Source organism: Pungitius pungitius, chromosome 16 (genome assembly GCF_949316345.1).
Source record: "Pungitius pungitius chromosome 16, fPunPun2.1, whole genome shotgun sequence".
Lineage (NCBI taxonomy): Eukaryota > Metazoa > Chordata > Actinopteri > Perciformes > Gasterosteidae > Pungitius > Pungitius pungitius.
Window position 1 is genome coordinate 7,770,157 of NC_084915.1, and position 67,924 is coordinate 7,838,080.

At 41.0% G+C, this 67,924-nt stretch overlaps 4 protein-coding genes across 7 annotated transcripts; 2 read left to right on the forward strand and 2 right to left on the reverse strand.

Moving 5' to 3' along the window:
- Positions 1–920: 920 nt before the first annotated feature.
- Positions 921–15,006, forward strand: kcnip1b (Kv channel interacting protein 1 b). Of its 4 annotated transcripts, none has more exons than XM_037468051.2 (9): positions 921–1,122; positions 1,519–1,730; positions 11,704–11,828; positions 12,309–12,378; positions 12,469–12,539; positions 12,631–12,738; positions 12,831–12,935; positions 13,092–13,154; positions 13,508–15,006. In XM_037468051.2, the coding sequence occupies exons 2-9, from the start codon at positions 1,643–1,645 to the stop codon at positions 13,553–13,555; spliced, it is 678 nt and encodes a 225-aa protein (XP_037323948.2). In that variant the 5' UTR covers positions 921–1,122; positions 1,519–1,642; the 3' UTR covers positions 13,556–15,006. The 4 variants fall into 4 exon arrangements, with proteins under 4 accessions (XP_037323948.2, XP_037323950.2, XP_037323949.2 ...); XM_037468053.2 differs by having other exon boundaries at positions 925–1,122; positions 1,519–1,704; XM_037468052.2 differs by lacking the exons at positions 921–1,122; positions 1,519–1,730 and adding an exon at positions 7,907–8,452.
- A 561-nt stretch (positions 15,007–15,567) lies between these two features.
- npm1a (nucleophosmin 1a) lies at positions 15,568–19,850 on the forward strand. Its single transcript, XM_037468041.2, has 11 exons — positions 15,568–15,748; positions 16,707–16,786; positions 17,248–17,367; positions 17,516–17,609; positions 17,728–17,861; positions 17,942–17,985; positions 18,796–18,844; positions 18,931–19,002; positions 19,156–19,257; positions 19,390–19,464; positions 19,653–19,850. Exons 1-11 carry the CDS (start codon positions 15,700–15,702, stop codon positions 19,701–19,703), a joined length of 870 nt encoding a protein of 289 aa, XP_037323938.1. The 5' UTR covers positions 15,568–15,699; the 3' UTR covers positions 19,704–19,850.
- Positions 19,851–21,593: 1,743 nt separating this feature from the next.
- Positions 21,594–25,312, reverse strand: LOC119215859 (claudin-7-B-like). Its single transcript, XM_037468345.2, has 4 exons — positions 24,896–25,312; positions 22,886–23,050; positions 22,720–22,804; positions 21,594–22,488 (listed from the first exon to the last, which is right to left on the reverse strand). Exons 1-4 carry the CDS (start codon positions 25,116–25,118, stop codon positions 22,332–22,334), a joined length of 630 nt encoding a protein of 209 aa, XP_037324242.2. The 5' UTR covers positions 25,119–25,312; the 3' UTR covers positions 21,594–22,331.
- Positions 25,313–31,696: 6,384 nt separating this feature from the next.
- On the reverse strand, positions 31,697–60,011 carry fgf11b (fibroblast growth factor 11b). The gene is made up of 5 exons (XM_037467834.2): positions 58,976–60,011; positions 47,056–47,166; positions 46,098–46,201; positions 38,286–38,484; positions 31,697–38,184 (listed from the first exon to the last, which is right to left on the reverse strand). The coding sequence occupies exons 1-5, from the start codon at positions 59,166–59,168 to the stop codon at positions 38,048–38,050; spliced, it is 744 nt and encodes a 247-aa protein (XP_037323731.2). The 5' UTR covers positions 59,169–60,011; the 3' UTR covers positions 31,697–38,047.
- Positions 60,012–67,924: the final 7,913 nt, after the last annotated feature.

Sequence of the window (67,924 nt, forward strand, 5' to 3'; positions counted from 1 at the left end):
CTCCACAAGGAAACTGCAGCCTTACGTAACGTGCTCAAGAGTCATTTCAGGAAAGACTAGACTGTCGTCATGGGCCATTGCTTGCATATATGTGAATTTGGCACAGACGCTTCTCTTCTGTTTTAGCAATGATACTTTCTCCGTGCTGGTGGGGGCACCTGGAACTAGGAATGTAGTGTAATGCTGTATCTGTACAGACAATACGGATGAAACGATGACAGTGATTAATAACATTGTTGTAGGCAGCGATTCTTCTGGGATAGCCTCTGTTCCCAATTATATTTTAAAAAGGCTTTATATTTTGGGTTAATCCCCTTTCTTCTTGTTATTTTTTCCCCCTCTTATTAATATCCACATGTAGATGCACAGCAGTTCACTTGATATATTCTGAGATGGTATTTTAAGAAAGCATTTCTATTTATTGAAACATTTTGATATCTAAAAGGTGCCATGTGTTTTTGAAAATGCTGAAAACACTTGCAGGTAAATAGAAACGCTTGGGGTGGTATTTTCTTCTCTTACGCGACTTTCAAGGTGAAAACTCAGTAATGCCATCGATGCCTTATTCATGAAGCAGGCATAAAAATATCTTGCAGCATGGACTTGTCTGAGGACATCGTGACATCCCAGTAAAATGGGGAGACGATGTTGTAAATGTTGATGAGACCTCGACTAAATGTATCTGCCGCCTGTATCTGATTCTAACTTTAAACCATGAAGCTCCAACCTCTAATCCCTTTTCTTTCTACATTTGTTTTTTTCAACATCTTACTCTTCAACTTCATTATGGATCATCCAGCTCTGTAGGCTGTGCAAACAAAAAGGAGGAAAAATGAGCATTAGCCAAACTAAAGAGTGAGGAAGCACACTTGCGAGACAAGAGTAGAGCAGAGAGGAGGCAGGACTACGGAGGGAGGGCGGGTACAGCGCTCTGCAGTACAGACCTGCTGAGAGCACCAGAGCAGAGCTTCTCCACAGACCACAGCCGCAGGGCTCCCACTGCACGTCTCACAGAAGAATACACCGGAGCAGAAACGGCTACGCCACAACAAAACAGGACAGAAGGAGACGGGACAAAGAGGACGGGAAGGAGAGAGTGGTCTGACGAATAAGGAGGAGGAGGTGAGAAGAATTGGACCAAGTTGTCTGCTTTTTTTTCTCACAGGATGAACAAAACTCCCAGGTCACACGAATCTTCACGTTCTTCTTTTGAAAGGCCAATTTGATATTTTTTGTCTGTGGAAGTCAGCTTTGCCTTTTAAAAGTTTGACACAAATGGCTGAATATCTATTTCCAATCAGCATTTCTTTTGGCAAACGTACTGCTAGCTTAATAACTCCTTTTAAACTTCTCCCTGTGTGTATCTCATCCTGAGAGGGAGTGTGTGTCCCCTTCTGACAAAATGAGTGGTTGAGTTAACAGGTACTCAGGTGTAACAGCCTGGTGGAGAATATACATTGTACATTATTTAAACATTTTGAAGGCTAAATAATATATATTTTTTTTTCTCTCCACAAGGGTCCCTTTAAAGAACCTTAAGATGTCACATCGTTAAAAAAGACTGAAGCAGTATATTGGAGGAAACAGCTTTCCCTGTTGGAGCCTTCACCCCGTCTGCCCCTGTGTTCACCTCAACCTCGGGATGGCTGGCTGTACCAGCCGCTGCAGACAGGGGCTGCTCAAACTAATCCAGTCTCTGCAGAGGTTAGTCTCAGGAAGCCTCGCCAAAGGTACTGTGACCCCCCGACCCCCCACCCCTCCCCAACACCACCCTCACACCCTCACACACACACACACACACACTTGACCCAAATCTGCTTTGTGTGCTTTAGACATTCAAATACAATATTGAAGTCAAAAGCCACCAAGTTAAATTATTTGAGTCATCGTCGCTCAAAGCCTACTGCAGCTTTCCAATTGTGTGGCACCATTTTTTTTTCTATTTCATGCAGAAACAAAATAAACGTCTTATTTGCTGCCCTGTCTCCTAAAAATCTCCAAAAAAACTCTGAAACAACAATACTGTAGTGAGGTCATAAGTAGACCGTGTTTTATTTAAGACAATAGGCTGGAAACCTCCGATTGATAGAAGTGCAGCAGATAATGATGCCTGCTACCAAAGAAGGTATTACATCAAGTTCAGATGTAAAGTGAGAAACATTGGCAATCTCAACTTTCCTATTTCTCAATTATTTGCATTTAGTGCTTTTAATAAAAACATTTAATTCCACCTAAAATCTCAACTAACACCAGTTCGCTTTTTTGCCTCCCCATTCATTTTAAAATTCACCATCAAATGTCATGACCTGCAGGTCCATCAGAGCTTGGTCTGTTAAACATGTTTTTGTTGTGTTTTGCCTATGGGGTACCGTTTACATGCAATGAATGATCCCCCCCTCCGCCCCCTTGTATGATCCGGGTCATGTTTGCGTGATCCGTACACACCCCTCAGGGCAGCGGCCGCAGTGCACTTTCGGCCTCTTGTCGTGTTCATCCTGTTTGCGTTAAAAGCCCCGGCTCTCTCTCCGCCTACGACCTCCCATCATCCTTAAGTTGAAAGTTACTTTTACAGCAAAAAGAAAAAAGAAGCTGAGTCACCAAGTTAGTCTGCAGCTGCATGTCAGTTTAATGCAATTCAAAGATTAAACCGACACAAATAAACATAAAATAATTTAGCGCGTGTAGGCGATGCTTCATTCTGGCATCATGAGCCGTGATGCAAATTCCATGTGTCTCCTTTGATACCAATAGACCTGAGAAGCGTATTCTCTCATGAGAAGCATTTGGAAAACACTCTAAATTGTTGGCAAACATGTTTTTTCCTAGGAATGAATGCTACAGTCTTGTTTTTCTGTTCATTTTCCAACCTGGCAGGCGTTTGTAAAAACACAGCATCTCACAGCGCCCCATCAATCCACCCAACGTATACTCTGTTCTATTTTCTCATCGATCAAACTCTCACGTATTACATATGCTCGGTAACCTGGGATTTGGTTGCCCAGTCCACTGGACGCTACTAGTCATTTTTTAAATAAAACTTACTTACTACTTATGGCAGCATGGGTTTCATTAAAAAAAAACTGAGAGACAGTGGACTATTCAGTCTGTATGTAACAGTGAACATTTCCAAAACAGATTTTACAATAATGGGTTTATCCTCAGTGGCTCAGACCAAAGTAAAGTAAGAAAGTGGGGTGTTGATGCCCACACATTGGCATGCTTTATCATATACAGCATATTTTGCATTAAGGAGTAGATTTTTTGTTTGGGGCAATGTAAGAGCAAGAGACGGAGCTTGTAAGTTCCACATTTTAAATCTATTGGACAAATTTCAGTTGAGAGCACAAACACTAATTGGAGAACATGTGGTCAGGGGTTTTTTTCTCAGTAAAACCTCCTGTGCTCCAGACATTATTTGTATTTTGCCCCTTAAATCTTTAAAAGATGAAGGATGATGGAGTCTGAATTCTGTAGATCATCTAATCCCCTGACATTGTACCTCTGCCCACGTTTGCTGCTTCTCCTCAACTCTTGCATTCTTTGCTGATTGCAACACAAGATCCGGACGGAAATACTTGGGTTAGTAATCATAATAAATGTGTTAACATTTGTTAAAATGTTCATTTCTTTTTTTCAATCAATAAATGTAATCTTTTAGCAGCTGTACATTGCATCTTGAAGTCTTCGTCAAGCTGCTCGTTTTAAAAGCTGTGGCTACTAAGAAAAGCCATGTTAATTATTGTGGAGGAGTGGCTTTAGCCAGAGCTGCAGCCAACTTTCATCACAAAAGATGAGTCATCACTGGGCTTCAACCAAATGTAATTCCACTCCAGCTTGGTTTACAGGAGCTATCCATTTTTACTCCATGATTTAAAATATCTGTCAGTCAATATGCCTGTTAGCAGTTTTCCAAAAAGGAATTTCAGATCTGTATTAACTCATACCAGGTTATAAATGTGATGGGCCCATTAAAACAGAGGTGTGCAGAATATTAAAAAAATACGTAATATTTGTGCATGATAACATAATAAGTAATATTCAAGCAGAAATAATTGATTGATCTAGATATTTAAAAATATGAGACATGAGTTATTTTGATTGAAACATTTTCTTTGCACTCTCTCCTCCCCAGAGGACCGGATTCTATTGTTGGAAATATACACACACATGCATGTTCAGCATCACACGCAGAAGCGTGTTAGGTCGCCAAAAGAATGTAAGCCCCTCATCTCCAGCACACGCATGTCTGCAGTAGTTTTAGGTAGTAATAGTAGGTTTGTTAAGCACATTTGCCCAAACACACATATACACATTGTGACATGAAGCGTAAAACTTCCTGCTCACCTTTAAATCGATCTACTTACTAATGCAGCAGCATGTTTATTCCTTTTCAGACGCTCTTAACATTGCAAGCTGGAGTGGTTTAGAGTTGGCCTTGGGTGGGGATATGCTTTGAGCTTTAAGGAAAGGGAAACTTATTGTAAGGTCATTACTAGTCTATGTATTAGAATACCGAACTTTGCTCTTGTAACTAATTCATCTGTAATACTGAGGATGATGAGGATTCTGAAATACGATGTGATAAATAAGTCAAACTTGGTTATTTTCTTTCCCAAAAAAGCTAGATTTATTTTTCAGATACCAGAATAACAAGACCGTGTGCATGATTTCAATGAGATGTGACCGTTAATGGGTTGATCTTATTAGTAAACAGGGCCATTTGAATTGTAGATGAGACAGCAGCATAATTCTTATTCAGCATAACTATGTGAACCCTTGGGGAACAAGCTTGTACTCACTGCAACACTGAGGTAGTTACAGTCAGCTCACTGACTCTATAACTCTCTGCCACTTGTGCCATGATGTATGTAGCTGGAATATTAGTTGAAAGTAGTTTAGCTATCAACATTATCCCAAATTCTGTCAAATACAAAGTCTTGATTTTTAAGAATCGTGTTGAGATAAAATTGAGATTTTTTTTGTGTTTGCCAGGACTGTTTTTAAACACGTTCTTCTGATTTTATATGAATTCAAGTCCTATTGTTAGCAGTAGGAATGTAGTTGAAGACAGAAACCTTCTTATCCGGCCACAGGCTGCACCTGTCTCTCGCTATTACAAGTCACAAGTGTCCTCTAAGTGCATAACCTTGCAGCAAGACTCCCATCATGCCTCACTGCAGAGAGACAGATTAATTGTACCTCAACCATAGCTCTGCAATGACCACATCAGAATGGTCAAATTACCCAGCATTACCCTGCACGTTTGACCTCTTCTCCCCCATAACTCGATCTCTTCCGTCTCCTCTTCTACCCTTTCATCTCCCGTGGCTGGAGAAAGCACAGGATGGGAGCTGACAGTGTGCGCCTATATGCTTTAATTTTTTACATCACCTCACAACACACCTTTACGTAACCGTCTTTTTCTAGACTCATTTTTATCTTATCATCCCACTGTTTCATGTTCCACATTAATGCTTTCTGCCCTCATGTTACACATACAAATACATTTTCATAGAAACATCTTTCGATGCATTCGGTGCAGTCAACTGTGTGGTGATGATAGAATAACGTTTAGGGTCATAGTAGGGATGCTTAAACATTGTTGTTCATTTTTCTTATAATATATGTACGTATTTTATCAGGAGCAAGGAGACCTTTTAATAGTGACTGAAGTTATTGATTGTATCAGGAAACACTGTACACTGCTGCCATCTGTTGTTCAAAGAGTAACGATGCTACACAAAGAAGCCGCACTGTCCCTGTGGCTTGAGTTGACCAATTTAAGCGCCCAGATACAACCACCATCCTATTCGTCGTTGGACCGATTGCCAATCTGCATTATGAAAGCTATTTGTTTTATATTTATTTTCTATTTGACAATGAAAAGTGCAGACCTTTCCCTTCATCCCTTGGTCTAATGTGTTATGAGCAGGAGAAAAAGCAACTCTGAGGTAAAGAAGGGGGGCAGTAGAATCAAAATTATTTGATGACAATTCCCACAAAATACACCTTTTTCTACCTTTAAATTGAATTGAATAATATTGCATCACATATAAATAGCCTTTTCAGAGAAGGGGACTCTGTGAACACGAAATCACATGAAAACTGAATGATTAAAAGAGTGGAGGAAATCCTGAAATAAAATCAAAGGTTTTAATGTATTGATTACTATGGATGTGAATTGGCATTTTGATATATAAAAAGGCTGAAGGGAGCAACAATCAATGAATCTTGATAAAAGATGTTGTATTGATCTGTCAACCGTGCCTGTAACACAGCTGTGACAGTGAGCTGACTCGTGTAGATCATGAGCTGGATATTGAGGGGATTATGAGGTCATGCTGCTGCAGTGCAGTGTCACTGTGCCAGATGACACAAGAAAAGGCCGTTCCAGATGGCGAACATCTGTCATGGGGATTACAGGGAGTTAGTTATACTTTTGTCAATACTTTGTTCTCCTTCTGTTTGCATGTGTGTTGGTGCATCAGTGTTGCATTGTTTAAACATCCGGGATGTCGCTTGTGATATTCATTCATGCTTCGCGGCCTCAACTGATCCATGCCGATTTTTTTACCAGCAAGTAATGAATATTTGATCTTAAAAATGCTGAAGAATAACGGCATGCAATGCATTAGAGCCAAATGACTGACAAAGGTGAAGAAATTTTTCATTTTGAAAAAAGTCTGTACGACACTTAGCGTGCGAGGTGTAAGTTCATTGGAATTATGCATGACTCTATGGTTAATTCATCCGTGCATGTAAAGTCCTTGCCTCAGCTCCGCCTGGGCAGTCACAGGACTTCCCTCAGCAAAAGTCACGCACGTACAGTAAAGGTTAACAGGTTTTGGCAGTAAAGTCAAAGGTTTAGACATACCTTCTCCTTGAATTGAATGGGAATGTGTGTCCAAACTTTTGACTTGTACTGGAACTGGATGCTCAGTTATGTGCGCTCCCCTTCAAACAGCGTGGACCAGCACATGAGGCAAGTCGTTGAGTTTTACACAACTATGAGAGAATGAATATTTGCATCTACGAAAGATTACAGAGACCATGCTGTAAAACTCATACACATACTCCTTTCACGTGGATTTTGCTATTTTTACAGCTCCAACAAGGGAGGTGAATTGTCTAAAACAAGGGAGGTCCCTTCCTTCCCTCCCTCCCCCGCACTCGCTCACACACATACACACAAACTCACAAGTGTGTACCAAAGAAAGCGTTTGCATCTCTGGTCTGCTGCCAGTGGAATAAATAAATAGGTGCCTTTCCCATACATGGACCACATGCTGAGCCAAAGCTTTTTAAATATCTTTCCTTTTGAATAAATAATTGCAAATTTCGATCTACAGCCGGGATGGTGAGTATCACTGCCCGTATATGGTAAATAATGTGTCCAATCCTAAAACACACAAAATTGATATCGTGTCCGCTGTTATTTTTTACTCAATAGCTTCTTTTAACACAGTTAAACATGTTGTTTACGTAGCAACAACACTAATTATATAATAGACCTTCACTTGTGCTCCTAACAACCCTATTAGATTTGGAATGCTCTGCACTGGTAGGGAAATAAACACGACTCACTCCTACTGCTTTCCTTCCTGATATCCACACAGTCTCATTTTCTTAAATCGGAGCCGCTTCTTAAATGATAATTGGCAACCATTTAACACACTTGTGTTCTTATTTGTAAGGCAGTAAATAGAAAAATGCCTGACTGTCTCTTACATTGTACATTAGTGTATTAGAAAGCGAGAGAGGGAAAGGTCTCTGTTACAATTGGGAATCAACACACCAGTAGGCAGTCTTGACAGCTACGTAAGACATCTCTACATGCTCATCATCATACAAGCCACGAGTCAGGAAGCAGGGGACACATTCATTGTATTTCTTTGTGTGCATATGTGCGTTTGTTAGGGAGATAAAGTACTGTAAGAAGATCAAATGCAAAGTGCATGTCAACGCCTGTAAAGGACGGGGATGTGTCACCCTGAAATGTCCTTCTCCCGCCACCATTCACTTGTCAGTAGAGTTATTACTGATCACTACATCGGTTGCCAGCACTCCACCACAGCACAAGGGCACAAGGACACAGGGAGCTAGAAATAGGGGGGAACGGCTGACAGATGAGTAGAATCAGGCACAGCAAGGAGGGAGTGGCGCAGGAAGGCAGGAGCAGCTCGAGTGTGCTTGTGTGTTTGGCGAGAGGAATCAGAAATCCAAGAGAAGAGCCTCGTCCCTCAGTGACAGATCTGAAAGCAGTTAGAGGAATCAACAGGGGCAAATCCCCTTTAGGACACAGAGCTGTGGAGGCAAACAACAGCGGCAGGCGGAGCAAATAGAGGACTATTATTCTCTGTGTTGTTTGACCAGCCCGGGTCCCACGGTGACAACATGGGTGCAGTAGTGGGCACTCTGACCATGCAAACCAAGCAGAGGAGACCATCCAGAGGTAGGTCAATACTAGTCTGAAAAAAAGATGGAGAGAAGACAAAAGAGCAACAGAAGCCGAGACTTAACTGCGAGTGAGCGAAGCGGAATAACGCACAGAAAAAAAAGCTTTCACATTGTAATTTTGACCAATTGTGAGTTGTTATTTTATTTCCTACGTGTTTCACACTTGTACATTTAATATAAAAATAGCATGTAGATGATTGCCATATTTATGTGGCGCTACCGTGAATTATTTAAGGCAGAAATCAGGAAACAGCAAAAATAGACCAGTTATGCATTTAACCAAAAAATAGAAAAGCAAAAAAATACCTATTTCTTTAATTAAATGTCAGAAATATTTCCTCATGGAAGTCATAGCGTAACTGTGAGGTATCAAGTAATAAGAAGCGACAGCCGTAATTGTCGTGATTGAGATATTATAGTGCATCGTAAAGTATGGGATGTGCTTGAGAAATAAAATAAGAGCCAAACCCCTGCCGCTGACTCCATGACTGTGTGTGTTTGGTGCGGACGAGTGTCAAACGTGTGGGTGACGGTTCAGGCGAGAGCCTGTGAATTAACAGGCAGCTCACATATCCTACATCTCCCTGGCTTATGCTTGAGCTCCTTGTTGTCATGGAGACTGGGTTGTAGGTGTGTAAGAGGGGAAAGAGAGCCAATGGAGGATGAATGAGGAGTTTATGGAATAGAAATCAAAAAGACAAACTGGCAAACAAAACGATTACTTTACACAAAGAGATGGATTTATTTGTGCTTTTGCAGATGAAAGCCTTTGAACAGAATGGGGATGGAGGTGCACAGAGGTCATCCTGTTTTTTTCAAAGCTCCATTAAAGTTAGTCTTGCACTGCGGCATGTAGAAGGAGGTGAGACAAGGAGACTTTATTGATCCCCAGCCGGGAACATAAGTATCTCAGTAGCACCAGAAACGGGTCAAATCAGGGTACAAATACAAATACGTCTGAGTCAGAGAGCTACGTACCACATCACAATATTGCAGTCCACACAGCATCAAATGTTTTGTGTAGAAAATGTCATCATCATTTTCAAAAACCAGAGGTGGATGTGTGCATCCACAAAATATTCCTCTTCCTATTTACAGTGTATGTATGTATATATATAATACACAATGAGGTGGATGCAACATATTGTCTGTTGAAGCATTGGATTTAGGGCCAACCCTTTTGCAAAGTAGACCAGAAAATCCAATTGAATCCAACTTGTTGTGTACAGCAACACTTGGACCATCATATTATTTGTGTGCAAAAGCACTACTGGCCTGAAGCTGCTGCAGCAGTTGGAATAAACAGTACGACATGCTATACATGTCGTCTCCATCACTTTATCATATAACACTGACCTATTTCATGCGGAAGGATGTTTACGTGCACATCAAATGTCGGACAATTTACTGCATGACTGCAGCCTTGCATTCAAGCATCAATCCTTGAAATGTTGGTTGTGTGTCTGCAGTGTTTCTGTGCCTTATGGATTACTTACTAAATGTCTCTGGTAACGTTGTCATTTGGTTAGATTTGTATTATTGTTGTGCAAGACTCAGTCATGAATCTTTACAGGTGTGTGGTTGTGGGATCAGTCGCTCATTGAATCACATTTGTCATCTTTATGTCCTCCAAACATATTGTGTGATCCTATTCTGCCACGTGTTCCCTCTCTCTCTTCCTTTTTCTCCATACCCCCCCACACCACCCTCTCCTTACCCTCTTGTGTATTTCCTTTTCTCACCCTCATTTCATTCCTTCTGTTTCTGATCATACTGTTTCCCAGCAGAGAGGACGCATGCCCACGAGTGCGGCAGAGCGACATCTTTGTTGTTTTGTTGTCATGTGACTACCGTTTTACTGACAGACAAGATAAATGCAGTTGAAGGCACCACTGTTGACATTCCTCATTTCATTCTATCTCCATGACAACCGGAGCAAGGGAGATTGCAACAGGAGCCGAGAGGAGGATGTGGATAAGATTGAGAGAAAGCTGCATGTTCAGCCGATAACTGACTATACATTAAATATTCTAAACCAGTTCAGCATTGACAAAAGCCTTGAGGATAACAGACTCAAATGAGGCCGAGTGAAGAGAGCGGAGAGGTGGAGTAGTGTGGGAGAATTTAGGAAGGTTAAAGACCAGTCGAGCTGGATGAGCTGCAGAGGTTGAATGGCGGGAGCAGGGAGACCTGCCAGGAGAGAGTTACAAATATACAGAATATTATTAGCTCATAGAGATGCTTCACAACTTGTGTATCATTGTACGTAAGCCTTGTTTGAGCTCAATAGACACAATTATGAAAACTAAAATGTAATAAATAACAGAATAAAAATGCAGCTAATTAGACATAAAGTTAAATCCTCTTGAAATTGCATAAGCACCAGATGACCAACAGAGTATTTGATATAAAATTAAGATTGCTTCTGGCATGACACTAGATACAGTTTCACATTGAGGATTAATCTTGACATTGCTGCTGGTTGGGTTGAACTGAATGAGTCACTGCTGTCATCCAAGAAGCAGGCCTTCTTTATTCATAATCATCTCCTTTTCACGGGCTGACGGATCCAATTGATGCTGCAGCCGCAAAGCTTTCTTGTAAATGCGATTCATTAATTCTGTCAGCTCTAATTGTGAGAGTTACCAAGGATATACTGTAGCTTTAATATCACTTGGTCTCAGTGTAAGCAGAATGCATTGCTTGTTGCACAGGGACCAGTTAGGATATAAATGTAACCAATTCCAGAGAGCATCATGTCCAAACATGCTGCCAGTGAATGCAATAAAGACTTTCAGAGAGAACTACAGGGGGAGCTGGCTCATGTTTGAGAACTTGTGGGTGTGTGCACTTTGTCCACTGCCCGATGCAGCCGTGTCAGTATTGTTTGTCGTAGTGACGTAAACTTACCCATAGCAGAACCAGAAGTCCTCAGATCATGAACCACCATCCATCTCCACACAACCTGATACTGAGCTCCCTGTCGCCATCCACAACATCAACATAACATCCCTCGAGGACATGTGGTTCTTCTCCCCACTCTGTCTATGTGATCTTGAGCAACTTGCTTCCCTTGTGCTGATCTTTCCTGTGGATTACAGTTTTCAAAATTATAATAACAATAGTGCATTTTATTTATAACACACGTTTCATCAACAGATACTTGTAATCGGTAAATCTTGGCACATGATTCTGAGAAATGAACACATTTCTTTACGTCTCTTGCTTACTTTCTCCCCCCACTAGATAAGATGGACGATGAGCTCGAGATTACGACGGTGTGCTACAGGCCAGAGGGTCTTGACCAATTGGAAGCCCAAACCAACTTCAGCAAACAGGAGCTGCAGATCCTCTATCGTGGATTCAAGAATGTAATCACACACTTGCTCAATTTATTGTTATATTAATTTGGTATATATTATAGATAGTGAGGATCACATGTCTACAGACATGCTTTAAAATGGTTGCAAATAGAAGTTTTAGAAGTCTATAGGAAAACAGGGTTTATTTTCTCTTTCAACTCAACTCAATTTTTTACTTTAATTATTACTTGAATCAACAATGTAGACATGGCCTTAAAGTTTCAATCTCTAATGTCACGTCTTGTTTTAAAACAGCATAATGTTCATTTAGTCAACTGTACTCCCATTTGGAGTTAACAACTTATATATATATACAGTATATAAATATAACACTTTTATTGTCTTTTTGATTAAGTTGATTGTAACCTTTTAGTCATGTTAAAATGCTGGATAAAATGCTAAAACATAGTACAAATATTATTATGGTGAAACGATTGCACAGTCCTGTTGAGTTCTTTCAATGAACAGTCTCTTGTTTTCTTTCCGTAGGAATGCCCTAGTGGTGTGGTAGATGAAGACACATTCAAACACATTTACGCACAGTTCTTCCCGCATGGAGGTAACGTGCAGAACTTGTCAATGTCTGAACCTGCTCTGTGAAACGTTTTGAGTAAAGGAGACCTTACACATGTATTGATTTTTGTTGCAGATGCAAGCATGTACGCACATTATCTTTTCAATGCATTTGACACTACAAACAATGGCTCCATTAAGTTTAAGGTCAGTCATTCTGCTTTGTCATTGCATTAGGACACATTTCTTTATTTCAATGTCAGAATCTAAATTTTTACCTCTGTCCCTTTGCTGTCAGGACTTTGTAGTAGGTTTGTCTACACTGCTGCGAGGAACAATGAGAGAAAAGCTTGAGTGGACATTTTACCTTTATGACATCAACAGAGATGGTTACATAAACAGAGAGGTGAGACCACGCTGGACTACGGCTGCTGCAGCGGTTTTCTGTGACATCTACAGACTCTGGCACATCACAATGTCAATCTTCTCCTTTCTCAGGAAATGACTGAGATTGTGAGGGCCATCTATGACATGATGGGCAAGTACACCTACCCCGCACTAAAAGGGGACGTCCCGCAGCAGCACGTGGACGCCTTTTTCCAGGTTATTTTCTTTGTCAAATAATTATTTATATAGTATTCCATTATGTGAACTGATTTTTATAGTCTCTGTGCACCACGTTTGAGACATGAGCTCAAAATAAATAACGTGCTTATCATATATATTCTATATTTGGTACTGATTTACATTGTGTTCCAGAAAATGGACAAAAACAAAGATGGAGTGGTGACTTTGGAGGAGTTTATCATTGCCTGCCAAGAGGTATGTGTTGTCTTTGATTTGAGTTTCCTATTTCCATATTTACTAATGGTAAAATGCATGTGTTTTTAATGTAGACTAGACAAATAAAATGCCTGTATTTACATACAATCACTACATCTTAAGATTAAAACTCATTAAAAAAACAAATGTGCATTGTTACATTGTTTTGGCAAGTTTAAATGAGGCCATGAACATGAAGAAAATAAAGACTTGCACGTCATAACGACGTCTGCATGTCCTCCAGAGTTCTGTAAATAATTATTATGTTATATCTGGATGCAGCCCATACAATAATATACACCAGGCTTGCATTGCATCATTCTGCTCTGATAACTTGTCTTCTCTCTCCGCAGGATGAGACCATGATGAGGTCCATGCAGCTGTTTGAAAACGTGATGTAGGACCAGAGAAGTAGATGGAGACGAAAAATGAGAGGGCTTGGTGTGAGTGCGTGTGTGTGGATGCATGCATGGCAAATACATCCAGTCTCTCCCCCACTCCCAATCTGATCCAGCTGTGGTCGGGATACATTCAGATTCCCCCACAATGACCAGAAAGAACGGGCTGGACTGGGATCCTGTGCGCCTTCCTGCAGAGTGACTGTCCCACTTGGACGTAGAAGACATTGCTGTCGGTCCCGTCCTTGACTATTGGCCTGTTAAAGATTAACATGCTCTTACATTGAAAAGCTGCTCCCTACCAGCAAAAAGCTATTGTTCAACCAGCAGAACTTTTTTTCTCTTTTCTCACTAAAGCCGTCCTTTGTTTTTGTAAAAAATATATTTGCATGCTTTTGCAAGAGGTTTTGATTTATCTCCAAACATTTGTTAAATTTGTTATGGCATCTGATCAGAACTTTTATATTTATCTCTATTGAAGTGACCCCTCTACTTTTGTATTGACCCGGCTGTCGCTTGCTTGCTGTCTGTCAAAGCGTACAGTAGAATGTTGATGAATTCGGTAACAATATATTTTAAGGGTCTTACATGGTGCGTAAGTGTCACTGTCTTTTCGTCTATGTTGGAACTGAGGTTATAGTGATAAGAAAATATTGTAAAAAATTTTCTACATTTTGGATTTTGTGTGGAAGTTCCCGCAAAAAAGAAATGATGGATATCAATCAGGAAGAGGGACCTGACTTGCACACTGATATCTTTATTTGCACACGATCAAGGTGTAACACAATGATGATGGTAATATATATATGAAACATCTTCTTGATCTTCTTTATAAGTATGTAATTATCTACAAGAAATGATATACCTCCTTACAAGCGTAGTCTGAGAAATGGTGTGCCGTTTTGATGAAATCCTGGTATGAGGAAGTTTCTGATAATCTTGCAAGAAAATAACCCTCAATTTCACCAGGACAACTCTGTCTGTATTAGTGAACATTTGGCACTGATTCCTTGCTCCAAAGCCTACCTGGATATATAAATATAGATAAATCCCTACTTGCACAATTCCCTAGAAATGATTATAACATGAGTATAAGTTGGACAATAAGAAACATTTTCCCTGTGTGACCTAACAGTGAAAGATACAGAGTGAACAGGGTGACTCCTGCAGATGTTTTTTTCTATGCGGCAGGGTGTGTTTAAAAGCACCGCTATAATAGCAAATTATATTTCATAATTTAAATGTAAATGTTTTTGGAGTTGCTTTTGTCTATGTACTTATTTCGCACTAAATAAGTAATAATTGCACAAAAAAAAACTAATCACAGTTTTTTTGTGGAGCAGCTCTTCGCTAAAGGTTACATCAGTGTGACATCACAGCCTCTGGAATTAAATCTCATAAACAGAACATTAATTGTAAGCCATAACAATAAAAAATGTAAATTCTTAAGTTAAGTGGTGTTTTGCTTGTGTGTTTGTGTGAATCAAATGTATGTGTGTGTGACACTGCATCTATCGAGACCCCTCCACTTCTCCTCAATGAGAGTGTGGAGGCTATGATTATGATTTTAACCTTTTTAGTTTTGGAAGGCCATGCGTCTCACTTGATATCACGGAACATAAGCCACACACCACTATGGCCTGGACATCATCCTGCACTGATCCACTTAACTGTACAAAGAGTTCAGAATAATTAATTAATTAATAATTTAATTTTACGTTGAAATAAAGAACATTGATAAATAACACGTCTGTCATTATACAGTATAGCACAGTCCAAAATGTGATGCTGTGCAATTAGGGAAGTATACGGTATATCTGTCTTTGGAAGAAAGTGGCCCTGACACAACATAGTCACTGAGTTGTTTATATACTATTCATTTGACATAAAATATTTTTTTCTGGTGGGGTTTCTATCTACCTGTTTATATTTCCATCCATCCATCTACATCTTTATCTGTGCTGTGTTCATTACGCTACAGCTGGTGGCGCTGTTCCTTTTCTCGGCTTGTCTTTCTATCCGAAACAGAGAAGAAGAGAGGAGGCGGCGCACCACGTTGGTAGCGAGTGCTTAGTAACTTTCAGAAGCGCGTTGATAGCAGCAGCGGCACCACCTTCAAGAAGCAAGTCCTTTTAAACAGACAGAAAATGAACGGCATCGAAGAGGAGTCAATGGCACCCCAGACGTTCCTTTACGGTAAGCGACAACGCATTCGTGGAGGTTGTGTGATGTCACGGTGTTAACACGTTTTCACGGATCTTCACGTTCGCCAGTCGGAGAAACCGATTCAGAATCCGATGTGGCGATGTCTTTCCTCTTAGAGTTTAAGTTAGTGTTACATTTCCATTAAAAAAAATGTGTGACGTTGTTAATCTTTCCGGTGCTCTAGACTTTGTCTCGTATGAAGCGCGGCCACCATCAGCCCGACCTGAGAGCAGCACACGTGTTTCTCAACATGGCGGCGCCCATGTGTTCGCAAAAAAATCCCTGTCTTATTTTAAAACTAAATATTTGAACACCCTTATCGGATGATATTTTAAAAGTAGCTGAAAAACGTGCGCACGGTTTCGTCATGACGTTGAATAAGAGAAAGAAGGCCCGACGTGGTTTGAAACGCACGCGGGCCATGCTGACTGCCTCCGCCGCATGGATAAATTAAACTGATGCCCCTTTAAGTGTTTTCTAGGAATAAACTACTTCTACAGCTCGTTTAACCGCCTCATCGTGGCACAAAAAATATAGCTGGCACAAAATATGTGTCCTAAAATATGATTTGATTGAGCGAAGAAGATGAATAAGAAGTTGTATAGATTTAGCTTGGTGTATGTGATACATGAAAATCATCACTTTTGCAGACAGGGGATAAGATGTTTTATATAACGACGCTTTTATAGATATCTGTGTTAATTTAAAAAAAGGTATATTCTTGCTGAGGAAGTATAGTAAAATGTTCCTCCATTGTGCTAACCATGTTTGTTATAAGGCACCATTAGTTCCGTTAATTTGATCAACTTTACATTCTGTAATGGTTTAATAACTGAGGGGTTCCTTTGTGGAAAAAGTCATAGTATTTAGGGCGCCCCCTTGTGTACATATGGCCCTTTGCACCCTTCCATGAAGTCATTCGTTTGAAGTGTTCGTTTTGTCTTTCCAGGGTGCGTGCTTGAAAGTGGAAAGGAGGTGGTCTTCAACCCTGAGGATGATGAATTTGAGCATCAGCTGGATCTAAGGATGGTGAGTACCCGGCCCCTTTGAGCCCACTATGAACGTTTGATTGAGCTGAATAGGACTAAAGCAACTATACAAATTCTTTAAATAGTATAGTAGCAACCTATAATGGTAATTTGGTTTGCTCAAGTTAGCACCCTGTCCTATAAGGTACTGACTTTGTGTTGCTTCTTACTCTGTTTAAAGTTTTGAACTCATATTCTGTTGCAAGAGATTAAGATATACCACAATTGCATGCATGAGACCCGGGCACATTTTGGGCTTGACCAAGGTCGCCTAATTTTTCTCACTATTAGATTTGGGGCTGAAACCTCAATCTAATAGTGGATTTACAATGATTATCAAAATATTGCGTGCGTAACCAAAGTTTGCCACGTTGCCTAGAATGTTATTTTGAACCTATTCAGGCGTGAAAGCACCCTGTATGTTGATGCAGAAATGCACTTACCTGCTGCCTTGCCCTCTAGGCCTGCGTGGACCCGAGTACTGCAGATGAACTTCACATGGTGGAGGTTGAAGGGCAAGACTCAGAGGGTCAGAAAATCAAAGCAGTGTTGGTCTCGCTTAAGCCCTCAACCCTGCCGAGTGTAAGTATACGTTAACTGCTGATTCAAGTTTCTTCCCAGTATTTTTCTAAAGTGGGTTTGTCCCTTCGGCCAACCCAACTCGACTGTATATCTATAATGCCCAATCATCACTGTTATTGGGCCACAAGTTGACTCTGATTTCTTGCAGGTATGTCTTGGTGGTTTCACCATCACACCCCCAGCCGTTTTTCGTCTGAAGACTGGTGCTGGTCCAATCCACATCAGTGGACAACACCTAGTCAGTGAGTATTCGTGTTTTATTTGTGGCTTCATGTATTCTTTGAGTTTGAATGAAGTGCTCTTTATTTTGGCACAGCAGATGCATTTCCAGTGTTAAACAATTTTAAATTGCTTTTGAAGTGATGGACGCAGATCAGTCCTTTGAAGTAGATGATGATGATGATGAGGAGGCAGAGGAAGAAGAAGAGGAAGAGGAGGAAGATGTCAAATTGTCAAAGAAAAGACCTGCTTCCTCTCCTGCCGCCAAGTCTCAGGTTGGTTTCACATCCTTAAATGTTGTCTCAAATTTGTCAAGAGGAAATGGTCTGTAACCCATTCTTCACCTCTTTGGCAGAAAAAGATTAAAATGGACGTGGATGACGACGACGAAGATGATGAGTGAGTGATTCTTTCTACATATTTACACTAATCAGCATTGTAGCTCAATAAAATGTTATATACCTTAAATATGATTTATAAACTCCTTTTACGTTGAGCAAATTTACTTTTAAAGGACAACTTAAAAAAAAAAATCCATGCAAGCGGTCTTGGCATAAATCTGCTGCTGATGCTTTTCACACAGTTGTGTCGATGGACTCGTTTTAATTCATGAATCTAAAAGGGTTGTGCAAAGCCATTCACGGACAGAACAATAGGTGGAGTAATGGTTTTTTGTCGAAGACCACCTAGAGAATGACGTGTGTGTGGAAGTCCTTGGTTTATTTACCCGGTCTTGTCCACATAGACCGTGAAGGATGGCAGAGAGTCCTAACCCAAGAGCAACTTCTTATGATGAATGATCAAGAACAGCAGCGGAGGTGGTCTGCACAGCCACTAAATCAATAATCTTCCCTTTAAAAATGGCGGTATTATGCTATGAAATGAAGTAGGTAGTGTGCCAAATAAGTCGACGTACACAAGGGGTAAAAAAGCACGCATGGGGCTCTTGTGTGTTTCTCTGAAACAACATAACCATAAACTAGGCTTTAGTTACAGCTTACACACTTGCATTAGTTAAGTTTTATCAAAGCACCTGAGAACACAGGACCTCTAAAGAATATTGACTAAGACAAAACCTTTAGTATTGGATATAAAACGTAGCTGGGTTTCTTTGGCATTTCCTTTAGTTTTTGGTGCAGGGAGAAATCTAATCACATTTTAAATCATCATGGCATACTTGTTTTTAAAGGAAACTTGTATTTTGTTTAGGGATGATGATGATGAGGAGGATGAGAGTGAAGAAGAGTCACCTGTTAAGGTAAGTGTAATGTTTGGAAAGTTCCAGCAGCACGAACGTGCCTTTTCTTCTTAGTTTCTTACCAGCATCATCTTGTCTTTTCACAGCCAAAGGCCACTCCTTCCAAAAAACCAGCTCAGAATGGCAAGAACTCTGCTCAGAACACTCCCGCCAAGCAGGTAACAATTTTCCCTGAATATCATGTGGGCACTCCTCATAAAAGGTGGAGTTAGTCTGTATATGCCAACATAATGAAAGCTTCCTCCTAGTCAATGTAATTTCTTCAAATGGAGAAAGTCCTCTCCCTGAAATCTGAGTTTTGGTCCTTACAGGAGAAGACCCCTAAAGGAAAGGGTGCCAAGTCGCCCAAGACCCCCCCCAAAGCTCTAACCATTCCTGAGATTAAAGCCAAGCTGATGGAGGCAGTGAGTAAGGTGGGTGTCCCTTCCAGTCTATTTTAATACGTTTTTAGGACTATCCTTTTCAATATTGCCCACAGATAGTATGTGGCACAATAAAATCATTGGTAAATGTTTATTTGCGCTCATACTTTTTCCATTTTACAGGGAGTAATATTACCCAAAATCCAGCCCAAGTTTGAGAACTTTGTGAAGAATGGTCATCATGTCACAGACCCCAAGGTACGTGACAGCTTTCATACACCCAGGGTGGGCCAAATTATGTTGGCTTTTTATTTGTGTGCGTTAATTTGGCTCATAAAATAAAGACCTGCGTATGCATTGATACTATGACAGTTTGCCTTTTTATAGGGTAGATTATTAATGAACCCTTTTGGAAATGTCTGCTAACAGTTTTTTGTTTTCTTTAGATGGTTTCAGAGCTGTGGAAGTGGAGACAAGCCATGAAGGATACTAAATAACTTGTCCATAGTGTTCTTTTATGACCTGTTTATACCGGCAGCACCTCTCAAACCCTCTGAAACTAAACTCACAACTCGAAGATTCTGAGCCTCATATCTGTCCTCACCAATTTGACAAATTTGCAAGCGTGTAAATACAATTCTCACTAGATTGTTGTGCAGCAGAGTTTGGAAGACATGCTCATGTTTTTTTAAATATAGAAATACAGTTACAGTTGATTCAGCCTTTCAGAATTTAGACCATACCACCCGGTCAGGTAAAAACCATGTGCAGGACTAGCAACAAAGCAGCTCAGGAAACGTTCAGGGGACATCGGCATTTAAAGCAGAATTCTTTGGCTGACATCATTAATGATAATCGTAATGGTGAAACTGATGGGGCTTTATTCATTTTGCTTGTATTTTTCACCATGACTATGAATAATTGCACTTTTTGAAATGTTTTGAATGTTAATGCTGTTGAGATTCCTGAGGTCAAGACCCCATAACATAAATGCATTTGTTTAACCGTCCGGAAGTAATGAAACATTTTGTATAGAGCTGCATTAACTTTTTTGGTGAAAAATGTCCCACACAAACACGTGTGATCATGTGGTTGGTCTGTTTCCATTCAGTGCGTTGCAGCGACTACAACCATCAGGCCAAAGCCCAGTTACCATGTCAGTTGTTGAATGCACGAGGGAATCTGCAACAGCTTTTCTGTTTCGAGTTGCCTACTCCGTCATGAATGAGGATTTGCAAATGTCCACTTGCAGTCAAGTTTGAGGCTTCGTCTTCTGTGCTCCTGTGACCAGTTGGAGTAATATTAATGTTGATGGATGATGCCCCTTAGAGCAGATTATCTTTCCATGTTCTTAAACTAGTGTAAGATGGTATGAGTTAAGATATGCTTTGAGTTTGAATATAGCAAGAATAGTGCATGGAATAAATACTGGTAAACTATTACTTTTGTTCTCGTTCTCTACCAAGGAGATCCGGATTTTACCTTTTTCTTTGAAGATGAATGCAGGTTTTTGATTGTTCAATGTACTATCCATTAAAATTTCAACCGAAAAATCCAATGTCTTTAGTTTGATTGTTTACAGAGCAGTCATAGTTTGAAGTTGACCCAACTGGCTTGAGGTCCTGGCATGTAAGCAGTGCTTCCTCAAGGTTTTGATTCTGCTTTGGGGCCACTACGGCATGCGGAACAGCGCACTTTTTGGTGTTTATTTCATTCAACAGTAATTATTTTCATTCAACAGTAATTATTGCGCCAACAACTGACAAATAATAGAAATCACAATATATGCGTTGGCGCAATAATCGCACAACAAAAATGTCATTGTGACAGCCCAAATTAGCCATATCATGAACCTACATTTCCTAAATGTATGTATGGATATTTGCTGCGGGGGAGGGCTTTAATTAGCTCCCTGTATTCAGATGCAAGTCACTTAAGACCCTTTTTTAAACAGACCTTCAATTGGGGGGGAGGTGAGTCAATTCAAATAACATTGCGTTTAACTAAGCGGAGTTTATAGGGCTGACGCACTTAGGCGGGGAAGGACTAGACTGCTGTCTAGTAAACCACAAGGATAACTTGAGGCTTAAAATGAATCCCAAATAAAGCAGATCTGAGCCAGTCAAGATTACTTTGGCTTAGTTTTGAAAATCTGCACTTTAATGCACCTACCCCAACAAAAATTACCAATACACGCCACAAGGTGGCAACATAGACAAAGCCACTCATTGTTGCCATTACAAGGCTGTATACTCATCGACCCGAAGTAAGATGGCTTCCAGCCACAATAAAGTGTGGTTGATTTCTAAATGTCAATACGCTGTTACGTGCCAGCTGGCTTTCATGAGTATCGGTGCACTGCTTCCTACATTTAAGGGACAAGAAACTAGATTTTTTAGTTTTATTTACAACAAACATTACAAAATCACAATTAAAAAAAAAGTAAAGCCACAGCTTTTATGACAAGAAATCCATTAACAATAAGCCAGGCTTGCACAAGTTGTACCAAATAGAGCCATCAGTCATGATTTATGTATGACAGAAACTAGTTGAATAAAATGATCAGCAGTGTGGATTTTATATCATTAGAATTTTACTCTAGCACTTTTTTAAATGCAAATGATTACAGCAGCATTGAGCGTTTTAGTTCACTTAAATAAAAAGTACAACAAATTTGAATCATGTCAGCAGATTGCTGGTTTTGGCCTACACATAAATGGTAGAGTTCACTATCACTACAGACATCCAGTCAAACCACTCAAGACATTCTAATGAACTGTACATTGTAGCATATGAAATCCATTTTCTCCATGCCAAGTTGTGCAATATCACACTCGTTTTGCCTTAGAGTAAAAAGATGTCAACCAAGTGGATATTATACAACATACAAATCAATAAGCACTAACTATTAGGGAGAGGCGAATTAAATTTTCCATTAACAATCATTTTTAAAAACTTTAATGCTTTAAAAATAATTTCTCAGTAACACAGGGAATTCCTGAACAAAAATATTAAACAGATTGAAAAAAAATAATAAAACTAGTCGCCTCCTGGGACACATCTTTCATAGAATGGGCTCTGCAGTTTGACTAACATGAATGTCAGTGTTCCTACAGCCCAACTGCTCAAACGTATTCTTTGCTGCTGGGAGGTCTGGAGATGGGATACTTTGGTGTGGACTTGGGGCTGCCTCTCGGGCAGGACGCTGCCAGCATGCAGCCTCCCACTATAGCCAGGAATGATCCAGCCCAGGCAATGAAGATGGCAGAACCAAACTCGTACCTTCAGAGAGAGAAGTTGGGGTAAGTCAAAAGTGGTTAACTGGTAGTAAAACAAACAAACCCATGCAAATGTCTGAGCATAGACAGGGCTGGAGAGAAGCCTGCATCTTTAATAAATCCGCAGGTCCAACATGTTTAAACTGAGACATTAAAAATTGAGAGGAAAAGGAATTCCTAACAAGGACCTCTGCAAAAGAGGAGCGCTGAACAAGTGGTCCTCAGGTGAACTTACTTGGTATTGACGGGGGTGAAAGGGTTGTAGAAGGCTTTGATGATGTCGTTCGCATACCAAGAGCAGGCGATAATGGCACACAAAGCTGTGGGAATGTAAAGAACATTATTAAAATGTTAAGTAAAAGGAAACGGACAAAAAAAGTAAAGCTTAAATGGCTTCTTACATCCAATCAGGATGATGATTCCAGCAGCCATGGCAATGCGGGATTTGCGTGTCTTGTCATCTCCTCCACAGTTGGTGCACTTCATTCCCATGCAGGCTGCGCCCAAGCCAACTACAATTACGATGATACTCACGATCATGAGGGCGCGGGTCGCCTGGAGGGCACCTGGAAAAGGACAGGAGAGAGTTAATGCATCAGTCATTGAGACGTATTCTACGCTCATTGATAGTCTACACAGGGTCGTGGGTGTAAAACAGGCAATTTCAACTTCCGCAGTGAGGTTTGTATTGTATCCATTTAGACATAAAAGCAGCGCATACAAGCACTGTTCATGCTCGACTGGGTGGCTTCTGTCTCACCGCCACTCCCTATATCAACGAACCATAGAACCAACCGGAAGCTCAGAGGGGGGGGGGGGGGGTGTGGGCTTCTCAGAAACTGGTATAACCAGGTTTCAGGTTTCATTATACAAAAGACACTCCCGAGTCCAGGAACTCCAACGTACTGTCAACTAAACATTTAGAGTTTTCAAACTACTCCCTTAAAAAGGGAATCTGAGGAATGCTCAAAGTAGCTTAAACTGGAGCCATCTAGTCACATTGTCCCCTACTTGATATTATTCTTTAGAATATAGCAGGAATTTTTTCCATTATTTGTTCACTTGTTCCATATCTGACCGCGACAGCTTTAATCACACAATGTGGAAAGTCTGTTTGTGTACTTGTTTGAAGAGGGCGATACGACACATTGTGCTGAAGATACTTTATCAAATGTTTTGATAGGCAAAATAAATAAGGCAAAAATTAAAACTATATGGCCAGATTGTGAACTTAAAATTAAAAAGTGCGCATACGTTTCCCGCATAAGTAGGGGTTGATATACCAACGGGGGGAGGGGTTAGTCAACGACTAATCGGTCAGGCCACCACTGAGACATCGACTGCTTTAACAACGAGTACGACTGCATAGATTTAGCCTTTAAGGAAATGAAACTATTTACGACTTCTCCTTTTGGCTATAGACAGGGTCTTTTCCTTTTTTTTTTTTTTTTTTACAGATGAATGCTAGGTTCCCCATCATTCATTTCTGTGAAACCGTACTGCCAGCCCAGAAGAAAGGCCCTTTTGTGTTCCCAACGCAAGCCTCGTGCTCAACCTGAAACTAAATGCTGCATGAAAACGCAGCCCGTCGTCATTATGTATGAATGTATAGAAGACTCAATTAGTCGGGGGAGGGAGGCCGACACATGGCAAACTAAATGACCGTCGATTGGTAAGACAAAGCAGTCGTGTGTGGGGGAAGGTATGCAGACCTGTTGACTAAACAGCAGCGCACACAGGTGTTGTTCAACCGGTAACACCGTGCTGCCTATTGCAGGTGCTACACTTAAGAAAAAAAGTTTTCTACACATGCTGGAGGAGGAGACAATGACCGGCAGGATAATCATTGCCTGACCTAATGAATAAAAAAAAGGCAATATGAACGAATAATCAGTTCAACAGTGTCGGTGAGCTTCTTAGGGAGGTTTCAACTTAACGACCGCATTTGGAGGGAATGAAAAGAGAGGTTAATAAGTGACAAAACCGGTTTCTCCTTGCCACAGGAAACTCACAGTTTGAGAGCTGTTCAAGACAGCCAAGTAACTGAAGGGGGAAAAAAAACGCAGGGAGGGGGGGAAAGGCGTTCATGTTCCAGCAGGTGCATGTCGGTTTTACATCAGGTTTAACGACATTATACACGGTTATTATGTTGCAAAAGGTCAGTAAATGTACTTTAGAAGCCAGTTCAAGTCTTCAAGAAAAGTTTATAGCGCCATGTATAAAGTGCTTATTATTTTTTTAAATGCCAGCAGATTACGTCATTGCCCTCATGGTAAGCTATAACAGATTTTTGGAGTTCAAGCGAACAGCCCGTAAATGTCAAATACTACAATAGTTACAAAAAAAAAAAAAAACGTTGATCCAAAAGTAGTGAAACGACATTTGAGTTGAATCCAGAGCGGGTTACTCACTGTTGAGCTGCAGGATGGAGTCGTACACCTTGCACTGGATCTGGCCTGTGCTCTGGAACGCGCAGGACATCCACAGCCCCTCGTACATGGCTATGGCCGTGATGATGTTGTCCCCGACGTAAGCGGACATCTTCCACTGGGGCAAAATTGTGCCAACTATCAATCCAATTAAGCCGACAAGGCTGAGGGCGAACCCCAACATCTGCAGACCCGAGTTGGCCATTTCGTTGGGCGGTTGTTGTTTTTACTTCTTCGACGGCGAACAAAGACGACGTCCACCTGTTGCAAATCCCCCACTCGAACCCACGAGGGCTACCGAAGTTAGATTTGTTGCTGATGAAGTTAATTCTTTCCGAAGTGTTTGTTTCGGGTATTCCTTCGCTTTTCTCGAACGATATCAGGAGAAGACGGCGTCGTTTAAATCTATAGCGTCTCGCGGAGAGTCGTTACGCACCTGTGCCTCTGCCGCACCTTGAATGGGGAGGGAGTCACGGGAGCGAGCGTTTAAGGCGGTTTCTGGCACAGGTGGGCGGGGACGCGCACGTAGTTTCGACTCATCAGCCGTGGCAGCAGACACCTGAGGTTTCATGACGTAGGATTTCTGTGGAAACAGCCCGCTGACTGACGGAGCCCGCGTAAGACTGTAAGACTGCTTCTATTTGGGTTAAGGTCCGCTGCTGTGTGCTGTTCATAGGAATGATGGCGCAGAAACATTGCGACTGAAGTTCTCATTATAATTCATAATAATCCATATTTTTAAATCCCAGTGATATTAGCAAAATACACGTGGAGACTAACAGTCAGGCATAAGAGTGTAAGTGTCACCATGTCTAGACTAGCCATGTTGTTGTTGTAAAAAAACGTAAGTAAGAAAATCTTGCAATGATATTTTACAATAATGGCTGTGACATCCATTTCTTAGCTTGTAGATTTATTCAGAATTACAAGATGGGAAAGTTTGTTTAAATATTTTAGGTTAAACAGTTAAGGCACCAAGTAGAGACCCATGCTTTTATTCGATAGATTGAGTTGAACAAACAACATTTAAAAAAAAATGTATTAATGGTATTTATTCATGTGAGATGAATTTGATCAAATGAGTTGGACTAACTCAATTTAATCCCATTTCATGGATGCGCTTAGATTGAGTTATAGGTTTACACATATGTATTGGATGGAAATCCTGCCAACAATTGAATTGTCACTTTTGGGTGATAGTTCCCCATTGGCTCAATCATATTGGTTTCATGGGTTCCCGATTATAATTATATTTATAAGTTGCTTTCAGTTAAGCCAAAGTTCAGCGGAAGTTAAGGGAAACATTTGAATCACACATGATTCAAATACGATTTTTTTTATTGTTTAAAATGGTAAGCCATTTCCCGACCTATTTTTCAAACCATTTGAATAATATACAACAGAATTTCACTGAATGAGGAAGTACACTTTGAACGCAATAAAAACTGATGGCAGCAGGTGTGGCTTTAAGGGCTCTTTGTGCATTGATGCATCCTGTTAACATATAACACATTTCAACTAGCACATAAGATGTACTGTATGCTTTGAATGAAATGATCTCAGGTTATACTCAGAGTGTGAGTCAGGTTGACTCAAGTGTTATGAAAAATAATGTTACCTGTCAAAGGGAAGGACAAAGACAGTCCTTGATCACAAAATGTAACATCACACCTTCTCACTAGTGTGTTTTCCCGACCAGTATTCTCCAATCAGATAGAATTTTTAATAATGCAAGGAGTAACCGGCACAACGACATTTCAGTGTTTTTCAGAAGGGACTTTTTTTTCCCTACAACACAAACCCTGTGGGAGAATTCATTGCAGATCACAGCATGTACTCACCGGGTCACTATGACAACATGAGAGGAAATCCCGGGACTTTGATTTAACTTGTCAGCCGGATGTAGATAAAGTGTTGTTCAACATGTCCTATTGTTTCGGTTTGTGGAGTTTTTTTTTTTCAGATTTAGATTTTGGTTGAACTGGATGTTCAACTAAAAGAAGAAGGAAATCATTTCCACCCAACAAGCACAAGGCGTGTTGGTTCATCACACACTTTTACTCAATTGCATCATAATATCTAATAATATACAGTGATAGTTCAGAAATAACTGATACTCGCCCAACATGGACACTTCTCTCCGATTGATACCAAAAGAAGCTGGCTTAGTCATCAGATACTGTGAGACAGAGGAAGTAAGGCACAAATATTATTTACTTGTCAAACGTTTCTAGACTGGGAAATGACTCATCTACAGAAACAGTTGACACAGAAGTTCACGTGTTTATTCTGCTTCAGAGGGCGTGTCAACTCACTGTGTCTCCTTAAAAATATATTGACAACACTTAAATCCTAACTCAAAGACACAAACAACAGTTTCATTGATTTTTATTACTACATTTTTTCTGACGTTGTTTTATGTACGTTTACTGCCAATATATTTTCATAATATGTTAGAGTTTTCCCATAGCAACAAATGAGATAAAGAATACAATTTAAATCATTACCTTCACTACTTTTAATGTAACTTTCTTTGGTGATTTGAGTCATACTTTTTTTACACTTTGATTCGATGTTTCATAATCAGAATTCAACCCACAGCATATTGATTAGTGTGCGTGTTGTATCAAGATTCCTAGAAGTAGGCTAAAGGGTCAAAGATGAATGGAGGCAAGATAGATAGATACCGTAACTGAAAAGCCTTGCTGCTATCTGGTGGATACTGTAATTATACACATACACAGTGGGTGAAATAAGTATTGAACATGTCACCATTTTTCTCAGTAAATATATTTCCAAAGAAGCTACATACATACAAAACAAAACAAAGAAGTTAAGAAATAAAGTTATGTGTAATAATATGAAATGACACAGGGAAAAGTATTGAACACATAAAGGGAGGTGCAAAAAGGTATGGAAAGCCAAGACAAAACCCAAAACAACAGCTGAAAACTCAGTAATTTAAAAGCAATCCAGACTCTTGTCAGTGCAAATTCATATCAGCTGGTTCAGTCCCAACTGATGGCCTACAAAAAGGTCTCATTGCCAAGGTGTCACACAAGACACATCCCATGATGGGAAAAAGCAAAGAGCCGTCTCAAGACCTTTGCAACCTAATTGTTGCAAAACCCAGTGATGGCATTGGTTATATGTGCATTTCTAAGCTTCTGAATGTTCCAGTGAGCTCTGTTGGGGCAATAATACGGAAGTGGAAAGACAATCATTTCACCATAAAATTGTTTCGACCAATATTTCTGACAGAGGAGTGAAAAGAGTAATCCGAAGAGTTGTTCAAGAGCCAAGGACCACTTGTGGAGAGCTTCAAAAAGACCTGCAATTAGCAGGTACTGTTGTCTCAAAGAAAACCGTAAGTAATGCACTCCATGGCCTGTATGCACGCTCACCACACCACACAAAACATGTTGAAGCTCGTTTAAAGTGTGCTGCACAACATTTGGAAAAGCCAGTGAAATAGTGGGAGAATGTAGTGTGGTCAGATGAGAGCACAATTGAACTGTTTGGATGCCATAATACACACCATGTTTGGCACTGCACATCACCCTAAAAACACCGTACCAACAGTGAAGGTTGGAGGTGGGAACATCGTGGTGTGGGGCTGCTTTTCAGTAACTGGTCCTGGCAAACTTCACATAGTTGAAGGATAATTTGGCAAATTACAGAGACATTCTTGACAGAAATCTACTGCCATCTACCAGGATGATGAAGATGAAACGAGGGTGGACATTTCAGCAAGACAATGATCCCATTATTACATATAACTATTTCTGCACTTCTTTGTTTTGGTTTCTTTGTATGTATGTTTTACTTGGGTTGTTACCAACATCTGGTCAAAATGTCATGTCAATAGCTCCTTTGGAAATATATTTACTGAGGGAAATGGTAATGTGTTCAATACTTATTTTACCGGCTGTATTAAGCTCTGAGGCCAATTCATCAAAATTAGAATTCAAAGTAAACCAATATGTAGTATATGCTGTTCATTCATTTTGTACGAATAGAGCATAGTACCACGTTCATGAACGTCTTCTGCCGGATTTCTTAAAACTATTTATTCAATTCTTAAATGCAACTTTTAAAGTACACACTTTGCAAAGTGCACATTATGGAATGTTAACGTATAAACAATATAATAATGTTTTATCTGGACAAAAAGAAGTTGGTCCTTTTTATGCTATTTTTAAAAATGTAAACTGCAGGCTATAGAACATGATCAACAATGATCAGTTTGAAGCATTTGAATTACTTCCTAATGTGCATGTATTTAACAGTGTTCCTTAACTAGAACTGCTTGTATTATGTTAAAGCTGCAGCTGTGCTTTACTGTAGCTAAGCAGAAAAGCAATTCTTCCCATCCAAAAAGTGCATGCAGATGCCTTCTATCTTTGCAGTAGCTACTCGTTGATTCTGCCTCAGAGCGATTATTGAAGCAAAATATATTTCCACCTTTTCAACCTTCACCTTCTGGTGACTCTGTTGCTCATGTAATTGTTTTGCATCCATTCCATGTGCTGTTGGTGGCATTCATATCAATGAGCGAGCAGTCGATTGTGTGCTGTCAGAAGACATTCGGTGCTGGGGAAAACGCAACGCGTGCCAAGGTTGTGATTTTCCCACGTCAGTTTCAAATATAGCGTGTAGATGCCTTCAACCGAAACACGGGCATGCTGAGGGTAATTGGCTCCTCCATCCATCGTGAGAACTATATTTGGTTTAATGCCGTAATCCTAATTTGCCGCATTAAGAAATATAATGCTCCATTCAGTCTGAGCGTAGACTGCTCCTCTCTGTGTGGGCTTACTGAGAATAATCTTATATAAATTCACGCGTCACGCTTGGAAGATTTGAGATGTCCCAGTAAAGCACAGGGAGGATCAGAGGAGGAAAGAGGACTGTCTGACCCGGGCTGAGGCCATGTCTCAAAGGGGGAGCTCGTTTTGAAAGTAAATGACAACCCGGTGCACACAATAATCTCACAGATCACATGCTGCTCTACTTCGGCTTCTCCTGCAGAATGACTGGTAGCCTAATTATCCCAGTCGGTGGGACACGAGCCATCATCCGTTTACCACGGTTATCACTGAGAGACCGTAATGTCTCATTGACTGCTGGGTTGTGAACCAGAAGTAATTGCCACTATTCATTCTTCTGATGTATTTTGATTAAATAATCTTGGGCCTTTTGAAAATAAATTCTTCGGACAAATGTGAGTTGGTTAATCTGAGACCAGATGAACACCGCTTAATGTCTGGGCAAATTGACGTCAACGTTTTTCTACGTCTCCATGCTTCACGTTACCGATGTCACGCTTAACGTGGAATAACCCGACGGAGCTGTTTGTGTTTGGTGATTTGTGATACTTTAAAGCTTCAATGTGATGGTTGGTGGATGCAAAGTGGGGTGAAAGGTCATGTCCCAGATTTTAACCCACTTTTTTTTTAAAGATGATTGCAAAATCTCTTTTTTTTTGGGGTCCAGATGTTTGCTGTCTCAAGTGCCCACAAGATCTGGTATCCTGAGAGGTGCCAGTTCTCCTCCTGGGTACTGCCAATGATCCTTTTGAGCAAGCAAACCCACTCCAACTGCTGCCCATCATGCAAGGCTCTGACATCTGATAATGATTGTGTGTTTTATGTGGGGTCCACAAGATTGAGTTTGCTACGTGCAGGAAGAGAAGCGGGAGATGTTTTTTGCGCGCTTGAGAGGGAAAAGTACGAGAGACAAAAAGAAGGAAGAAGAGAGGGAAAGTGTACCTGTAACGTGGCGCTGATGCGCACTTCTGTTCGTTGAGGAATGAAAGATTCTTCGAAACCAACGCAGGCCTGGATGTCACGTTTGCTACAATTTCCTGTTTCCATATATAGATAAAGACATACGAATACAGAAACCTGTTTGAATCCAACCGATGCAATTTAGAAGGGAGTTCTGCGCCACTGGGTGGCACTGCGAGACATATTTGTTTTAATCCTGAAAAGTCAGATTCCTGCGGGCCTATCAAATCCAAATTCGTGGAAAGAAAGTATAGAATTGGTAAAACACCCTCAATGTTCTCAACCTCTTCCAATCCAAAGTTCCAAAGGCATCCCACTCAAGGTTTCATTATTATATTTGCAAATGTTTGATTTTATGATTTAAAAAAAAAGGAATATCATTTGTTTATAACTTACATATGCCAGAGGCAATGTTTACATTTTAACAGATTTACTCTCTAAAAAGAGTGTCATTTAACTGCAACCCGAGCATTACCACGACCAGCGATGCCGTCATTCAGGGTCTACCTCGTGGAGTCAATGGAAGAGTGTGATGTAGGTTGAAGCACATGTAAACATAAAAAGAAAGTGATCGCTCTCATCTCTTCTACTGTCACGTCTTAGTATGGTCAAATCACAACAATCATACCGGTATTTCTACCAGTAAGATGTGTCAGAAGCTGTTGGGTTTTACATTTTCATTGATGATAATAATCATTGTCCTCTGGCTATTTGTGCACATTTTTGTATTCTATGACGGATGCTTTTAATACTACTGCAGAAATGGGGACTGTTACTAAATGCTCGCCATCTCCATCTGATGACACCAACACAGAATGAATTCAGTGCCATTGACAAAGCAGCCAGGAGTCCCTTTACCATAGTTGCATTGGTGACTGAGAGCTCCAGGAATGAGCTTATACTATCATATAGAAATTATTTGACACATGACCTGCAGGATGCTGTTGAAGACTGTTTCACGGGACCTTGCAATACAAAAGATGAAAACTTAATACACATAATACAAGGTTTCTTTATTTGTGTCATTGTTTGCACCTAATATTTATTCTTTGACTTAACTTAATAAAATCATGGAAAGGATTTCCATTTGATTGAATGGCTTTCTGTGAGGACTAAGAAGTTATGTTGAAACTGATTAAACCATTCACATCGATTTAAACTCTACAAAACTATATTAACCCATCTCAATGACATAGTGTTAGAGTAACGTAATTGTTTAACATAGAGAGAAACCAATAAAATAGTGTGGAAATCCTTTCCAAGATTTTTTAAAGTAATGCCAACAAGTCATTTTTTCATCATGACCTGCGCAAAAGAGGGCGGAAAACGATGAATTTCACCCTCCTGCTCCCCGCACATCCAAAGCCATTCTTTTCTCTCCCGGCTCTCTCTCTCTCCCTCTCTCACTCACTATCACACGCGCACACACACACACACACACACACACACTCACGACCCCGCCCCCCATGTCACTCACATGCATACCGCATTCACTGGACAGGCACACAGTAGGAAACCAGAACATCATAACATTGTCCCACACAGCAGCTAACAGCGGGGTTGCTACAATATAAAACTTGCGGGCCGCAGTAACATTAAACTTTCATATTAAAGTGGGGGCCACAAAATATCGTCCCGCGGGCCGCAATTGGCCGGCGGGCCGCGAGTTTGAGACCCCTGGTCTAGACAATTAGCAGTTATTTGTAGCCTGCAAATCCTGATTGTTTGTTAGCCTGTTGAATTTGTTTCTTTCCCTTGAGTGCAGGCTGGTTGTTCTCATTGCATATTGCTGGTCTTCCTTCCTCTTTCATGCCTCCCAAAGTGGTCCAACAGGCCAGCACGTTCCTAGCCTCTTGCTTTGTCTCTTATTGCAAGAAGTCCAACATGTGTCTAAACCCCTGGTGACACTCGGGAGGTGCCTGAGTTTTCTCTCAAGGCTCATTTTTATGTTTTTATTTTTTTGTTGATATTTTCTTTCTTCTTTTTTTATTGTTTTTTTTCTCTTTTTTGTATCGAAGACAATAAGATTGGAGTGAAAACAAAAGTTCATAAGAGTAGGAGAGAGAAGTTGGGGAAGTTTCCTGGAAGACTTGTGTGACTGTTACTCTGAGCAGGGTCATTGCTGTGTGTCACAAGACGCATGTTGAACACAACTCGGTTACACAGTGGAGTCAGTTTGGGTTCAGTTCACTTGGGGTGGGGGGGGCACCAGTGCCATCCATCCAAATAGGAAAGAACATTTGGACAGTAACAACAATTCTGAGAAGTTTGCATTAAGATGGAAACATGACAAGGTAGAACAACTCAACGACAATGAAATAAAATCATCTACACCGATTATTTAAAATACATTTCTGAAAAGAATAGACCTGACATACATTGGATATATACTAATGTATTATTGACTTAACATACATGTAAACTGGCAACATTCCATACATTTTGGCCCTCCGGACAGGTTTTGTTGTGTGAAAGCATGCTGTTATATTCTATAGAGATCACAATCTTATTTATTCAGGAAAGTGTTTCAATTTTTATCTAATTTGAGGACTGATTAACCTTTCTCTTAGGTTATTAGGCTTTTTTGTCATTCATTGGTAAAAAACAAATTGGTATTTGACATTGCCAGGCAGAGTTTGTTTCCAAATGTAGTGTTGTTTTTTTTTTTTCTGCGTACAATTGTTCGGCAAGAATACTAGTGTTTACAATCAGTAACTATCAGTGTCAGTTCAGTTTTAGTTGCTAAAACAAATTCATTAGGAGAGCACCAATCAAGTGTAAGGAGCTATCGTATTTGGAAGTGTTGCACATGAAGCATAAGGCTTTGTAACCACATTAGGAATCCGTTATGATAGTTATCATCCCATTACAGCATGGTGTAAACAACAGAACTTCATTATGACTCGCAGGAAAGTGAGAGTATTGTATCTCAGCACAGTAAAGCAAGACTGATTGTGATTAGATTTATGTTTAGAAAGTATGCCTACAAACCATACAGTTTCTCTGATAGGAGGATTACCTTTCAGCAACCAAGTTTCTCCATTAGAGGGAGACACTTATAACAAAATTCTCTCTATGGTAGGACAGTTTGCATGGTGAGCATGGCAGTGTGCAATATGGTTTGAGCTCGTTTGCAGCAGTATCTGGGACAATGTACCCGGCACCGGCTGCAAATAACGACAGTCTCAAGGTGTTAGAATATAATGTTGGCATGAACTGTGATTTTGGAGAGCTTCTGTGTGATCACAAGGGTCTGTTTTTAAGTTGCATCTTCACTAGCTGAGAAGACAAATCTTGTTATTAACTTTGTTATTGCCTCTAACCTTTTTCTCTAATCTCCTTACTTTTAAACATTTCAATTAAAGCCCAATGCTTATGGGGTGCAACGTTCCGCACGCTTTCCCAAAACTACTGACTTGACTGCTACTTTTAGCAGATACATTTCTCAAAGAATAGTATGGCTGCTGATTTTCCCACAATTTCCAACAACAAGACAACATCTCTCAGTGTAGGCACCTTGAGAAAAGAGTTGTTGAGTTTACTGTTAGAAATCAAACAGCGGCCCTCGGAGTTCATTATGAGCAAATGGATCTTGGTGTCTCAGACCTTGGGGAAATTTTATTTCACCCATCGCAGGGTGGCTCTTCTCTCGTTTGGGTTTTATTGAGTCTATCGATCATTGTTTCAATCTCCTGCCCTTTGCTTTACTCCTTGCTGCTCTGTCTTGTCTTATCAAACTCTTAATCATAGATGCGCACACACACACACACACACACACACACACTTTGCAGACACACAGTATATACACCTCCACAGATATGTAGTGTTGAAAGGAAAAGTGAATAACGGCTTTAAATCTCATGCGTGGGCATGCAAACCACATCTGTACTTTCATTTTCCATGTCAACGCCTCGCTGTTAGCTCTTAAAGGTAAAGGCATATTCACATTACACTTTCTGACGTCTTCAAACCACATAACATCGAGCGAGCACATCTTATTTACCTCACATGGGACAATTTCTCCCAGAACTGGTTTCGCTCAATGGGTTATTTCACTTCCTGTTGCCTCCAATACATCCTGAACTTTACAATCGGCGTAAAAACATTCTTTTCTCCTTTTAGATCTTCCTGTCTGACATTTCCCTTTTATTCTTCACTTAACAGTCTGCAACAATGTGCTGCTCAACATTCTTTGTTTCTTTCTGGTTGACTTTCAGTTTCACCATTGAAAAACTTTCTAAGGCCTTCTTCTGTGTTACGTTAGTAAGAACTGGTCGCTATTCAGGAAAGAAACCTATGGAGGATTTGTATCTCTCATGTCTGACGTGACAATTATATCAAGATTGATCATCAGGTCCATAGGTTTAAATACTTTATAATCTCTTATGTAAAGTAGTGCTGCAAAATTAGTTTATAAATCCAAAGATTAGGAGTCAATAAAGCAAATTAATGCACAACTCATTTTATATTGGAGTAATTGTTTTTCTAGCAAAAATATGGTTTAGAGAAATATAGATAGTAGAGATAAATTAATAAAGGAAATAACCATGAAGCGCAGAGTTACTTTAAACCAAGAGGGGAGGATCTTCTCTTTGACGTGAAATATTTCCTTGTCGCTCCCTGCTTTGCAACTCCAAATAGTTCCCTTTCATAGAGTGGACTTATGATCAATTTTGAAATGTAATCTGCCACGAGAAAGCTCCCAGATGGAATACGCAAACATTAGAAACTGTGTGAGTAGTGACTACTAAAAAAAGCCTCAAACATTGTATGCTACGTACTGTGCACTCACTTTGATGTCCTTAGTAATGCACAGTTAAAAAGCATTCAGCGCTGTACTGAAATTCACTGGAGCGCCGGCTTGTCGAAAATTGCGATTTGTAGGGTCCTGCAATGCAAAATCTGCTACAATGACAAAACATCTAAATTGGTACTGAATGATATTCCTCTTGGAAAAGCCCAGAAAATGGAAGACTTACTGAAAAAATGTAAAGCTCCAACTAATTTCCTCCATAGACCCCCTGTCATAAATAGCTCACAGTGCCTTGCATGCCTCTTTGTCTTACATTAATTATCATATCCAGATGCCGCATGAAACCCTGCCAAGAATTTTGCTTACTCTACCACAGAAATTCCTTATCAACATTCCTCAAGAATACACCTGCTAATCCTTCACTCTTTCTAAATATCTGCCTCCGTGCACCGACCTCTTTACGGTTCAACACACTGTTTCTCAGCTCATAAAACCTCTGTTTCACATTCTGTACCCTCTCTTCCCATTCAAGTCGGACCCCATGCCAATGCTGTGAACCTCTTCGAGATTACCCGTGACTTTTAGCGTTCATATAATTGAGTATTTTTTACAGTTCGCCTGCGTTGCTCTTCCAAGAGGCTCACTGATGTCTTTGTTTTGGTAATGGTATCCATGCAAATTCACATTTGACTGAACATTGTGGGGACATTTATTTATCCTCAGTGGGTGACCAGAGCAGACCGCACACAACAGCAGCCAGTGTCAACATTACAAGGCAAGACCCTGACTGCTCCCATTCAGTCAGTCTCAGGCCATTGCATGTTTTACAGGAAAATGTTCCCAAATTGAGAGACCCTTTGCAAACCAAATGATTAGTCCAAACTATTAGTTGATTGAAATGAATGAAAATACGACATCGACGAAGTACCTTGTGAGGGTTTCAACGTGTTTGAGTTGCTCGGAGATTCGCTTCCCTTCTCTTTTTAGAATTCTTACATTTCTCTAAAGTATACGCGAGGCGGATGTTCCTCCAGGTATCCCAGATTCACAGAAATCAAAGAGCGTGTTGTGCCCCGTCTCAAGGACAGGGTAGAGGATAGCCACATTATCTCCGGATCTCTCCTGCACCGGCTCTTATTTGCACACGGTGCATCCATTTAGTCGGACTCATGGGGTTCAAACGCAAACAAGACATTCACTCAGACAACTACATTTTTGAGGGGCGATTCTTCCAAGGTGATTTGATAGAGCAAGTGAGTGGATAAGCTGCCAGACATCCTCAGAATAACAAGTGCTCCAGCTCAGAGGCTCCTCTCCTCTTTGATGTTGGGCTTCAAACCTGGCTTCATGCTGACAGCAGATGCTGAGTGAAGTATACACTATGGCTTCTTTTTTTTTTTTTTTTACAGGTGATGCAGTTCAGATCTACCACGGATTTAAAACAAGTTGTTAAATGCAATTTCTATGTTATTATATTATTACTATTATTCTAAAACAATAAGCAGAAGAATGGCGGGTGGGAGGAGGGTGACGCTTACACAGTCATCCTCTGGCTTCTTGGTCCATTATTGCTCCGTTTTTTAAAACTATGGACTCGTGTTTATGGCTCATCTTCCCAGGAAGAATAGAATTTCCTTTAAATATCATATTTTTGATTTCATCCGACAATTAATGAGCAGCGCATCTGACCTTCGTACAGTTTTTTGTATGGCTTGTGGAATTCTTCAGTCACGTTTTGTATCATTATCATCACCGCCTTGCTAATGTGTTGATGTTAAGATTTGAGCATTGTTGAGCATCTTAATCATCTTTCCCCAAGGATTTTCCTTATCAATGTCCATTTCCGTCCAATCACTCAGGAATTTGAGTTTTATCACAGTATTTTTCTAATATACTCAAATGAAAAATAAAATGATACAACAAAAAAAATATATTTTATGTTTAAATATAGCTATGGCTTTCTCACACCCTAATTGTCTTCAGCTGACCTGACCTGACCCAGAAACCCCGTGGATAACTTTCTTCTGTGAACGGTTTTATCTTACTCTGCGGTTTAGTTGACCTCTGTGATTAACTTCGCTGTACGGCAGATGGTGGGCGGAAAGCTGCCGGAGCCACACTGTCACCAACTTTAGGGCTCAGGCGGGGGCCCAGGGGTGAGGATTATGATGCACAGTCAGCGCTGGGAATGCGTAAGTGGTGAATACACAGTACAATAGAGAGGTGGCACAGAAGATGGAATTGTCGGCGGGACAAAGAACCTTGAGCATGACAGAGAAACGCAGGGGACTCCGCATTAGGAAGTCACAGGGGGACGGAGAAAGTGACACAGTGGCGGGGCGAGGTGGTGGTAGTTCTGGCTTAGGCCGAGGGCTTCCTGACAGGTGGTGGGGGGGGGGGCGGGGGGACTCCTCTCTCAGGCCTCCGTGGTTGCTGATGGACCTCTGACCCCTTTACCTCTCAGCGTCTGCTAGTGCACTTCTGGAATGTGGTGGTCGGTGAGGGCCACTCCCTCAGCCACCCTCAGTGCATAATGGGCGACTGTATTCCCAGCGTCACTGCTGCCCTTTGTCCCTCCCTCAGTCTCCTGTGCTATGACGCATCAGCCTTGGGAGCTTCTTTCCGACCGTTCTTCAGGGTCGGCGAATCTGATGTCTTCACAGTCTTGCGAGGAGGACTCACTGGTTCGGCAGCAAGCTCGTGTAGCGATGGCTCCTTGTACATTGCGACTGTGAGATGAAGATAGAAGCTGTTGTTTAGTAACAAAGGAGGTAATTATTAAGTAAGAAGGTGGTTTAATTTGTTCTAATGTGAAACAAAGGACACAAACCCTCAATAACTTTAGGCAGGAAGTGTGCTGCCCCTTTGGTCTTCTTCACTCGGTTGCCCTTCATGACCTGGCCATCGCGGTTGATACCGATGTACCAGGAGCGGCCAGACTGGGTCTGGCGATACAGCATGGAGGAGTATGTAACGTAGTAGTTCTCAAATACACTCTCCTTAAACTTGCACTCCGGAGTGAAGTGCTCCTGAAATGAAATATGGAAAAAGGGGTTGAGAAGTGCATTCATACTAGTAAATAAAGACATACAAGGCAAAATTATGTTAACTATAAAACCTCTTTTATGTCTTTTTAAACATGGACTCCAATGCACAATATCACTGGGAAAAAACAACTTGGGTAAAAGATGTGAAATCCATTAACTAGGTGACATGGATAGAATTATATCTGGACTTCTTGTTTCTTTGAAAATACGACCATCGTGATCCTCTGGGAACAGCAAGTTGAGGATGCCTCATACATGCACATGTAGAAATACCACTAATATATCTCTAATAAACATAACATGTTCCCAATGGAGAGAGCAGAGAAGATCATAAGCACTGAAACACAGACATTATACACCAAAAGATTCAGTCTACACATTAACATTACATACTGCACAGTATTGAGTAATTCTGAAATCAACCTGTAGTTATGGTGTCAGAGGCATCCCAGGTTTAAAAGAGTAGCTTACCTAGCCTATAAGAACAAGATCCCAGTTAATGGGTTTGATTGTTAAGACATTTTTTGATTGTGTTATCAACAGAATCCTACCAAAAAATGTAGTTGAAATCTGTTTTTTGCATAATAATATAAAGCATAGAAGGGGGACAGAAAACAAAATCCGCTCAAGCTCTTAAAGTCAGGGTCATAGGGACATTGTCTGCCTAATTGGTTAAAAAAATAGGGTCTTCATTGGAATAAACTGGTCACAACTCATAGACTATCTGACTTAATCAGTTAGAGGTGATAAATAGACACTTTTAAATTTGAAGGACCCACAAACCAGTAAGTTTGAGAGCCGCTACTCTAGCAGGTTTTTCAGACTCTTGGTATGTAGAAACAATGGCAAGATTAATCCCCCTTCATTCGTCCAAGAAGAGAATGAACCATTTGAGCTGTCAATTGTACGAGACTGGCTCAATCTGAATGCACATTACAAAATCTAATTAGCCAAACTTGGATTTAATCCAACATCCAGTCATTGTAAATGATCATGTTCCAGCAGCAAGTGTCCTCCCTCTCCATCCTCAACATAACGACCACTGAACCCTGCTTAATGTAGTGAAATTGTGGTGAAATTAACCATAACAGACAGATATACATCTCTGTTAGTCTCCATCAGGGTCTTGACAGGGTCCTTTTCCTGTCCGAAAGCAAAGCCAATCTGTTGGATTGATTAAGTTAGAGCAGCATGGCACAAATGGCTGAGTGGAGAATTTCTGTGAGACTCGGAATGACAGAAAAGGGCCAACGGATCACAGCTTGGCATAAACTTCTTGTAGCAAAGAGCCATAGGTAGATTGACGGGACTTTCGGTTTCAGATGTATCACAGATCACTGCCTTTCTCCTTCACGGAGTCGGCATCCTTTCAGCTGATAAAGCAACTGGGGACTTTGTGCCCTTTGTCCGTCCACTCCTGATGTCCTCCCAGCATTAAAAAAACAAAACAAGCCCCTACCCTTAACTCAACAAACTCTCCCACATTACACAGCTATTTTAAGATTCTCTGACAGGTTTGATATCTTCTGCTGGGGTAACACAAAGAGGATGGGATCGATAGATGATCTGCTTCATTTATTATTAATCAGGCCAGAGAGCAAGAGGGCTGGGAAGTGCGCAAGACAGAAGGTGAAAGGCAGGCCAGAGAGCAGAAGTTTCGAGAGCACGGAGCTGGGTAACACAGGAGTTTAAGAAGAAAGGGAACTGCTTCTTTGCATCTCCCTCAGGACCAATGGTGGGCTCAGCGTTTCATGGTGTGACAATGAATGTCCCTCTGAAAAGAGAGCCCAAAACTTCAACAAAATACCCTTCAGCTCAACCTCTGGGATGGCACCAGTGATAACCCCTCTCCCAAGGGATCCTATAACTACCTCAATTATTAAATCAAGTTAAATTAGCCTAATGACATAACCCATGTCTTCTGTATTTCATTCAAGTCCTCTCCAAAGGTCTGGAGAGGAAAAAACTACATAGACATGAAGAATTGTGCGAAAAAATTCAAAGACAGACCTTTTCCATGAACATGGATGCCTTAAGGGGCAACATATCTGCCCCTAGCTGATACAAATATGTTGCTGTCATTTTCCACATCTCTGTAGCTCACCTTGAGGCACCACCGGAGCTCAGCAGAACTACCGAAACCACCCCGGGGGTTACTGACGGGAGATATCACCCAAACCAACAGATGTACCTGCGTAAATGAAGAATTGTTGGGGTGTATTGAGAGTTTCACATGTTTAAGTGTGATGGAGTATCTATATCTTGATGGGTCTCAGACTAAACCTCTAAATGAAAACCTCCTGCTCTAATGCGAATCATTGAGACTTTGGTAGCTTTCTTTAACTGCGTCTCAAGATGAATTTAAGTAGACGAGGAAGGTAATATGTGGCATCCGTGCTGAGAATCCCCAAGATGGGAAGAACCTTTTTATGATGCAGATCAGTGTCCCAACCCCCCCGCCCACACACAACACCTTCTTCTTCATCCCTTGTGTCTGATTACATCTATTCTACCTGCTTCAGGAGGCTTAACTCTCCGTGCCACCATACACTGGGATTGTACTCACCACCAAATAAGGGCATGACGGTACTAATCATATGGACTAAAAGGGGCAGATTGGCACCAATCCGACTAACATCTTTCCATGCATTTAGATAAGATTACAAAACAGGATAGTTAGGACTAAAAAGAATATAGAGGATGCATGAATACTCTTTAATGTGATGTTTACTTTCATTTCATTGTGCACGCCCAAGCATGAAATCAGAACTAATGCCTGTCCGTCTTGAATTAATAAACACTTCTTAGCATTTCGGATGTGCAGTGCCTTATTTAGACAGCAGGGGTCACAGTGTCATACAGGCGTCCTGCATCTGTTGACTGGCCCATCAGCTCCTTGGGGCACTGTGAAAACTACCCAGCTGCCCTAATCCTACAATGTTTCCATTGATATGTGTCACCGCCGCAGCACTCCCCTGATTCATCCACAACAATCCTCATGCACATGATGCAGCGTAATGTGTATGCAAGGAACAACAGCACCAGCAGGTTATGATGTCGATGTTTGTTGTCACACCAAACAGATGCACTCTGAAATGCCACATTACATAAGTCAATAGGGCTTATTAAGAGTGATTTAAGAGGATGAGACCAGCATTTAATACAGTCTGCAAAACACATGTATAGTCTGGCCGTAATGCTTTATGATCACCCTTTGAGGACCTCTTGGCAAGTCCAGATTAGATGATAATGTGCAGGGACTCCTGTCTCATGCATCGTTGACTGATGGATGAAAGCCCCCTGTCAATATAATGTAGCTGAGAGAGGAATTTTGGCTGACTCTCCCTCTTCGACCCAGAGTGACAGAGGTGACCGGCTGCTGCCTTTCATCACCCTGCTTTGAATGTTGTGGGTAAGATAGGACACAAACAACGGCGGTAGGTTTTGTGCCATCATCAAAACACAAGACGGCTTTGAGGTTCTGGAAGGAGAGCACCTTCACGAGGAACTCCTATTTTAAGAGCTAATCCGAAAAAGAGTAGTTTTCACCTTCACAAAGCTCACGATTGGCTGCCTGGCAAACTGTACGCCCCTTTCCTTGCTTTTCTTACTTCATCGGATTTCTCTCGCTCCGGCCAATTATCCTCTGCACTACTTTTTTATCACATCCTGTGATAAAAGCGATGATATCTCTTTGCTCGTGTTGTCCTGCATCTCAATGTAATCCTTTCATGAAAAGAATGGAAAGGACACAAGGCTTAACTTTTTCGTCAGAGGGTCTCGCGCTCGCTCTTTTCTCATTCCTCTCCCGTGTCTAACTGCCCGTCTTTCTATCACACGCTATAAAAGGCCTGTGTGCATCACACACCATAGTGTTTATCATGCAGTGGTCTTTTAAGGGTCTCTTTTATGCTTCAAAGGACCAAATTAGGTGTAGGATTGTGTGGTCTCCCAGGTGAGAGCTGACAACAGGGAGAAAATGCGGTGAAATCCTTAATCAAAACAAAACGCCCACAAAACGCCCACAACGATGGATTCAGAGCCTTTTGTCTTTGTGTGACCACAGCTAAAACCTTATAAAAACACCTAAAGCAAAGCATGCACTTCTATTTCCACATATCCTTGGTAGGCATGTAGTGATAAAAAGGTTTTGTCCCTGATCCTTATTAGCCTGTGCTCTGATAGTTATGTTGATTAAAAATATGCATCTGACTCACTGGAATAACAGCTGGAGCCCACTTAAATCTGACATGTGCAAGCTATATGATTCATACACTGAAAGTTCAAAGCTGTTGTATGTTTTAAATTGGCGATTTGACGCAGGTGAGTTTAACTGCAGGAAAATTTGATACAAAGTGATCAGAGAAGACTTTTTCTGATCTGGCAGAGATGTAACGGAGTTGGCAGTCCTTCCTTCCAAACAAGAGGCAGAGCACAGACACCAGCCGTGGAGACGTTTGCGCTGCCATCAAATGACTTACAGAATAAACTTAAATTCGTTAACAAGCTGGCATTTTAACCCGGACCAGGAAGAAGAGGAAGAGGGAGGAGACGTTAAAGATTCTTTGGTGTTAAGCAAACCCGTGTATTTTATTATTTAAAGTTTTATTTTACATCTCACACACACACAAATTGGCTTTTGTATAATAATAGAGGGCAGCATCGGAACACTAAGCGAGTGAGGTAAACAAAAGCAAAATACAATTGAGTAGAAAAATAAAGGGTTAATTTTTGTTCATCCTTTAAAATGTGTCTGGATGAGGGATATCTCCTAATTCTTGGCGGTTATCGTCAAATCTGATTTTCCTTCAAGTTGACATTGTACAGTCTGATACAGATTGCGAGATAAATGCTGTTTTTATTTAGTTTAGGTTAGTGCATTGGTCAAAGACAAAAAGCAATCTATCACAAGGGAATTAGATGTATTGGAGCAACTAGCTAAATTCCATTTCATTTTAAAGCAAAAATATGCACAAAAACCTGCATGAAGGAAAACAAATATTTACAACAAGCAAAGCCCGTGTCTAAATCCTGATTGGCACAAAAACGACTTCTGCAAAGACAGCCTCCTGCAACACAAGCCTCTCTCTCTCTCTCTCTCTCTCTCTCTCTCTCTCTCTCTCTCTCTCTCTCTCTCTCTCTCTCGGTCTATGAGGAGTTTTCCAGAACACATAGATTATAAAATGGGGCACGAATGAGCCAAGCTCTATTTTTATATCAGGATCAGCCATTTCCTGTAGTCACCTAGATGTAGTGAGCCTGAGATGTATGTGTAAAACAAGGCAGCAGTGGACTTTGGCTTCTTTTTAATGAGCCAGGCTCCACGACCTGACCACTGCGCTGTGTGTGTGTGTGTGTGTGTGTGTGTGTGTGTGTGTGTGTGTGTGTGTGTGTGTGTGTGTGTGTGTGTGTGTGTGTGTGTGTGTGTGTGTGTGTGTGTGTGTGTGTGTGTGTGTGTGTGTGTGTGTGTGTGTGTGTGTGTGTGTGTGTGTGTGTGTGTGTGTGTGTGTGTGTGTGTGTGTGTGTGTGTGTGTGTGTGTGTGTGTGTGTGTGTGTGTGTGTGTGTGTGTGTGTGTGTGTGTGTGTGTGTGTGTGTGTGTGTGTGTGTTTGTTTATGCAGAGTGATTCAAGAAAAAGTTCTGAGTTTTTTTTGGAAGGAAAGAAACATAATTGCATCCATTAAGCAGCAGGAGTGGCAGTCTATGCGAGAAAATATCTGTAGAAGCAATGAGTCATACAATCAGTCACCTCTCGAGTGACTTATTTATTGTAAATGAAAACATTACACGTCTGTGTCACGCACTGTCTTTGCGTGCTTTTAAAATGTAAAAGCCCATGTGAACATGCATCTGCAGCACACAGATATGTATGAATGGCCGTATTGAGCCACCGGCACTCCCTCCTGCAGCAGCAAATTGGCACATCTGACTATATAGAACAATATCTGGTCGTAAAATACAGCACGCATGATGTTACACAAGCAGAAAGCTACTGTGCGGCCTCGATACTAAATGTGTGTGTTTGGGAGAGAGGAAATTCTCTGGGAGATGTCAGTGTGGGATGCAGTGCAGCTTATTGACTGGTGCTGAGGAAATCCCTTCTCCTTTCTGCACACACAGGCAGGCCAGTGAAATCTCATGCATGCCTAATCATTGGCTCTGCCTGAACCAACACACAGATGACCTCTCCGCAGAACATATTTATACAAGGGTTCTGACATTTACTTTTTTATGTTATCTTTTAAAATGTTAAGTATGTATGAGGCATGCTTGTGTGTATTATCCATTGTGTCCACAAGAGTCAAATTGTATTAATATTATACACAATCCAAGTTATCTTACTGTAGGAATTCTGGCCCCTGGCAACAGTCTTTTCGAGGTGTAAATCACTGTCACATTCATAGCAGCATGTATGTTACTTTATTGCTTTTGTGCCGTTAGCTTTTGCAGACATGAATATACCATATGGATATATGGTATACAGTATATAACAAGTAAATAGTATATTGTTGTTTAATTGTTTTCTATCATGAACTGTGTTTGTCATGGCAACATAAGCAGTGTTATAGGTGCTGTCCAGGGTACTGATCAGAGTGAACAGCCCCATTAGCTGCCAAAGGGAACTTCAACAGTTCCATGAGACGATATTTAATGGTTGTGCAGGATCTTAATTTGAAGCATTTTGTCTATCTAAACTTAAAGCAATGTTGCAATATCCAAGGTTCTTATCAGATTGTATGAAATATAAAACAGTCTCTAGGCTGTCCAAAGTACTGATCAGAGAGCATGCTAGGATTAGCAGTCCATTGAGTGCAAAAGGTTTTCATCAGCATCACAGCTTGCAGAAAATGCAGACAGTGCTTTCTGCAAATATCAGCCAATTCCTTAATTGCAAGATTTTGTCTATTGTTAACCGAATACACCAATTTGCAGATAATATTTTAAGAAGCTAATTGACTGATAACCCTCTGACACATAAAATGATACTTAAGATATGCAGCTAAATAGATTTCTGTCCCCTGGGATTTGTCTGCAAACTCACAGACTGATTTGCTTGTTTTAAAAGTCACAGGAAAAAAAGGAGGTAAACATTTTTTTGATGTAATAGGTGCAAAAGTACTGTTTCAAACAATAAGGACACAGAATGAACTTATCTTGCATACTTGCCACCTTTCCAACTGCCATGCATCCTATATTTGTCAAAATAATAGGCATGTAGTCTAAAGGCGTATCTACCAGGCTTCCACTCCTCGCCTGTCCATGGCCAGATTTCTATCCAAATGTATTGTAAATGATAACCACATTTTGATAACCCTAACCCCAGAAGCTTGTGTATGTATTCAATGTGTATCATTTTGTTATTTTTTCTTTATACACCAACTTTTTGTACTGAGGATACAACTGGATAAACAGGACTTGGATTATAGTGCAAAAGTTGTGAGAGTTTGTCAACAGTTGTTTTTGGTATTGTGTTTTTTACTGTTAGCCCCCATTTACATCGATTCATCATACATCTCTTGTCCATTAATTTGTCTCTTAGCTACTATTATTAGTAGGTAAAAGCACAGAAATCCTAATCCATAGAGGCATACTTACCGAGGTATAAAGGTATCCCTCACCATTCATGGCGAGGTATAATCCTGTCTTTGCCCCCTGTATTGCAACGATCCGCAGTCCTACTGGAATTAAGTTGAACTGTGCTGAATTGGGGAATAAAATGGGAGAGATATGGCAAGACAAAGGTAGAGGAGAAAAAGAGAACGGATGTGAAAATCAAACTGTAGTATTGTATTGCCACAGAGTTTGCTTTTATCTCTTTTAAACCCAAATATTGTGACTTATTAGCATTTATGTTTATGCAAACCTCACCAAATAGAGCTTATAGCAGAGGATTGGTAGATAAAGTATATGAGTTCATCAATAAATTATTACGGTTGTTGAAGTCTAACTTTAAATATGTTCCCTTTTTCAAATTACAGTCTGAAACACAGCTCATATCTGACTCTGCAAGGTCAAATAGGCAAATAAACAGATCTGATTCTAGGAAGACAAGACCACATAGTTTCTGATATAAAAAGTTTTGGATTGCAAAAGGTCAGGATGAACATTCACATCTCAGTATGTCACTAGGAACATTTCGGGTAGCAACTATTCAACGATGTATAAACTTAATATCCAATCGCTATCTCACATTTTAAACCCAGTATAGATGGCCTTCAAGGACCAGCGCATGTGTAAAGCCTTTCAGCAGACGACCAATGGCCCTTTAAATGACCAAAGTTTGGCAGTTTAAAGGGACATTCCTTCCTTCTATCAAGAGACTAAAATAAGAAATTGGAAGAAATTCAGACACAAGCACAAGACAAAATCCTAACTTTTTCAGTCACAGGGACCTATAGCGCAGCGTGACACCTGCAGATGTTGTGTTTAGCTTTCATTTTTTCAGTACTGCATTACAATTTGAGACTTGGCTCCTAATGCGCTCATGAGCTATTCCATGGATGAACCATATGGATGCAGGTGTTACAAACATTCCATCCAGTGACATACTCACAAAATGAGCTGCTTTCATCCCTTGTGCTGTCCATGGTGCCGTCAGGCTGCATCTGCAGGTAGTATCCGTGTTGGCTGTATAGCCGAGTAACTATGCCTTTCAGCTGTGGCTCTACAAGCAGAAAACGTGGTATTACAATGGCGCCACCGCCCGAGGTTAAGAGCACAAATTACAATCACTCAATTACTGAACCTGGAAAAAGAAATGGTTTGTCAAATATTTCACCAACTGCCAAGATTCACTTTGTGGAATGTCTGAGGTTAGGATATGGTAATGTTTATTATATAAAATGTTGATTCCTTGAATGAAGTGCATTGTAAGTTAGAACAGACCTTCGTAGTTTCCAGAAGATTAATCCGTATCAATTTGTGCGACTTTGTGCGTGCGTCGACACGGATGGTACGGTCGACGTGGGGGATGCGCGGTCGCAAATAATCCCCCTGGTCTAACGCCCCCAGTGGACATTTTAGGAATAGCAGCTACTTTTATAGAAATGCAATTGATGTCTTTCTGTCATTTTTAAGTCATTGTCATTTTTAAGTCATCCAGCTTTAACATTCTGAGCATGTTGGCATGCTGGCGCTAGCGGGTGCATGGCGTTATACCCGTATCATACAATCAACTAGGGCTGAACTAATTTAGAAATATAACAAGACGTGTGAACTCGTACAGTATTGGTTTATGGAATACCATCTTTTGCTTCTGTTTGAGGCCTCTTGGGCATCAATGTAACGTCTTCGGGGAGTTTTACCAGAAGGGAAGATGCAGGGCAGAAGAGATTCTGATTGATCGCTGTTGTCATTAATATATAGAGGAATACTTGTCCAACCTTAAAACACTTCACAGTCCTGCAATAAAAATAATAAGTATGTTTATATATCGTTCTTGTTAGAGATTTTCTCTCAAAGATATTTTTTTTCAGCATTCGACAACAACGTCTTGGATAATAAGAAAATTGCAGAGAACACCGGGAATGCATAACATATAATACATCTTCATTTTGTATGTAGCAGCTTGTATTTCAACGATGAAAATTAAGAAAAGAAAATGCATTTATGGCATATGTTATAAGGCATTCATCCATTTGCCACCAGTGGTATTTTAAGGAAGAGCTGGGGTCATCAGATGATGAAGTCAAGTGAGAAAGTTTGTTGGTTTCCGACTGAAAAAAATATATGTAATGAATGGGGCGAGGAAGGAGGGTGAATAGAGCGATCAAATGTTTCTTCAATGGAGTCCCCGCAGCCTACTTTGCCTTCGTTTAAGAAACGGACAGAATCTTCGCTGCAGCTCTCCGACATCACCAGAGCAACCCTCAATACAGAAGCACCGTCTCTGTGCTGAGGAAATCTAAGTTGTCTCCTGACTCCTCTCCGCCTCGGCCCGGGCTGCTGCAACAGCAAGGAGAACCCTGCGGGTGCCCTTGACTCACAGTGGATGAAACCTTAGTCAGTGAGCTGACCAGTCTCCTTCAATGAGGCCTTAAAAATGGGGATGATTCAAGACAGAGCCTGTGGAGGATTTAGGGCCATCTGGGAGCTTCTCCTACAGCTAAACCTCGTCCATGTCCTCACACACACACACTCTCCCCAGGGAGGGGCCTAGGGCACTGCGCAATCTGGCAATCTTTTCACGCTGGCACAGGAAGAGAGAGTGGCAGAGGATGCAGGGAGGAGATCTGTAAGACTATGTCCCAAAGGAAGTGTGCCAGGGTTGAGACATCAGTAAGAGTGTGACCTACTCCCATTGTTACAAGCAAGCATCTGCAGCACTCCCCACCCTCTTTGTCTCTTTCAAAGCCGCTTGTCAAAACATTTCAGTATCTCCTACTCCTGCACTTTCTTCTTCCCCTTTATTGCATTGTCCTTTGAGCTATGTATGCTTTTGTCCCATCTAATAACATCACACGTCTTCCAATCAGAGCAGGGGACGCAGTTTGTTACTTGTCCCCACAGATGCAAAACAGAGAGATGAGAGGGCGAGGGGGAGAGAAGGCATTGGCAGGATCAGGGAGGAGAGAAGTGAGCAGAGGGATGGCAGGGAAACAGAGTTCCCCTGCCCAGAGAATGTGAGGGGGAAAAAAACATTTAGGCACGACTTCAATAGAAGGCTTGTGAAAGACGGCTGCAATCAAAACTCCATTGCTTGGTGTCGGTGGCACTCAAACTAATGTTTCACTTAGCCGAGCTGGCTCTAGCTTCAAAATGCTCACCCCGACGCACAAGAAATTCTGATCCACGGTGTAATGAAAGCTGCCCAACCAATGCCTGTGTTTACTGCAGCTGCCTTTAAGGTTTGGACATAATAAAGCACCCCTTGCTCCTTATTAACAAACAAATATCGCAACATTGGACTATCGTGGCCTTGAATTAATTTTCCGTCATTATATCATTGTGGTAATTTGGACATGAATGAAAGTTAACTCATCTTTTTCTTCCGAAAACGAAATGATCCTTTGTTTGTGGACATTTGGAGCTGCACAGAGTTCAATAACCTTTAGCGTTGCATGTTACTGCAGATGAACAGAACAGTTGGAGTGACAGAAGTTTTCTGTTATGTATTCTATGATCAAAATACATTACCATGATCAAAATACATTACCAATAGAATATATAATATGTCCATTTTTTACTGTAACTACTTATTTGCTACAGAATATTAATGATGGCATCTCAGTTACTTAGTAAAAAATACTACACGTGTTGCTTTAAAAAGCAAGTACTTTACAATGTCAATTACAATTATCTGCGGCCCAGGGTGCATCATAGAGACAAAATTAGTGGAAACCGTTGCAATGAACATGATAAAAAAGGCTCGGGGATTAAAGTCACTACAGGTTATTTGCTCAACAAAAAAAAATGTGATTGTTTCCATATTTATTTTTGCTTTTCTTTCCACATAGGATTGCATCAAGTAGGAAATTGTAAAGCTCTCATTTGGCTTCAATAGTTAAATGCGGCAACAGGGCTTTTAACAGCATGCAAATGAACCAAACTGTGCATAATCGTAACCGCGACTGATTCTGTGTCGCCAAATAGCAACGAAGCGCTACATCCTCATGCGTATTCTGCCCTGACAGCATTTGAGTTTGCATAATGTTCACACACAAAGACACACACACACACAGATAAAACCACTTGTTCTGCCATAAATGTTGCAGTGCGTTGGCATAAGGATTGAATACATCAAGGCCCTCAAAGTATGTCCCAATGTCACAAAGCAAGACACTACTTTCAGTAAATCAGAGGAAATGACACCGACCACACACACCTGCTATGGACGGATTAGTTGAATAAGTTCTATGAACTAGAGATCTGGTATAGAAAGTCTGTGTGTATTTGGATATTCTCTTTGTTTTTACAGGTGGAATATTTTATACCGAATATTTGAGTTGTAGTTTGATGATGTCTTCAAGAACTGTAATGAGCTGGAACAGTTATTTTAAGTTTTATTTTATCTGCTGCATATGGTACATTAGAGAGGAACTCGATAGAACTGGTCAAAACCAAAAGGAGTTTTTTACCTTTAATCTTTCTCAAGCCATACATTTTATGCTACATTTATTGTTATAGCATTTTTTCACCTTCCCTACCCCTTAAATGTGCACTTCCTTCCAACCCAATAACTTCAGTTTGCAGTATCAAGTCCAAACAAAATCTCCCTGAAAAGCCACAGAAGACATTATACAGATGCGAACGACCAAAAACAAGTTTGCACATAAAATCAATGAAGTTTACCTTTAAACTGGAGAAGTATTGTGTTACTGTGAAGCATTTTCGTGCCGAAGCAAATTTTTGAATGTTTTGGTTTTGAATTATTATCAATACTTTTAATACCATGTCAAACCATTCAAATGAGTCCTGGCAATTTAGCAGCCGTGTGAGAGAACAACGTGAGAACAGAGTTGTTTTTTGTTTGGGGAAAAAATGAATCTCAGAGGTCCTACTCAGAAAAGGAGTGGGTTGACTTTGTACAGTAAATATTGTGGGATACCAAATCCAGGTTTTTAGGCTGGAGGATGGATGTTTATCTTCAGCAGAGATACATTGACCTGGATTTCAAACTCGTGCTACGTTTACTCTGTGAATCGTGGCTATACCGTAAATGTACCTTGAAACTGCTCATAATTATTCCTTTTACCACGTTTCTTGTATGTCATCCTCTTTGAGGGGCATCCCTGTTCGGTAGTTCAGAAAAAAAAGCAGCATGCGCATAATCTTTTTAGATTAGGACACACAGAGACCTCTGCTTTGCAGAACTTTGCAAGGAACACAATCTACAGCCTCGACTGTCCTGGGTATTCCCCGCAGAGCAGGTGTGCGCTGACATGCACCACTCCTGGGACACGTGTGGACGGGAAAAAGCTTCAATGATCCAGGTCAGTGGAGTCTGGGTCAACGAGAGCTCCCTGTCTGTTTATGTACATCAACACGCAGATGTTGTCAGCGCATCCGACAACATGTTGACTCATCAGCAGGCCCATTTCCAAGCCACCTCCCTGCACAAAATATGACATGCTGTTGACAAGCGGAAGAGCGAGTGTGTACAGAGCGGGCCTCTAGGGACAAGTCTTTCAAAGATACTGTATGAGCGCTGTCAAAGTCTGAGGGGTCGTGAGTGTCTGCGCCGGCAAAGTGAAATCATATCATGACAAACGGCACTCTGGGCGCGCTCTGTGCAGCAGGTTCTTACCTCTTATTCCACAACCAGCGCTTTTTTAACTTCACCGGCGCCACTGGGCTGAGATAATGGACGTCTTTGGGGAGCTGTTAGAATGTGACCATAGGAGAGTAAAGAAGTGTCCCTGTCACAATTCAGCGTTGACTAATGCTTAATCCAGGCTTCAATGGGAATTTAATTCTATGTAGAGGTTAACGTGACAAGCATTTGCTCATTTTGGCGTTTTGTTTTCATTTGTTATCGAAGATGTTACTGTACGTACACCGTTAAATGAACTTCACATAGTTATAAACTATATATGATGTGATTCGCAGTTGACACATTTTTGTTTGTTGTTTTGTTATGTTTGAAAGAAACTCTCAGGCAGGAGTTTAAAAGATGATCAAGTCCGAGTTTAGAAGAAGCAAAAGAGATTATAGCCATGAGAGCATTAAGTTTATTAAATTTTGGTTTTCCTCCTATCCCAGCAGTAACCGATATACCCAGGGATGCCCTCTCATCAATTTACATTCAGCACTGATAATCGTTTTGAAAATCACCTGCGGGACACCGGCGCCTGGCGTTACAGTGCAACCATTCGCACAGCAATTATGTGTGTGTCTGTGTAAATGAGGTCAATGCACATAATAACCCAAGGTAATCACTTCATGCATCAAACCGCCATCAAGGACACTTAAAGCCTTCGCCCGCAATGTGATTGCGCCGAGAAAGAAGCAGTGGTTGAGGTTTATCGCTCATCAGCCCAGTGTATGGCTCGGTGTTGGTTATTGTTACACTGATGTATTTATCCGCTTTGATTTGACCTCAGTATGTTGCGCTCTGATCTCCCCTGTAGCCGAGCTCCTCTTGATAAGGTCGGAGGTAATTACTGGGGGCCCCTGCATGACTTAACAGCCAAGGACATTTCTTCTTCTGTTCTGAACAACAGGGGTTTTCCTTGCCTGGCTTGTATTTTCAGGACTCCGTGACTCCTTTCTCACCGAGCCCTCTCACTTTGAGCTGTTCTCGATACACAAGTCTTTGTGTAATACATGTGCGTCTGCCTGCACGCATCGGTCTCTTAGTGTAGTGTTTGATTCTTCCTCTAATAAAACGAACAAAACAACATTCCTCCTTTTTCCCCCCCCCCGATTTTTCTAAACTGGGTCACGATTTACAGTTCTGCTAGTACTGTAATTATCAACCTTGTGGGAAGGGAGGCGAGGGGGGGGGGCGAGGGGGGTGCATGGGAAGGAAGGAAGTCACGTAAGCTAGTTAACAATATATGAGGATGCTCCACGTTTTCCCCCGAAATGAAGGAGGGAAGAAAGGCAGCAAGAGCCAGAGAAAAGGGCAGAGATGGATGCGAAGCGCGAGGAGCAGACGTGAGGAGCAGGGAGAGTAGATCGGGGACGACAGGTTGAGAAAGGAGGCTGTAAGAGGAGGAAGAAGGGGGACAGTTGGACGAGGTGGAAGAAGGACTAGTAATGAATGAGCAGTATCACCTGCAGCTGCAACAATGGCCTCCGAATATAAATTCAAGATTCCATAAATCATTTCTAGTGTCAACGGCAGTCGCTCAAATAAGTGAGACGGGGTTATCGCCGCTTATTAATGGCGGGGACAGGAGCGTGCCACACAAGAGCAGAGGCAAGTAGGACTTGCACTGCTTCCCTGACCCATTCAACATTCCCATGTGTGCTTCATTAGCCTTATGACAGGTACATATCAGTGCCACAGGCTGCACACTCTATAGCCTCACAGCTTCCTCCATAACATCACGACCCCAAATTGTGATTTATTCAGGTTCAAAACTCCCACGCACTCGCCTCGCAAGACCACCAAGCCCAACAGCTCCCCAAAGCACCCCACCTGTCCTTTTCCCCACGGGACCGCCGGCAAGGACACAAATAACACTTTAATATATGCACAACAAACACAAACATTCCCCTGCTCTCCCACAGGGGTCCAGACCTCTGTCAGATCGTGTCATGATAACGCAACTCTACAAACCACAGAGCTGAACAGCATAGTGAATGATAAAAAAAAAAATAAAGCTTTCGGATTTGAACTGGCATCGATTCGCTTGCTGACATTAGTGAAATTGTCCTTACAAGGTGTGCCGTTCCCTGGTAGAAGAAGGTGAAATGAAATCCATGACTAGAGGCTCTTCATGGGAGTAAGGGATTTCCGCAAAACGGCCTCTGAGTTTAGCTGACACAGTTTCCTTTCTCCCACCATGGCAGCTGAACCTTCAGATGTACAAAGATAATGGCACGAAAGTAGGCTTGAATGAATTCAAGTACAATGCGCACACAAACACGCATGCCACGGAGAACCGCACCAACTACACACCCCTTCAGACCCAGTGGGTTTGCAGGTGTAGTGATGTATTTATTTACACGGAGCAGTGGGGCAGCAACACCAAATGGTGCTATATAGGTGTACATTTTAGAAATGAATGTGTTTGTGCTTCACCAGATTACTCAGGATTTATTTTAGTAGCTGGATGTTTTGATGGTCTGGAGTATGGAGAGCAAATGACCGCCATCTGCAGGTGCTTCATTCGGAGCACCTGAGGGATGCACCAGGCCCTGGTCAGTGCTGTTGAAGCTCGTCTAATGTCTAAAGTACCAGCGGCGTTCCACCTTTTCGTTTAACGATTCCTACCGCTAAAGGTCATCAGCAGTAAATGCAAAAGAAAATCTATGATGGATTTGCAAACACAACTGAGCTGCACTTCCCACACACTCCCCTACGATGTATACAAAGAGGATGTTTGTCCCTGTGGTGCCATACATTGTTGTCCTTTCAATGACAAATGTCAAAGTTCCACATTTTGCCAAAAATGTCCAATTGGAAACTAGACCTTACAGGTATGTTCGAGGTCTGTATGAACTTTATCCCACATCGATCCACGAAAAAAATGTTTCTTTTCTTTCAATGAGTTCCTGATGACGCATCGTTTGGATGGTTGAATGGGATTGGTTAATACTGTGTTGTGTAAACACAGACGCATCTTTTTGGTATTTGCCAGAGGACTCTGCTCTTGCAGTAAATCATCTGAGCCCCTCCTCCTCCACTCCCATCCGGTCTACTTCCCCTTGTCTTCTCATCATTACCTCTATAGCTGTCCTCCATCCTCTCTGTGTTTCTCTTGTTAGAGGTAAATTCAATCTGTCCTTGTCAGCTTTAATCAAAGCACCCACAGATTGACTTTAGCAGGTACGTGTGGGAGGTTAAGGTGGTATTCTCAGGGTGGGGAAACAAAAGAGGGTGTTCTTTGTACACTTATCTGTCCGCCTCCTCGCTTTGAATAAGACTTGAGGCCATTGTAAACAGCCTCTCTGCAGCTCAATGTCTATTTGCAACCCGGAGATATAAAGTTAGATGAACCTTCAACATTAAGAGAAGCACCTCAATAAATCCCTTACTCTCTAATGGGTTGTGCTACATAGGACAAGCTGAAAGATTAGAGCTCAAAAGTTTGTTGTTTCACTGTGGTTTAATCTGATGTGGGCGTCTTGGAGAAAATTTAAGGGATTAATCAGCTCACCTACTTTAACGCAACAGCTGCCTCTCCATTCCCTTCATTAGACGCCATTACTACAACATACTGTATTTACGTTCCCTCTGATGAAACCAGTTCATTCAAAGCTGAAAATCCCCAGAAATTGGATGACCTCATCAGCAATCCCCCACTAATCTGTATTTGTCTAGTCTAAATACAGACAGACAGTCAGACAGAAAGCTGCTGTTTCTTGTGCCACTCAGTTTGGTTGGTGAATTCAGAACATATTCAGTACGTGTCAGTACACAGGTTTTTACTACATTATATACAGTGGGGAAACGTTCTAGTTGATGGAAGTCAGCAGCGTTTTACAAACCCACTTGAAGAGGTATATTTCCATTCTTTCCCAGCTGTGAACACCCAAAAGACATTCGGATATGAAGATGAATGCTTTCATGTGCTTGAGATTAGATACAGTAACATTACACCACTATTGCGTGGTTTTATTTAAAGCTTGAAGAGAGAACAATGACAATGCAGCTTTCCTGAAGTAAAATACACAGGTTGGTGGTTCTAAAGTTTACGACGGATGAATAGAAATAACTATCTGGTATTACAAATAAACAATTAAAAAAGTCAATTCTCGGTTCTCCACCAGTTACCGACCCAACCACCCAAATTTAACCAACCGAAGCTGTGCAACATTTAACAAATAGAAGAATGCCCCCACTTTATAGACAGATTATTAAACAAGTATTTCATGTATGAGGGGAGCTGTTTCACAGAGACAGTTCATATCCTTCCCCGTGGCTTCCCATCATCTGTTTCCTACACGCTGCATCAACGGGAGCCTGATTCACAGCACTTCTCTTCCACTTAATCTCCACTTCTCTCTCTCTCTCTCTCTCTCTCTCTCCACTTCTCTTCCTCTATTTTTGATTAGCTCTTTATTTGCGTCCACCCCCATCATTGCCTGCCACCTCCACCTTTTAGAAGCAGTTTCTCTCTCACATCAGTAACCTCTCTGTCTAAGACCCCCCCCCCCTCCCTGTCTCTCTCTCTCTCTCTCTCTCCGACCCCTGTCATAGTCAGTAAAGTTCTGATGAGAAGCTACCTAACACTGCATTGTCTGATCAGGTGTTGTTGAGTAAGCGAGTTTGGTCTCTTGGGGTCGGCTTAATGGTATCCTGTGCTGGATCGCTCCTTGTAACCCAGCCTGTCGCTCACTGGGGGGGGGCCTGCTTTTGCTCCAACCGTCGACTGGCCCCTATGACGATTACACCTACAACATACTACAGTGCCCCTCCAAACCAATACACTCTATGCTACAAGATTGCAAGGTCGGAAATATATTAACATGCATTCGTTTAGGCTTAGCTGATAGCTGATATTTTTGTTTCTGTGGTAAAATTGATAATTGATAATTGACACATCCCTTTTACCAAAGTCTACAGATTCTTTCTTTGGGGCAAATTTCTAAACCGATTTCAATTAGAGTTGCACCGACCAATAGAGGGGCAATTTTCCACTCTTTGTTGCTATAGTTGCATATATATATATTTGCATATATGGCCAAGAAAAGCACTGAATCTCCAATTGAAATGTTTGCATATTGTATCCATGCACACATGTGTGTTGATCCAACTTAAAGGAAATGACTATAGGTGATACACAGGTCAAGCAGATCCATATACCTACACTTTCCAACTTAAATTTCACCTTGAACAAACTTAGTGGGTGATTATTGATTAAATTGCTGTATAATAATGAACTGGAGTTATCTGAAAGAGGGCAAAAGAGGGAAAAGAGTTTTTTCAATAGTCAGGCCAGACCTTGAAAGGGTTACTTGTATAGTAGGGGAAAGTACAGGACACCTTTTAGGAGAGGAAGAATAAGAGGAGAGAAGTAGGTGGCTTGTCATGGATCTCATTCATTGTGTGTAACGTATAAAGTCCCAATGTCTTTCAGGCGGCACTGTAAAAGAGTCACGGTTGATTTTATTTCCTCTATCAGGTTGGTGAAAATGGAGACTGACCTCCACTGACCAAAACCAATTACGTGCATTCGTGTTACCCAGAGGATGAATCCTAATGACTTTTGTTACAGCGTGTAACCTTGATTAGAATTTTTTTTAAGGCTAACAGGCAAGAGTGAGATGATGAACGTTGTAAACAAATAACCCCCTTTAAACATGAGCATATTAACATTTTCTCTATGAGCACATGCTAGCGGGTAGCATTTTGTACAGCCATTAAAAAGAAGATAGCAACAACAAAAAAAAGCTTTTTTTATTTATATCCTCAATTTCTCTCTAAATTGTGGGTTTCTTCCTCAAGTATGTGGCATCTTTATGAAGGGTTTTCGCTCAACAACATTTCTCTGATATGCATAATTCAGCATACTACACTTACTAATTGTGCATGAAATAAGCCTAATATTACTCAAACGTGAATTAAATAATTAAGTAGTCACACTAAAGGTCTAAAAAACACATTTAAATAATGAAACCCCATAACTTTCTCATGAATTAATGCAACAGTACATTTAGGGTGGAAGACTTATAATGGAAAGGAATGCTCAGGAAGTAACAGATTAAGGAACAAATCAAGAATATTTACTTTACTTCTGTTAAATGTTAACGTAGAAAGACATTCAATCGTGTAGTAATTTGTAACAAGAATATAACAACACACTGCACCCGAGAGCGCAATATCAAGGGGATTTTTTATTTTTAATTGTGCTAATCTGGGACGTGACACATTTTTCTTTTCCGTTGACAAGAGAAAACAGCAAGTTGGCAACACATCACACAATTTGCTGTTGAAGTTTTGCTTTCAAAGATAAAATACATCAGAGAACCGGACAGTCACCTACTACTGTAGATTTAACTGTGAAAGGTTTGCATACATGAAGGTGATGTGAGACATTACAGTCGCCCTAACCCTAACGCTGGTAGGGCTACTGCACAAATACTAAAAGTAATAAATGTAGTCATGAAAATAACCAGACAACACTCATCAATTGATTCATCGAAACAACATGCATTGATTTGTGTCACATGTTCTTGATCAATTTTTAAATCTACATCTCAATCAACCAATGGATTTTCCTCTTTTACCGCCATTGCTGGATGGTGCATAAATCAAATGAATACCTTCAAGACATAAATCTTACCTTTTACCCAAACTGGCCATCATGGCAGTAGTTGTGTGTGTTCACTACGGACTTTTAACATCTCTTTTTTTTGTGCAATATATGCTTAACTGGTGCTTGGTAATGTATTACTGAAATGTGTGAACTGACCATGAATTCCACAATCTGCAGATGCACAAAACAACCGTAAGGATGGTTTTAGCCAATTTATTGTTCCTGCAAGACTCTGCTTAGTCATCTGTGTGGGAAAGCAAAAGCCCCACTAGGTGTTCGGAAAGTTAATGCCTGGTTTCATTTTGACTTGTGTATCGAAATAAAAATGCGGCTTCCCTAAATAAAGTGCTACTGTAAAACTATTAGGGTTTACTATCGACTACTACTATTAGGCACTATAAACATGAATAGAAATGTGATTTGTTGAATGAAAAAAAAGTTGAATTTGTGTGTTTTAATTTGTTGTGTAAACGTAAATCTCCTTTTCCCCACTTTTCAGCTGTTTGACGAAAATGAAACATTCCATTTCTAGCCAAATATGCCCTGATCTGATTTGTGAAAAAGAACAAACAGAGAAAATAAAAAACGATAGGAGTGTCTCACCTGGTCTTTTATCATTTCGAGCTTTTCGACCCCCGCATAGTCGCACTTTGGAGATCAGGACCAGGATCTGTTTCTGGCACAAGGACTTGTTGCTCTTAGGACAGGGCTTGCGCTTGTTGGCTACCGGCCGGTTCGTCGGGTCCTCCTTGACCGCCCGTTTCTGTCTAATGAGAGAGCTGGCGAGAGCTGCCATCTTCCCCCCCTCTCACCTTCAGGGAGGGGGGTGTCTTTGTTCCCAGTATCCCCCCTACTGGTTTGGCGTTTGCTTTCCTCCAAAAACTAGAGTAGGACAGACGGTGCAGAGAATCCCCCACAGGGGGGGATCGGGGCGTTTAAATGGGTTAACAGGGAAGAGTTTAGTTTGAGGGTTTCCCTTGGAGAGTAAAGAACAGGATGAGTGGCGCGTTTCACCCGCAGTCCATTAAAAAGCCTTCACTCGGACCAAAAATAAAAATATATGACCCTAGCAGAGCACACACAACTGTGCCACAGTTACATTTTCCTTTTTAAAAATAACAGAGAGACCAAGGCTAGTGTGACGGACTTTCAGGAAGGATAAATCAGAGACATGTTTCTACCCCTCTTCCCCACTCATCTTACACATTAAATTAGACCTCAATAGCCAAGTTCCAAAAATGAATATTGTAAAATAACCTATACTCTGACTGCACAACACCAAAAGGAGGCAGCCGAAATGATCTTGCATATAAAAACGCTTTTTCTGAAGAAAAGTGAAGTCATTTTGAATGCTAGGAAGCATTTAAAAGCGCAAGAAGAATCAAACTGTTTGTCACCATTCGTGCAGTCCACGGAGGTCCAACTTTGCCTCCCATTTAAATGTGGCAGCATGGAATAATGAGCTGAGAGTCCGAGTCGTAATCCAGCCGACTTAATTCCAGAGGCGGAACAGCAGGAGGGACATCGGCGGTCTTTGTAGGAATGAAGCCGGGAACAGAACAGAGACATGGACACAGACAGACAGAGATTCCTCTTCTGCCTCCAACGGCACACTCCTTTCCCACAGTCCTCACCGAACCCCCCGTCCCTCCCCCTCCTCCCCCTCCTCCTCCCCCCACCCCTCCTCCTCCTCCCATCCAAAGTCAGCGAGTGGTTGTGAGAGTATGTGTGCGTGAATTCCAGCAGCCACCATCAGTAGAGGTGACATTCATGAGCGAGAGGGAGAGAGAGAGAGCAAAAAGAGCGGAGGGAGACGGGAGGAGGGGTGGTGGTGTGGGGGGGGGTAGAGGCTGTGATGTGTGAGAATGAGCTTGACTGGGAGAGAGACGAGCAAGAGCCACTTTACAACAAAAAAAAAATCACTGCATGCAAAGGCTACAATTTAGTTATTTGCAACGTCCTGCTTAAAAAGAGAAACCTCAATCTGACTGCTCTTCTGAAAGGAGAGAGGGAGGGAGAACGAGGGGAGGGGGGGCTTAGGTACAGATTGTGACAGTTCTGTTTCCACGAGAGGAACGGCATCACCATGTGTTACCTGGCTGTCGCATGCATCCACACACACACACACACACACGTTCATTAATGATCTGGTCAGTGTTCTTCTTCATTCCATCACTGACACCGGCTCATCCAGCAGCAACCTGCACGCTCCGTCTGTCAGCTGTTTCCCTCAGCGCTTCACACGAGGTGGAGGGGGAAAAAAAACAAAGTGACTTTGTTCCCTGCCATTTAGTGTCCGACATATCTGAATGCTGGCTTACGCTAAACCCCCGACAGAAAGAGTAGCTCGGACAGATTGAGATGGACAGCTAACACACACACACACACACACACACACTCAAACCCATACCACCCTTGCTCAGCCTCAGCTCCCCCCACCTTCAAAATACACATATAACGAACAACAAACATGGATATTTTGGAGCTGCCTCATTTGTTCTACTTGCATTTAGATACTTTAATAATTTAGAAACTTCCACAAGTATCTGTGGAGAGCACAAATCATGCTGACATACTTTAGCAGGAAATCACAGGTTCTTAAGACAATGGCCTGCAGTCAAGCATTTTCCCATCTTGTTGTGTTGCAACAAAAAATAATTTGTGCTTACCTTTTTCATTCTGCAAAACAACCAGATTTCAGACCAGTAGTATATTTGGAATAATGCAGTTCTTAGCAAGTCTTTGCAAATATGTTTTATATCAAATGAATTTATTGAGGGATGTTTAATATCAGGCCCTGTATTATTTTGGCTAAATGTCAAGCAGATGTTTGTGTTGCATGATTCCTTGTACATTTTTCAGCAGGAAGCATGTTCACCTTTGGTGAAAGAGCACACTGATGCACTCATTAGCTTGGTGAATAAGGCCATTATGTGAAAGGCCCATTCGCTGTCAAAAAGATCTGCGTTACACGCCATGAATTGTTAGCACAACTGTACATAAACCCGATAGATCAACTCATCTGAGAGCTAATCAATTCAATTTTATCCGTCACGGCACCTCCTTTTAAGAAGCCGATTGCCCGTGAAAACAGCAGCGGGAGCAACTTGAAAATGCAAGGTCGATTCAAATCGTTTCCAACAATGCCGAGCAAGGTCACTGTCCGTCAGGGCTTGACGGACAGGTGACAGCGGATGTCTGGTCCCCGCGGAGCGACGAGGGCGCGCAGGAGGGGGAACCACTGATGAGATAATGCAGTTTGTATCGACAAGCAAACAGAAAAAGGCGTTTTTTCTGCTTGTTCGATGAATCTTTTCTTCCTGCATTCTCCAAACACTCCCAGCCGTGCTCTTGCCTTCTTTCTCCGATTCGGGAATCAATCTCCTAATGGACTTACAAACATCGCCAGAACGTTGTTCTCCTTTTCACTTCCTTCACTACATGCCAACTTACACCAAAAGAAAGCTAAGTGGGGATTCTTGGGGACAGTGGACGATCTCAAGGTTGTGTTTTCATCATCATAGAGAAATTTCCTGCCAAAATCTAAGTGGACTCATTAAGAGTGAGACCAATTTTTGGGTCTTCCTGTGAGCTATCACCTGTATGAACATACCCCAAGTATATATATATACATAGATGTGTGTATATATACTCATGAAGCCCTCCATAATGAGGCCTGCCCTGCCTCACGACCTGCTCCACCACCTCACCCCATCCGCCTTCCAGAACTGCTTTTAACGTGAACAAAATGGTGTGTTTTATGTTTTTAGTGCGTAACTTTCTTTTTTTCATTTGATCCCTATAGTATAGTATAAAGTGTGTTTTGAGTGCTATCAAAAGCACCATACAAATAATGTATTACAATAATTTGTGGACAGCAAGCACTCGTTTCAACAAGGCTCTTGAACTCTCATCTAATCATGATTTATTGTGCATCAGCCCTCCTCCTCCTATGGAAACATCTGGGGAAGAAACAATATGCATGAATCAAAATGAAAATAAGAAAAAAGAAATATCAAATAACCACTCCGTGCTACGTCTGTGTGTGAATTGTCATCATCTGAGTGACGCACCGGGGGATTAAATGCAGAGATTTTTCTGAAAACAATCCATCTGAAAATCCCTGCATGCATTCCCATTCACAGGGAAGCCGAGGGTATTAAAAGTTCATCCGCTTTGAAGGTGCTTTACATTGACATATTTTTTTTCCTGGTATTGCGGTTTGCACGTGTTTGTGCATTCTGTGTTACCCAATGAAACCTTCCATAATCTTTACTAGGCGGACGAATAGATGTTGGCGTTGAAAGATTCTTGATTTTGGCTTGATGAATCGTTTGTTTTTGCATTTACTCTTACTTTACAAAAATATTTCAACTTTATACTACCTCATACTACCTTTTAAGTTACCAACCAATGATTCAACAATTCCCGCCTCATTTTAAATGAATAGATTTCCGTATTTGTGTTTTTGTCTGTGCTTTTCTCATCCTTCTCCTGCTGTGAGGAGAAGCTGATGTCACATTCCTTTGTGGAGCCGGATCAAGCTTTAGGCTGTTTGTTCGTTTGTTGAATAAAAGATCAAGAAAACAATAGATGAACATTCTAATAATCAAGTAAACAATTACTTTATTGATCTAAATCAAAATAATAATTTATTTCCTCCCACAAGTCAAAAATCCTGAAATGTATTCATTGTTCGGCTGCTGCGAAGTGTCCCCTAAACCAGGTCCCTCATGCTATCATGTGATCTATCGATCGCAGTCATGTTCACGTAAACACACACAAAGCCAGAACGAGTTGAGCACGTTGAAACAAACGGCCTAGTTCTGTCACTTTCTTCCTCCTCTCTCTCTCTCCTTCAGTCCTCTCTCAGTTCCTTACGCTGTCCACAGATGACAGGAGGTATTCTTCGTTATTCCCTCGTTATTATGCGACCATGTGGAATTTGGCCGAGGCCCGCTTCTTGCATACAAAAATAATATTTCCAATGTCCATGACCCCTGGGTGAGCTGCTCATTAACAGAGCAGCAGATATGAAATTTTGAAATTTTTGAAATTTTAACTAACGCCAATCATGTTGGATTTTTTCAATGAACGCATTACTCAATACATTCTGAAAAAAAAAAAAGATTCTAGCTGTTTTAAGAATTTATTTACTTATTACAACTATTTCACCGAAAAACACATTCAAATGTTACAGTTTGCAAACTGTAAGATTTAACAATCAGGAAGACAAACTCAACTCTTCCACATTCAATTTGCAAGTCGGGTGCTTTCTTTTCTCTTTGCCTTCATCACTGTTGCAACGAGGTAAAATCTCAGCGGGTGAATTGGCAGTTTTAAACTTTCTCGGAGTGAGTAAGGATTGCTCCATGAAAGCAGAGAGTCGGTGGTGTTTTAAAGCTCTCAAACATGATCATTTGTACGTAGTAAGAAATTAAAATATTTGTGCACGCGTATGTCTGTCATAGTCTGGAGAAACACAATATATACATTTTAATGTCACGTTCCGCGCACTAAACATTTTCTGGTTAAAAAAACGTAAACATTCAATCAAATTTGAATTAATTAAACATTTTCAATAAAATATATTTTCTAATGCAGACTGCCTGTGCCTTCAGTCTTCAGCCTGGACCTAACTTCACAGTCTGGACGGAGTAAATGGTTGCATTCTTTATCCTCTTAAATGGTTGTTTTGTCACTCAGCATTACGGTTTGTTTAATTCAGTCTAATGATATATTCTAAGTATTTAACTGTGTGATATGAATAATTGTATTGGAACTTCAAAACGTTTCCTCTGGGTTTTTTCATTGGATGCATTTATAAGACATGTTTCAGATGTTACAGGGACGATTTCTGCTCTTCTATCAATCCCTTTCATTCCTCATTTCTATGGTACGACTGATATTATGAAAGCATGTCAGATTACGATGAACTTTCATTTCCCGGATTAGGACCAGGATTGAACTATTTGGGTTTAAACGTAGACTCCTGATTTTTGAAGTAATCTTGCTGGAACTGTTTCTCATCATTGCACCCAAATCGTTATCAGCTTATCTGCTTTCAGTTTGCCAATGTCCAAATACTTTTTTATTATTATACTGTATTCATGAATACATACAAAGAGGTTCCACAAAGAAACAAAGCCAAGCAAAAATAACACACTTTAGTGCCAGCAAAATAAGGTCATCTAAGTAGGAATTGAGATTGGCAGTGTATTCAATATAAATATTGATTTTGTGTTGCTGGAGGTCTCACTGCTGTTCCATCAGTCTTTTTGGCATTTCACTGCTCCATGTGTACTGCAGATCATAAGAATAACTCCTTCAGGATTCAGTACACACGACTGCATAACATTTTGACTGTGAGAGAAATGGAATTTCTCTCAACTTGCAGATGACGGCTAACCGGACGAAAATCTATGAAAATGTGAAAACAAAATATGCAATATCTGTATGTGCTTATGGAACGCATTTATACAAAGGCTGATATAGCATTACTTCAATATGGGGTGAGTAACTGATGTAGAAATGCAGCTTGGATGGTGGAGGAGAGAAGTGGTATGTGAAAGCTGGCATGTCTTTGGGGTGATCTAGTGGGCACCTCCCATCACAGATGTTCTGCTGAATTAGGATCATAACACCACTAGAAGGCACCAAACCAACTCCTCTCTACCATCAGCACTTACTGCTCTTTTCAGATGATATAATCATTTTACACATTTTACACATTTCTCTAACAATCTAGACCACGTTGCGTCGGAAAGTAAGCGCTTCTCAAATGATGGAACCGCCATTCACACTGCCATCATCAAGTTATTTTTAATTTGTCCACATATCTATGAAAAAAATAGCTATAAAAGGATATTCCCATCGGCATTAGCGCCTACGGTATAGTACTAAGTAGACATGAGTAGACATTACCACGCTAAACTTAAACGCATGATAATGTTTATCCGTGGCTGCATTCCAAATGGCATACTTCTTACTTTTTCAGTACATACTGCAGCTGCCTTACAAAAGTATGCATGCAGTACGCACACATTGGGACACACGACTTCCCAACATATTTGCACCATTTGTCAACTGTCATATGGCACTGCGGTCCGTGCTCTTTCAGTGGCTCAGTCAATCTGACGTTTCCTCTTTGATGCAAAGGATTGTAGGTCAGAATGGCTACATAAGCATGCTGCCTTGCATACTGCAAAATGACATCTTGGTATTTTGGCATACTGCATTTGCCTAATTGTATTGAGACATATTAGATCTGTTATACTTATTGATATGGCGTATAGGTATGTTAGGCTGTTGATGTTCGTATTGACCTCACTGCTGTGCCCAAGTATAGCCTCAGATCCCATTCATGGCTGCAGACTGTTGAGTTTTATATGTGCTTTGCTGCTGACTCTACTTCACTTCATCATACCTTTCTGTTTATCCTTATCTGGTTTCCGCTTTGCCACTGCCATTTGTCCAAAATGATTGATGCGTTATGGAAGGCTGTGTCATTTGCTAAGTAGTTCAGCCAAAATGATGCCTGGAAAATAGATGCAATGCAAGAAAGGTGTGCATGCTCTGCAAGCAGCACCACTTGAAAAAAGTGCTTTTTGCAGGTGAAGTCTTTTTGAGTGATATCAGTTTATCTCGTAATGACTTAGATTAGTTTAACATATTTGTATTCTACATTCTGTCCAGTGCTATCTTTTTGATTTTAATGTTTCCGCTCTTGATCTCTGTGCAAGGCGCACAGCTTATCTGTGACATAATACTGCTGGCATGTGCCTCAGTTTGTGGTCACTATAGTCTATTTCCAGCTGTTTTTCTCATCTGTCCCACATATCAGGTCGTCAAGCCTCCATTGAACAAATCCACTTAAAGCCTTCAATACTGGTGTAATTATTTCTAGTGCTACTTTTGATGTCCCCAAGGGGTGAGTCAGACAAAGGTAAAAAAATGTAATTATTTAGTTTTGAACTTGTATTTGTCTGTGGTAGTTTCAATCTTTTTCAGGATCACTGAGAGCAGCCTCGAGCATCACCTATTGGGGTTCAGAGCCGAGCAGAACCAACTTCAAACAGGAATCCTGCATACTCATCACAAGCAAATATATGAATGCTAGCATCTGAAACACTGGAGTCTTGGCTACAATTTGCACCAATCCATTTGAAAATACTCCAAACACAACTCAAATAAGTTAAGAAATGAATGGAGATGCTGATAAGTGTAAGTCGTCTCAGACTAACCGTGCCAGAACCACAGCGAAATAATCACCAACCACCCAGGCAAATGAATCATAATTCCCCCTGACCTTTGACATTTTGACCAAAATGATGAAATTAATATGTTGGTTTTTAAGCAAGAGACGTGCAGCCGCCATTGTATGCGCACCACAATCAATTCAAGCATTTTTTGGTTTTTAGCCATCTTCACTTGCAAGTCTGATTTTACGATCTACCCATTTTTGTTTCTGAGTGGCTAGGGAAACTGTCAATCATATCCACGTGGGTTAAGTCGGATCCAATAGGATCATTCCTAGGATCATAGATAATTCCAAAAAGTTGTTAAAAGAGGCAAATCGGCCTACCACACCCTGACAAAATTCAACATTTTAACTGCTCCCATTTCTCTGCCATGAGGCCTTCACAAAAGCAATCCCCACTGGATCACTATGAAACTTTCCATGTGTACTGTCCACACACTGGGGTGTCGTGTAGATGTGCTTTCACCCTGCTATCTCCATGTTTTATAGGACTTACAGGGGTGTTAGTGATTTTATTTCAGCAAATTTACAAAAGGCAAGGTTTTTTGTGTGTGTTATATTAATTTATGTCTTCACCAGTAGCATGTAAACTGATCAGAACACTCACAGGGGTCCCCCTTTATCCTGAAAAAAAGAGTTATTACACTTACTATCATGGTATGTCATTTTCAGAGCAGAGGCCTAAAAACACCTCCGAGTGGGACAGTGCTTTACTCTTAGGGCTTTAAGGGAACCTCAGTTGTTGTAACCCTTTACGGGCAAGAAATGTTCTCTTATTTTTCAAAACCAAGGTCAGTCATAATCATTAGTCTGCCCCATTGGACAACACATTTTTAATTATTTGTTTAAAAGTGGAACCGGTCAGATTTTCTTTTCCTGTATTTCCGGAGCACGGAATCTGCTTTAAGGTTTTTCTTTTGATCAAAAATATGTTTAGTGCTTGATATAAAAGCATTGGTTGAGAGGCTTAGCGCAATGGTCATTTTTAGTCTGAATACAGCTGGAGACATAATGTGTTTACAGGGAGACAGCATATGCTGCATTTTAGAACTGCAGAGAGCTGTTGAAGGCTGAGAAGTTAAATGAGAATAAGAAAAAAATGAATAACATAAAACTAAAAGGAAAATGGGTGTGGTTGACCTTTTAAAATGCAAGATTATCATCTGGAGAATGGGTGGCAACAGTTTAAAGTAGGTTAATGGAGCCGTAGTTCTCAAGTGTCCACATTGACATACATACTGCAGTACTTTTGTTGCAGTGTTTAATGTGGATTAATAATTGTGGGCTTCTGC

What these genes read in the sequence shown, in the direction of transcription:
- kcnip1b (XM_037468050.2), top strand. Translation starts at nt 8,480, where the DNA reads ATGGAGAGAAGACAAAAGAGCAACAGAAGCCGAGACTTAACTGCGAGT. An exon ending in ACGTGGACGCCTTTTTCCAG is followed by an intron (nt 12,936 to 13,091) that starts GTTATTTTCTTT and finishes ATTGTGTTCCAG; the next exon opens with AAAATGGACAAAAACAAAGA. An exon ending in TTATCATTGCCTGCCAAGAG is followed by an intron (nt 13,155 to 13,507) that starts GTATGTGTTGTC and finishes CTCTCTCCGCAG; the next exon opens with GATGAGACCATGATGAGGTC.
- LOC119215859 (XM_037468345.2), bottom strand. Translation starts at nt 25,118, where the DNA reads ATGGCCAACTCGGGTCTGCAGATGTTGGGGTTCGCCCTCAGCCTTGTC. An exon ending in CTCCATCCTGCAGCTCAACA is followed by an intron (nt 23,051 to 24,895) that starts GTGAGTAACCCG and finishes GTCCTTTTCCAG; the next exon opens with GTGCCCTCCAGGCGACCCGC. An exon ending in AATCATCATCCTGATTGGAT is followed by an intron (nt 22,805 to 22,885) that starts GTAAGAAGCCAT and finishes ACATTCCCACAG; the next exon opens with CTTTGTGTGCCATTATCGCC.
- fgf11b (XM_037467834.2), bottom strand. Translation starts at nt 59,168, where the DNA reads ATGGCAGCTCTCGCCAGCTCTCTCATTAGACAGAAACGGGCGGTCAAG. An exon ending in GGATGAAAGCAGCTCATTTT is followed by an intron (nt 46,202 to 47,055) that starts GTGAGTATGTCA and finishes TCCCCAATTCAG; the next exon opens with CACAGTTCAACTTAATTCCA. An exon ending in CCTGCCTAAAGTTATTGAGG is followed by an intron (nt 38,185 to 38,285) that starts GTTTGTGTCCTT and finishes TTCATCTCACAG; the next exon opens with TCGCAATGTACAAGGAGCCA.
- npm1a (XM_037468041.2), top strand. Translation starts at nt 15,700, where the DNA reads ATGAACGGCATCGAAGAGGAGTCAATGGCACCCCAGACGTTCCTTTAC. An exon ending in AGCCCTCAACCCTGCCGAGT is followed by an intron (nt 17,368 to 17,515) that starts GTAAGTATACGT and finishes GATTTCTTGCAG; the next exon opens with GTATGTCTTGGTGGTTTCAC. An exon ending in GACGACGACGAAGATGATGA is followed by an intron (nt 17,986 to 18,795) that starts GTGAGTGATTCT and finishes TATTTTGTTTAG; the next exon opens with GGATGATGATGATGAGGAGG.